This window comes from Zeus faber (genome assembly GCF_960531495.2).
Source record: "Zeus faber genome assembly, chromosome: 14".
Lineage (NCBI taxonomy): Eukaryota > Metazoa > Chordata > Actinopteri > Zeiformes > Zeidae > Zeus > Zeus faber.
In genome coordinates, this window is record NC_137200.1 from 517,117 (window position 1) to 589,205 (window position 72,089).

The following is a 72,089-nucleotide window of genomic DNA, read 5'->3' on the forward strand; positions in this document are numbered from 1 at the left end:
TTCTCAAAGACAGTTTAAATACAATGATAAACTAGTATGTGCTGCCAAAGTGTTGTTTGTCAACCAGTTTTAGGCCCATATAAAATGTATTTCTCGAGTCTGATAATTTTCATCAAAGTCTACACATGTGGGAAAAAATGCATTTTCAGCCGATTTTAACTTCGATTTGGTGGAACGGTTAAACGCTTCAGTCATTACTCTATGTGACAGTGTCAGACAGTTTAAATACAATGGTCAACTAGTATGTGCTGCTAAAGTGTTGTTTGTCAAACAGTTTTAGGCCCATATAAAATGTATTTTTCGAGTTCTGATAATTTTCATCAAAGTCTACACGTGGGAAAAAACGCATTTTCAGCCGATTTTAACGTCGATTTGGCGGAACGGTTAAACGCTTCAGTCATTACTCTATGTGACAGTGTCAGACAGTTTAAATACAATGATAAACTAGTATGTGCTGCTAAAGTGTTGTTTGTCAAACAGTTTTAGGCCCATATAAAATGTATTTTTCGAGTTATGATCATTTTCAGAACTTTGGACGATTTGCTGTCTAGCTGAATTAGAGAAACACCGAACAATTGTCTCTTTGTAGGTGCATGATTTTGAATGCTGCAGTACACCATATAACTTTAATTAATATGAGGAACAATTATGTGCTTCTTAAGTCTTTCTCAAAGACAGTTTAAATACAATGATAAACTAGTATGTGCTGCTAAAGTCTTGTTTGTCAACCAGTTTTAGGCCCATATAAAATGTATTTTTCGAGTTCTGATAATTTTCATCAATGTCTACACGTGGGAAAAAACGCATTTTCAGTCGATTTAAACGTCGATTTGGCGGAACGGTTAAACGCTTCAGTCATTACTCTATGTGACAGTGTCAGTCAGTTTAAATACAATGATGAACTAGTATGTGCTGCTAACGTCTTGTTTGTCAACCAGTTTTAGGCCCATATAAAATGTATTTTTCGAGTTCAGATAATTTTCATCAAAGTCTACACATGTGGGAAAAAACGCATTTTCAGTCGATTTAAACGTCGATTTGGCGGAACAGTTAAACACTTCAGTCATTACTCTATGTGACAGTGTCAGACAGTTTAAATACAATGATAAACTAGTATGTGCTGCTAATGTCTTGTTTGTCAACCAGTTATAGGCCCATATAAAATGTATTTTTCGAGTTCTGATAACTTTCATCAAAGTCTACACGTGAGAAAAAACGCATTTTCAGCCGATTTAAACGTCGAAAAGGCGAATCGGTTGAACGCTTCAGTCATTACTCTATGTGACAGTGTCAGAAAGTGTGAATACAATGATAAACTAGTATGTGCTGCTAAAGTCTTGTTTGTCAACCAGTTTTAGGCCCATATAAAATGTATTTTTCGAGTTATGATAATTTTCATCAAAGGCTACACATGTGGGAAAAAACGCATTTTCAGTCGATTTAAACGTCGAAAAGGCGAATCGGTTAAACGCTTCAGTCATTACTCCATGTGACAGTGTCAGACAGTTTAAATACAATGATGAACTAGTATGTGCTGCTAAAGTGTTGTTTGTCAACCAGTTTTAGGCCCATATAAAATGTATTTTTCGAGTTCTGATCATTTTCAGAAATTTGGATGATTTGCTGTCTAGCTGAATTAGAGAAACACCGAACAATTGTCTCTTTGTAGGTGCATGATTTTGAATGCTGCAGTACACCATATAACTTTAATTAATATGAGGAACTATTATGTGCTTCTTAAGTCTTTCTCAAAGACAGTTTAAATACAATGATAAACTAGTATGTGCAGCTAAAGTCTTGTTTGTCAACCAGTTTTAGGCCCATATAAAATGTATTTTTCGAGTTCTGATAATTTTCATCAATGTCTACACGTGGGAAAAAACGCATTTTCAGTCGATTTAAACGTCGATTTGGCGGAACGGTTAAACACTTCAGTCATTACTCTATGTGACAGTGTCAGACAGTTTAAATACAATGATAAACTAGTATGTGCTGCTAAAGTCTTGTTTGTCAACCAGTTTTAGGCCCAAATAAAATGTATTTTTCGAGTTCTGATAATTTTCATCAAAGTCTACACGTGAGAAAAAACGCATTTTCAGCCGATTTAAACTTCGAAAAGGCGAATCGGTTGAACGCTTCAGTCATTACTCTATGTGACAGTGTCAGACAGTTTAAATACAATGAATAACTAGTATGTGCTGCTAAAGTGTTGTATGTCAAACAGTTTTAGGCCCATTTAAAATGTATTTGTTGAGTTATGATCATTTTCATCATAGTGTGCACATGTGGGAAAAAACGCATTTTCAGCCGATTTAAACGTCGAAAAGGCGTATTGGTTAAACACTTCAGTCAGTACTCTGTGTGACATTGTCAGACAGTTTAAATACAATGGTGAACTAGTATATGCTGCTAAAGTGTTGTTTGTCAAACAGTTTTAGGCCCATACAACATGTATTTGTCGAGGTATGAGCATTTTCAGAACATTGGACGGTTTGCTGTCTAGCTGATTTAGAGAAACACCGAACCATTGTCTCTTCAGAGGTGAACGATTCAGAATGCTGCAGTACAGCATTGAAATTTAATTAATATGATGAACTATTATGTCCTTCTTAAGTGTTTCTCACAGAATTCTAGGCCCATCTAACATGTATTTGTGGAGTTATGATCATTTTCATCATAGTGTGCACATGTGGGAAAAAATGCATTTTCAGCCGATTTAAACGTCGAAAAGGAGAATTGGTCAAAAGCTTTAGTCATTACTTTGAGTGACAGAGTCAGACAGTTTAAATACAATGGTGAACTAGTATATGCTGCTAAAGTGTTGTTTGTCAAACAGTTTTAGGCCCATGTAAAATGTATTTGTCGAGTTATGATCATTTTCATCATAGTGTGCACATGTGGGAAAAAATGCATTTTCAGCCGATTTAAACGTCGAAAAGGAGAATTGGTCAAAAGCTTTAGTCATTACTTTGAGTGACAGAGTCAGACAGTTTAAATACAATGAATAACTAGTATGTGCTGCTAAACTGTTGTATGTCAAACAGTTTTAGGCCCATTTAAAATGTATTTGTTGAGTTATGATCATTTTCATCATAGTGTGCACATGTGGGAAAATACGCATTTTCAGCCGATTTAAACGTCGAAAAGGCGAATTGGTTAAACGCTTCAGTCATTACTCTGTGTGACAGTGACAGACAGTTTAAATACAATGATGAACTAGTATATGCTGCTAAAGTGTTGTTTGTCAAACAGTTTTAGGCCCATAGAAAATGTATTTGTCGAGTTATGATCATTTTCATCATAGTGTGCACATGTGGGAAAAAACGCATTTTCAGCCGATTTAAACGTCGAAACGGCGAATTGGTTAAACGCTTCAGTCATTACTCTGTGTGACAGTGTCAGACAGTTTAAATACAATGAATAACTAGTATGTGCGGCTAAAGTGTTGTTTGTCAACCAGTGCGCATGCGCGACTGGCATCCGACAGCACCAGGAAGTGGAACACCGCGGGTGGAACACGGAAGGGAGTTTTTTCCAGACTCCAGAACGTCTTTACGGAATCTTTTTCATTTTTATGTGACTGATCCTCCAGCAGTGGTTGTTTTCAGTGCGTGGGGGTCCCCCCCCCCCACACACCCCAACCACCCTTTTTCTTGGGGTGTGCGATGACCGATCACATTGAAACAAACTCTGCGACCGGGAAAATGGATCACGTACGGCTGAATGAAGAAGCAAACGCACCAAAAGGTGGCGGCGAAGCAGACAGAAGCTATGGAAAAGAGCTTACAGTCTGTGTGGACCTTCAAGGGGAGGAAAGTATTACAAGATTCAAGATTCAAGATTCAAGATTTTTTATTTGTCACATACATATACATACTTCCATACATATATGCAGTGAAATGTAATGCATGTGATAGCACACAATAAGTCCTAGGAAAAAGTACAAAAATAAAATAAAATAAAAAGTAGAAAATTCCTTTCTAATAGACCGACTAACTGACTCCTAAAACGTAATACAGTAAGTGGAATACTTATAGAATAAGATAAAAAATATATAGAATAAAATACAATAAAAAATAAATTGAAATAAAATGGAATAGGTTGAAGGAATATGGGTATGTATATACAGATATGTGCATTTAAAGTGGCATGTGAATTAAAGTGGCATGTGAATGTGAATAGTGTGAGGTAGTGTTTGGGATAATACAGCACAGTATACAACAGTACGGCGCAGCAATACGGCATCACGAACAACCCTGAACAGTGATACAGTATGCGGTACAGTATGCTTCATACAGTACAGTAGGTAGTGGAGCCTAGTGCATGGCTCAGTTAGGACCCCTGGTGAGGTCAGCGTTGACAGTTCTGATGGCTTGAGGGAAGAAACTCCGTCTCAGTCTCTCTGTTCTCGCTGCGTGACTGCGGAGGCGCTTGCCTGACCGCAGCAGCTGAAACAGTCCGTTGTTGGGGTGATGAGGATCCTTCATGATCCTACGGGCTCTGCTACTACACCTCCTGGTGTATAACTCCTGCAAGGGGGGGAGGGTAGTTCCAGTGGTACGTTCAGCTGAACGCACCACCCTCTGCAGGGCCCGCCTGTCCTGGGCAGTACAGTTCCCAAACCAGGCAGTGATGTTGCCTGTCAGGATGCTCTCCACTGCTCCAGAGTAGGACTTGAGGATCCTCACCGAGACCCGGAATTTCCTCAGCTGCCTGAGGTGGTAGAGACGCTGCCTCGCCTTTCTCACCAGAGTGTCTGTATGAACAGTCCATGTTAAGTCCTCTGTGATGTGGACTCCCAGATATCTGAAGCTGTTCACCCTATCGACAGAAGTCCCATTAATCCACAAGGGCGCGTGCGTCCTCGATTGTGATCCACGCCTAAAGTCCACAATCAGCTCCTTGGTTTTGCTGACGTTCAGGTGGAGGCTGTTGTCCTGGCACCAGAGTGACAGGTCAGCCACCTCCTCGCGGTAGGCCTTCTCATCGCAGTCGGTGATCAGGCCCACGACCACGGTGTCGTCAGCAAACTTGATGATGGTGTTGGAGCTGGACCTGGCCACACAGTCATGTGTGTACAGGGAGTACAGTAGGGGGCTGAGGACGCAGCCCTGGGGGGATCCTGTATTCAGGGTGAGGGAGCTTGACATGTACTTCCCCACCTTGACCACCTGGGGGCGGCCTGTGAGGAAGTCCAGGATCCAGGTGCACAGCGGAGCATTCAATCCTAGCTCCAACAACTTGACAGCCAGTCTGGTGGGGACTATGGTGTTGAAAGCTGAACTATAATCAATGAACAGCATTCTCACATAGGCCCCCTTCTGGCCATCCAGGTGCGTGAGCGTGGTGTGCAGTACCTGGGAGACCGCGTCATCCGTGGATCTGTTCTGCCGGTACGCGAACTGCAACGGGTCCAAGGTGCGGGGGAGGGAGGCGCAGATGTAATCCTTAATCAGCCTCTCGAAACACTTCATGACCACCGAGGTGAGGGCCACCGGACGGTAGTCATTCAGGCAGGTTGGAGAGGCGATCTTCGGGACAGGAACGACGGTGGACCTCTTGAAACAGGACGGGACCACTGATTCAGCCAGGGAGATGTTGAATATTGTGGTGACCACCGGAGCTAGCTGGTTAGCACAGGTCTTCAGTACTCGTCCAGATATGCCATCTGGACCCGCAGCTTTCCTGGTGTTGACACGCATCAGAGCCCTCCTGACCTCGTGCACGGACACTGAGAGTGCGCGCTCGTCCCCAGCGGTGTAACTCCAATTAGCCGGCGAGCTAGCGGTGCTGCTGCCAGACTCGAACCGCGCATAAAAGGAGTTCAGTTGGTTGGCCAGGGAGGCGTCCACACTCGTGGCTGGGGAGGAGCTGCTCTTGTAGTTTGTTATTGTTCGCAGCCCCTCCCACAAGCGTCTTGTGTCCCCCCGCTCCATCTGCAGCTCCACGGTGTCTCTGTACGTCCGTTTGGCGTCCCTCACCGCCCTCCGCAGATTGTACGACGCCGCTTTGTAATTGTCCATGTTGCCAGATACAAGTCCGTCGTTGTAAGCGGCCGTGCGCGCATTCAGAGCGCAGCGGATGGATTTATCAACCCATGGTTTCTGGTTTGGAAATATCCGAACTTTCACCGTGGGAACGATTTCATCCGCGAGCGTAGCCACAAAACTCACTACAACCTCCGTAAACTCGCTGACGTCACTTGAGCTCGCTTGGAACACGTCCCAGTCTACGTCAGTCAGAGCGTCCTGAAGCGCAGCCTCTGATTGGTCCGTCCACCGCTTCACTTCCCTCGTCATCACCAGATCCCGCGCGATCAGAGGCCTGTAAACAGGAAGCAGCGAGATCGCGGCGTGATCTGATTTCCCGAAAGCAGGAAGCGACACGGGCTTGTATCCGTTCTTGTAAGGAGTGTAACAATGGTCCAGAGTTCTGTCTCCCCTGGTGGCACACGTGATGTGTTGGTGGAAATTCGGCAGAACTTTTTTCAGGTTGGCCCTGTTAAAGTCCCCAGTCACCACCACAGCCGCGTCGGGATGTCTGTTCTGAAATCCGCACAACACATCGTGCAGAACCGACAGAGCTGCGTCGGTGTCCGCTTGCGGTGGGATATAAACGGCTGTAATGATGACCGTGCTGAATTCCCGGGGGAGATAAAATGGACGGCATAGTATGGTCAGCTGTTCCAGGTTCGGCGAGCAGGAGTGGGAGAGGAATTTGGTGTTGTTGGCGTTACACCAGCGGTTGTTTACCATTAGGCAGACGCCTCCACCTTTGGATTTCCCCGACTCTCCCGTTCTGTCGCCGCGGAACACGGAGAAGGCCTCGGCTGGACGTATGGCTTCATCCGGCACCAGTGGGGTCAGCCATGTTTCCGTCAGGCAGAGGACGCAACAGTTCCTCGTGTCACGCTGGAATTGAATCCTCGCTCGAAGTTCATCCATCTTGTTCTCCAGGGACTGGACGTTAGCAAGAAGGATGCTTGGCAGAGGTGGACGGTAAGGTTGCGTCCTCATTCTGACCCGAATGCCGCCTCGTTTACCTCGGTGCTTCCTCCGTGGGCCGGCTCGTGGAACAGCGACTCCATTTTTGTTGTTGTTGCGAGTGTTCCCGCGTAGGATTTCCGCCGGCCACTCTGCTCCCACGGATAAAAAGTCCCAAAGTTGTTCGTTTAGGGAAATTTTTATATCCATGAGTGCATCGCGGCCGTATGAGTTAATTGTTGATGTTTTTCTGGCGAACATCGTGATAAAAAAAGGAAAAAAATACTAAAGAGTAAGAAAGTAACCGGAGCGCCGGCGCAGGCGACCGCTAGGGGCGGCGCCACTATCGCCACACATCGCCATACGACGACGGAATTGATGAAGAACGTGCGAGAGCTCTGCGGCGGTTTACTAGCTTGCCGCACCACCGGAGATCGACGATACGAACTTACAATGAGTCACCAAAGAGGGAAAGATCGCCTGCTGGAGGGATTCAAGATTGGAGAGGTAAGAATAATAGCCAGAGAATTGAGGAATGACGAGATGGTCGTTTCCTTCCTCAACCTCCCGGCTTATATTACTGACGACGAAATACTGGGGAAGCTACATGGTTGGGGCGTGTCTGCCACCTCGCCGATTAAGCGCAGAATGTGGCCAGGAACCCGTATTGCGGACGGTACACGGTTTATGAGAGTAAAATTCAATAAATTAGTTCAGAGTCTTCCATACTCTGCAAAGTTTCACACTGCCATAGGGCCAGAGTACTTCCGCGTCATTCACGATAGACAATCAAAGGTCTGCCGCCTCTGTATACAGCCTGGACATATCCTACGGGAATGTCCGGAGTTCTTCTGTCGCAAATGTGGATTGCAAGGACACTTTGCGAGAGAGTGCAAAAGTGCCAAGAAATGTGACCTGTGTCATAACACTTGGAATGAATGTGACTGCAATAAGAGCGAGGAGGACGGCGGCGCTCCGCTGGTCACGACGGCCGCTTCAACCGATAGGCAAGGCGAACTGCATAGCGAGGATGAAAATAAAATGGAGACTGAGACAGGGCAGGCGGATGTGAGGGATGAAACTCAACCTGCAGTGGCGGGTAGTATGAACCAAGCAAGCAAGGTGAGGCTAGATCTGAGCTCCGGCTCTGACGAGGAGAGCGGAGCGAGACGAGGAGCGAGGCTGAAGGCGGAGGTGGGAGGGGAGGTGCTAGCCTTGGGAGTGGGCCCCACCCCCGCTCCTACCCCGCTGCTGCTGAAGCAAATCAGAGATCCTGCATCTGAGATGGGAATGATGAATAGGTCATCATCTCAGTCCCAGCCCCTCCAGCGACTGCCTCTTGATAACCCGATCTCAAGTGCAAGTGAGGCCGAATCCGAGATAGACTTGTCTCATATGAACAGAATTGGGAAAAGGCTAAGTGAAAAGCAGATGAGAAGGAGAAGCAAGAGAAACAAAGACAGAGTTAATAACTAAATGTCGAAAATCATACTCTCTTCTCAGTGTGACTCTAATGATTAGCTGAATTAGAGAAACACCGAACCATTGTCTCTTCAGAGGTGAATGATTCAGAATGCTGCAGTACAGCATAGAAATTTTATTAATATGATGAACTATTATGTGCTTCCTAAGTTTTTCTCTCAGATTTCTATGCCCATCTAACATGTATTTCTGGAGTTATGATCATTTTCAGAACTTGTGACGGTTTGCTGTCTAACTGAATTAGAGAAACACCGAACCATTGTCTCTTCAGAGGTGAATGATTCATAATGCTGCAGTACAGCATAGAAATTTAATTAATATGATGAACTATTATGTGCTTCTTAAGTGTTTCTCACAGATTTCTAGGCCCATCTAACATGTATTTGTGGAGTTATGATCATTTTCATCATTGTGTGCACATGTGGGAAAAAACGCATTTTCAGCCGATTTAAACGTCGAAAAGGGGAATTGGTTAAACGCTTCAGTCATTACTCTGTGTGACAGTGTCAGACAGTTTAAATACAATGGTGAACTAGTATATGCTGCTAAAGTGTTGTTTGTCAACCAGTTTTAGGCCCATCTAACATGTATTTGTCGAGTTATGATCATTTTCATCATTATGTGTACATGTGGGAAAAAATGCATTTTCAGCCGATTTAAACATCGAAAAGGGGAATTGGTTAAACGCTTCAGTCATAACTCTGTGTGACAGTGTCAGACAGTTTAAATACAATGGTGAACTAGTATATGCTGCTAAAGTGTTGTTTGTCAAACAGTTTTGGGCCCATGTAAAATGTATTTGTCGAGTTATGATTATTTTCATCATTGTGTGCACATGTGGGAAAAAACGCATTTTCAGCCGATTTAAACGTCGAAAAGGGGAATTGGTTAAACGCTTCAGTCATTACTCTGTGTGACAGTGTCAGACAGTTTAAAGACAATGGTGAACTAGTATATGCTGCTAAAGTGTTGTTTGTCAACAAGTTTTAGGCCCATCTAACATGTATTTATTGAGTTATGATCATTTTCATCATTATGTGTACATGTGGGAAAAAACGCATTTTCAGCCGATTTAAACGTCGAAAAGGGGAATTGGTTAAACGCTTCAGTCATAACTCTATGTGACAGTGTCAGACAGTTTAAATACAATGGTGAACTAGTATATGCTGCTAAAGCGTTGTTTGTCAAACAGTTTTAGGCCCATACAACATGTATTTATCGAGGTATGAGCATTTTCAGAACATTGGACGGTTTGCTGTCTAGCTGAATTAGAGAAACACCGAACCATTGTCTCTTCAGAGGTGAATGATTCAGAATGCTGCAGTACAGCATAGAAATTTTATTAATATGATGAACTATTATGTGCTTCCTAAGTTTTTCTCTAAGATTTCTATGCCCATCTAACATGTATTTGTGGAGTTAGGATCATTTTCATCATAGTGTGCACATGTGGGAAAAAACGCATTTTCAGCCGATTTAAACGTCGAAAAGGGGAATTGGTTAAACGCTTCAGTCATTACTCTGTGTGACAGTGTCAGACAGTTTAAATACAATGGTGAACTAGTACATCCTGCTAAAGTGTTGTTTGTCAAACAGTTTTAGGCCCATGTAAAATGTATTTGTCGAGTTATGATCATTTTCATCATTGTGTGCACATGTGGGAAAAAACGCATTTTCAGCCGATTTAAACGTCGAAAAGGGGAATTGGTTAAACGCTTCAGTCATAACTCTATGTGACAGTGTCAGACAGTTTAAATACAATGGTGAACTAGTATATGCTGCTAAAGCGTTGTTTGTCAAACAGTTTTAGGCCCATACAACATGTATTTATCGAGGTATGAGCATTTTCAGAACATTGGACGGTTTGCTGTCTAGCTGAATTAGAGAAACACCGAACCATTGTCTCTTCAGAGGGGAATGATTCAGAATGCTGCAGTACAGCATAGAAATTTAATTAATATGATGAACTATTATGTGCTTCCTAAGTTTTTCTCTCAGATTTCTATGCCCATCTAACATGTATTTCTGGAGTTATGATCATTTTCAGAACTTGTGACGGTTTGCTGTCTAACTGAATTAGAGAAACACCGAACCATTGTCTCTTCAGAGGTGAATGATTCAGAATGCTGCAGTACAGCATAGAAATTTAATTAATATGATGAACTATTATGTGCTTCTTAAGTGTTTCTCACAGATTTCTAGGCCCATCTAACATGTATTTGTGGAGTTATGATCATTTTCATCATTGTGTGCACATGTGGGAAAAAAAGCATTTTCAGGCGATTTAAAGGTCGAAAAGGGGAATTGGTTAAACGCTTCAGTCATTACTCTGTGTGACAGTGTCAGACAGTTTAAATACAATGGTGAACTAGTATATGCTGCTAAAGTGTTGTTTGTCAAACAGTTTTGGGCCCATGTAAAATGTATTTGTCGAGTTATGATTATTTTCATCATTGTGTGCACATGTGGGAAAAAACGCATTTTCAGCCGATTTAAACGTCGAAAAGGGGAATTGGTTAAACGCTTCAGTCATTACTCTGTGTGACAGTGTCAGACAGTTTAAAGACAATGGTGAACTAGTATATGCTGCTAAAGTGTTGTTTGTCAACAAGTTTTAGGCCCATCTAACATGTATTTATTGAGTTATGATCATTTTCATCATTATGTGTACATGTGGGAAAAAACGCATTTTCAGCCGATTTAAACGTCGAAAAGGGGAATTGGTTAAACGCTTCAGTCATAACTCTATGTGACAGTGTCAGACAGTTTAAATACAATGGTGAACTAGTATATGCTGCTAAAGCGTTGTTTGTCAAACAGTTTTAGGCCCATACAACATGTATTTATCGAGGTATGAGCATTTTCAGAACATTGGACGGTTTGCTGTCTAGCTGAATTAGAGAAACACCGAACCATTGTCTCTTCAGAGGTGAATGATTCAGAATGCTGCAGTACAGCATAGAAATTTTATTAATATGATGAACTATTATGTGCTTCCTAAGTTTTTCTCTAAGATTTCTATGCCCATCTAACATGTATTTGTGGAGTTAGGATCATTTTCATCATAGTGTGCACATGTGGGAAAAAACGCATTTTCAGCCGATTTAAACGTCGAAAAGGGGAATTGGTTAAACGCTTCAGTCATTACTCTGTGTGACAGTGTCAGACAGTTTAAATACAATGGTGAACTAGTATATCCTGCTAAAGTGTTGTTTGTCAAACAGTTTTAGGCCCATGTAAAATGTATTTGTCGAGTTATGATCATTTTCATCATTGTGTGCACATGTGGGAAAAAACGCATTTTCAGCCGATTTAAACGTCGAAAAGGGGAATTGGTTAAACGCTTCAGTAATAACTCTATGTGACAGTGTCAGACAGTTTAAATACAATGGTGAACTAGTATATGCTGCTAAAGCGTTGTTTTTCAAACAGTTTTAGGCCCATACAAAATGTATTTATCGAGGTATGAGCATTTTCAGAACATTGGACGGTTTGCTGTCTAGCTGAATTAGAGAAACACCGAACCATTGTCTCTTCAGAGGTGAATGATTCAGAATGCTGCAGTACAGCATAGAAATTTTATTAATATGATGAACTATTATGTGCTTCCTAAGTTTTTCTCTCAGATTTCTATGCCCATCTAACATGTATTTCTGGAGTTATGATCATTTTCAGAACTTGTGACGGTTTGCTGTCTAACTGAATTAGAGAAACACCGAACCATTGTCTCTTCAGAGGTGAATGATTCATAATGCTGCAGTACAGCATAGAAATTTAATTAATATGATGAACTATTATGTGCTTCTTAAGTGTTTCTCACAGATTTCTAGGCCCATCTAACATGTATTTGTGGAGTTATGATCATTTTCATCATTGTGTGCACATGTGGGAAAAAACGCATTTTCAGCCGATTTAAACGTCGAAAAGGGGAATTGGTTAAACGCTTCAGTCATTACTCTGTGTGACAGTGTCAGACAGTTTAAATACAATGGTGAACTAGTATATGCTGCTAAAGCGTTGTTTGTCAAACAGTTTTAGGCCCATACAACATGTATTTATCGAGGTATGACCATTTTCAGAACATTGGACGGTTTGCTGTCTAGCTGAATTAGAGAAACACCGAACCATTGTCTCTTCAGAGGTGAATGATTCAGAATGCTGCAGTACAGCATAGAATTTTTATTAATATGATGAACTATTATGTGCTTCCTAAGTTTTTCTCTAAGATTTCTATGCCCATCTAACATGTATTTGTGGAGTTAGGATCATTTTCATCATTGTGTGCACATGTGGGAAAAAAGCATTTTCAGCCGATTTAAACGTCGAAAAGGGGAATTGGTTAAACGCTTCAGTCATTACTCTGTGTGACAGTGTCAGACAGTTTAAATACAATGGTGAACTAGTATATGCTGCTAAAGTGTTGTTTGTCAAACAGTTTTAGGCCCATCTAACATGTATTTGTCGAGTTATGATCATTTTCATCATTGTGTGCACATGTGGGAAAAAACGCATTTTCAGCCGATTTAAACGTCGAAAAGGGGAATTGGTTAAACGCTTCAGTAATAACTCTATGTGACAGTGTCAGACAGTTTAAATACAATGGTGAACTAGTATATGCTGCTAAAGCGTTGTTTGTCAAACAGTTTTAGGCCCATACAAAATGTATTTATCGAGGTATGAGCATTTTCAGAACATTGGACGGTTTGCTGTCTAGCTGAATTAGAGAAACACCGAACCATTGTCTCTTCAGAGGTGAATGATTCAGAATGCTGCAGTACAGCATAGAAATTTTATTAATATGATGAACTATTATGTGCTTCCTAAGTTTTTCTCTCAGATTTCTATGCCCATCTAACATGTATTTCTGGAGTTATGACCATTTTCAGAACTTGTGACGGTTTGCTGTCTAGCTGAATTAGAGAAACACCGAACCATTGTCTCTTCAGAGGTGAATGATTCAGAATGCTGCAGTACAGCATAGAAATTTTATTAATATGATGAACTATTATGTGCTTCCTAAGTTTTTCTCTAAGATTTCTATGCCCATCTAACATGTATTTGTGGAGTTAGGATCATTTTCATCATAGTGTGCACATGTGGGAAAAAACGCATTTTCAGCCGATTTAAACGTCGAAAAGGGGAATTGGTTAAACGCTTCAGTCATTACTCTGTGTGACAGTGTCAGACAGTTTAAATACAATGGTGAACTAGTATATCTTGCTAAAGTGTTGTTTGTCAAACAGTTTTAGGCCCATGTAAAATGTATTTGTCGAGTTATGATCATTTTCATCATTGTGTGCACATGTGGGAAAAAACGCATTTTCAGCCGATTTAAACGTCGAAAAGGGGAATTGGTTAAACGCTTCAGTAATAACTCTATGTGACAGTGTCAGACAGTTTAAATACAATGGTGAACTAGTATATGCTGCTAAAGCGTTGTTTTTCAAACAGTTTTAGGCCCATACAAAATGTATTTATCGAGGTATGAGCATTTTCAGAACATTGGACGGTTTGCTGTCTAGCTGAATTAGAGAAACACCGAACCATTGTCTCTTCAGAGGTGAATGATTCAGAATGCTGCAGTACAGCATAGAAATTTTATTAATATGATGAACTATTATGTGCTTCCTAAGTTTTTCTCTCAGATTTCTATGCCCATCTAACATGTATTTCTGGAGTTATGATCATTTTCAGAACTTGTGACGGTTTGCTGTCTAACTGAATTAGAGAAACACCGAACCATTGTCTCTTCAGAGGTGAATGATTCATAATGCTGCAGTACAGCATAGAAATTTAATTAATATGATGAACTATTATGTGCTTCTTAAGTGTTTCTCACAGATTTCTAGGCCCATCTAACATGTATTTGTGGAGTTATGATCATTTTCATCATTGTGTGCACATGTGGGAAAAAACGCATTTTCAGCCGATTTAAACGTCGAAAAGGGGAATTGGTTAAACGCTTCAGTCATTACTCTGTGTGACAGTGTCAGACAGTTTAAATACAATGGTGAACTAGTATATGCTGCTAAAGTGTTGTTTGTCAACCAGTTTTAGGCCCATCTAACATGTATTTGTCGAGTTATGATCATTTTCATCATTGTGTGCACATGTGGGAAAAAACGCATTTTCAGCCGATTTAAACATCGAAAAGGGGAATTGGTTAAACGCTTCAGTCATAACTCTGTGTGACAGTGTCAGACAGTTTAAATACAATGGTGAACTAGTATATGCTGCTAAAGCGTTGTTTGTCAACCAGTTTTAGGCCCATACAACATGTATTTGTCGAGGTATGAGCATTTTCAGAACATTGGACGGTTTGCTGTCTAACTGAATTAGAGAAACACCGAACCATTGTCTCTTCAGAGGTGAATAATTCAGAATGCTGCAGTACAGCATAGAAATTTTATTAATATGATGAACTATTATGTGCTTCCTAAGTTTTTCTCTCAGATTTCTATGCCCATCTAACATGTATTTGTGGAGTTAGGATCATTTTCATCATAGTGTGCACATGTGGGAAAAAACGCATTTTCAGCCGATTTAAACGTCGAAAAGGGGAATTGGTTAAACGCTTCAGTCATTACTCTGTGTGACAGTGTCAGACAGTTTAAATACAATGGTGAACTAGTATATGCTGCTAAAGTGTTGTTTCTCAACCAGTTTTAGGCCCATCTAACATGTATTTGTCGAGTTATGATCATTTTCATCATTATGTGTACATGTGGGAAAAAACGCATTTTCAGCCGATTTAAACGTCGAAAAGGGGAATTGCTTAAACGCTTCAGTCATTACTCTGTGTGACAGTGTCAGACAGATTAAATACAATGGTGAACTAGTATATGCCGCTAAAGCGTTGTTTGTCAAACAGTTTTAGGCCCATACAACATGTATTTATCGAGATATGAGCATTTTCAGAACATTGGACGGTTTGCTGTCTAGCTGAATTAGAGAAACACCGAACCATTGTCTCTTCAGAGGTGAATGATTCAGAATGCTGCAGTACAGCATAGAAAATTTATTAATATGATGAACTATTATGTGCTTCCTAAGTTTTTCTCTCAGATTTCTATGCCCATCTAACATGTATTTCTGGAGTTATGATCATTTTCAGAACTTGTGACGGTTTGCTGTCTAACTGAATTAGAGAAACACCGAACCATTGTCTCTTCAGAGGTGAATGATTCAGAATGCTGCAGTACAGCATAGAAATTTAATTAATATGATGAACTATTATGTGCTTCTTAAGTGTTTCTCACAGATTTCTAGGCCCATCTAACATGTATTTGTGGAGTTATGATCACTCTCATCATTGTGTGCACATGTGGGAAAAAACGCATTTTCAGGCGATTTAAACGTCGAAAAGGGGAATCGGTTAAACGCTTCAGTCATTACTCTGTGTGACAGTGTCAGACAGTTTAAAGACAATGGTGAACTAGTATATGCTGCTAAAGTGTTGTTTGTCAAACAGTTTTAGGCCCATGTAAAATGTATTTGTCGAGTTATGATCATTTTCATCATTGTGTGCACATGTGGGAAAAAACGCATTTTCAGCCGATTTAAACGTCGAAAAGGGGAATTGGTTAAACGCATCAGTCATTACTCTGTGTGACAGTGTCAGACAGTTTAAATACATTGGTGAACTAGTATATGCTGCTAAAGTGTTGTTTGTCAACCAGTTTTAGGCCCATCTAACATGTATTTGTCGAGTTATGATCATTTTCATCATTATGTGTACATGTGGGAAAAAACGCATTTTCAGCCGATTTAAACGTCGAAAAGGGGAATTGCTTAAACGCTTCAGTCATTTCTCTGTGTGACAGTGTCAGACAGTTTAAATACAATGGTGAACTGGTATATGCTGCTAAAGCGTTGTTTGTCAAACAGTTTTAGGCCCATACAACATGTATTTGACGAGGTATGAGCATTTTCAGAACATTTGACGGTTTGCTGTCTAGCTGAATTAGAGAAACACCGAACCATTGTCTCTTCAGAGGTGAATGATTCAGAATGCTGCAGTACAGCATAGAAATTTTATTAATATGATGAACTATTATGTGCTTCTTAAGTGTTTCTCACGGATTTCTAGGCCCATCTAACATGTATTTGTGGAGTTATGATCATTTTCATCATTGTGTGCACATGTGGGAAAAAACGCATTTTCAGCCGATTTAAACGTCGAAAAGGGGAATTGGTTAAACGCTTCAGTCATTACTCTGTGTGACAGTGTCAGACAGTTTAAATACAATGGTGAACTAGTATATGCTGCTAAAGTGTTGTTTGTCAACCAGTTTTAGGCCCATCTAACATGTATTTGTCGAGTTATGATCATTTTCATCATTATGTGTACATGTGGGAAAAAATGCATTTTCAGCCGATTTAAACATCGAAAAGGGGAATTGGTTAAACGCTTCAGTCATAACTCTGTGTGACAGTGTCAGACAGTTTAAATACAATGGTGAACTAGTATATGCTGCTGAAGCGTTGTTTGTCAAACAGTTTTAGGCCCATACAACATGTATTTGTCGAGGTATGAGCATTTTCAGAACATTGGACGGTTTGCTGTCTAGCTGAATTAGAGAAACACCGAACCATTGTCTCTTCAGAGGTGAATGATTCAGAATGCTGCAGTACAGCATAGAAATTTTATTAATATGATGAACTATTATGTGCTTCCTAAGTTTTTCTCTCAGATTTCTAGGCCCATCTAACATGTATTTGTGGAGTTAGGATCATTTTCATCATAGTGTGCACATGTGGGAAAAAACGCATTTTCAGCCGATTTAAACGTCGAAAAGGGGAATTGGTTAAACGCTTCAGTCATTACTCTGTGTGACAGTGTCAGACAGTTTAAATACAATGGTGAACTAGTATATGCTGCTAAAGTGTTGTTTCTCAACCAGTTTTAGGCCCATCTAACATGTATTTGTCGAGTTATGATCATTTTCATCATTATGTGTACATGTGGGAAAAAACGCATTTTCAGCCGATTTAAACGTCGAAAAGGGGAATTGCTTAAACGCTTCAGTCATTACTCTGTGTGACAGTGTCAGACAGATTAAATACAATGGTGAACTAGTATATGCTGCTAAAGCGTTGTTTGACAAACAGTTTTAGGCCCATACAACATGTATTTGTCGAGGTATGAGCATTTTCAGAACATTGGACGGTTTGCTGTCTAGCTGAATTAGAGAAACACCGAACCATTGTCTCTTCAGAGGGGAATGATTCAGAATGCTGCAGTACAGCATAGAAATTTAATTAATATGATGAACTATTATGTGCTTCCTAAGTTTTTCTCTCAGATTTCTATGCCCATCTAACATGTATTTCTGGAGTTATGATCATTTTCAGAACTTGTGACGGTTTGCTGTCTAACTGAATTAGAGAAACACCGAACCATTGTCTCTTCAGAGGTGAATGATTCAGAATGCTGCAGTACAGCATAGAAATTTAATTAATATGATTAACTATTATGTGCTTCTTAAGTGTTTCTCACAGATTTCTAGGCCCATCTAACATGTATTTGTGGAGTTATGATCATTTTCATCATTGTGTGCACATGTGGGAAAAAACGCATTTTCAAGCGATTTAAAGGTCGAAAAGGGGAATTGGTTAAACGCTTCAGTCATTACTCTGTGTGACAGTGTCAGACAGTTTAAATACAATGGTGAACTAGTATATGCTGCTAAAGTGTTGTTTGTCAAACAGTTTTGGGCCCATGTAAAATGTATTTGTCGAGTTATGATTATTTTCATCATTGTGTGCACATGTGGGAAAAAACGCATTTTCAGCCGATTTAAACGTCGAAAAGGGGAATTGGTTAAACGCTTCAGTCATTACTCTGTGTGACAGTGTCAGACAGTTTAAAGACAATGGTGAACTAGTATATGCTGCTAAAGTGTTGTTTGTCAACAAGTTTTAGGCCCATCTAACATGTATTTATTGAGTTATGATCATTTTCATCATTATGTGTACATGTGGGAAAAAACGCATTTTCAGCCGATTTAAACGTCGAAAAGGGGAATTGGTTAAACGCTTCAGTCATAACTCTATGTGACAGTGTCAGACAGTTTAAATACAATGGTGAACTAGTATATGCTGCTAAAGCGTTGTTTGTCAAACAGTTTTAGGCCCATACAACATGTATTTATCGAGGTATGAGCATTTTCAGAACATTGGACGGTTTGCTGTCTAGCTGAATTAGAGAAACACCGAACCATTGTCTCTTCAGAGGTGAATGATTCAGAATGCTGCAGTACAGCATAGAAATTTTATTAATATGATGAACTATTATGTGCTTCCTAAGTTTTTCTCTAAGATTTCTATGCCCATCTAACATGTATTTATTGAGTTATGATCATTTTCATCATTATGTGTACATGTGGGAAAAAACGCATTTTCAGCCGATTTAAACGTCGAAAAGGGGAATTGGTTAAACGCTTCAGTCATAACTCTATGTGACAGTGTCAGACAGTTTAAATACAATGGTGAACTAGTATATGCTGCTAAAGCGTTGTTTGTCAAACAGTTTTAGGCCCATACAACATGTATTTATCGAGGTATGAGCATTTTCAGAACATTGGACGGTTTGCTGTCTAGCTGAATTAGAGAAACACCGAACCATTGTCTCTTCAGAGGTGAATGATTCAGAATGCTGCAGTACAGCATAGAAATTTTATTAATATGATGAACTATTATGTGCTTCCTAAGTTTTTCTCTAAGATTTCTATGCCCATCTAACATGTATTTGTGGAGTTAGGATCATTTTCATCATAGTGTGCACATGTGGGAAAAAACGCATTTTCAGCCGATTTAAACGTCGAAAAGGGGAATTGGTTAAACGCTTCAGTCATTACTCTGTGTGACAGTGTCAGACAGTTTAAATACAATGGTGAACTAGTATATCCTGCTAAAGTGTTGTTTGTCAAACAGTTTTAGGCCCATGTAAAATGTATTTGTCGAGTTATGATCATTTTCATCATTGTGTGCACATGTGGGAAAAAACGCATTTTCAGCCGATTTAAACGTCGAAAAGGGGAATTGGTTAAACGCTTCAGTAATAACTCTATGTGACAGTGTCAGACAGTTTAAATACAATGGTGAACTAGTATATGCTGCTAAAGCGTTGTTTGTCAAACAGTTTTAGGCCCATACAAAATGTATTTATCGAGGTATGAGCATTTTCAGAACATTGGACGGTTTGCTGTCTAGCTGAATTAGAGAAACACCGAACCATTGTCTCTTCAGAGGTGAATGATTCAGAATGCTGCAGTACAGCATAGAAATTTTATTAATATGATGAACTATTATGTGCTTCCTAAGTTTTTCTCTCAGATTTCTATGCCCATCTAACATGTATTTCTGGAGTTATGATCATTTTCAGAACTTGTGACGGTTTGCTGTCTAACTGAATTAGAGAAACACCGAACCATTGTCTCTTCAGAGGTGAATGATTCATAATGCTGCAGTACAGCATAGAAATTTAATTAATATGATGAACTATTATGTGCTTCTTAAGTGTTTCTCACAGATTTCTAGGCCCATCTAACATGTATTTGTGGAGTTATGATCATTTTCATCATTGTGTGCACATGTGGGAAAAAACGCATTTTCAGCCGATTTAAACGTCGAAAAGGGGAATTGGTTAAACGCTTCAGTCATTACTCTGTGTGACAGTGTCAGACAGTTTAAATACAATGGTGAACTAGTATATGCTGCTAAAGTGTTGTTTGTCAACCAGTTTTAGGCCCATCTAACATGTATTTGTCGAGTTATGATCATTTTCATCATTATGTGTACATGTGGGAAAAAATGCATTTTCAGCCGATTTAAACATCGAAAAGGGGAATTGGTTAAACGCTTCAGTCATAACTCTGTGTGACAGTGTCAGACAGTTTAAATACAATGGTGAACTAGTATATGCTGCTAAAGTGTTGTTTGTCAAACAGTTTTGGGCCCATGTAAAATGTATTTGTCGAGTTATGATTATTTTCATCATTGTGTGCACATGTGGGAAAAAACGCATTTTCAGCCGATTTAAACGTCGAAAAGGGGAATTGGTTAAACGCTTCAGTCATTACTCTGTGTGACAGTGTCAGACAGTTTAAAGACAATGGTGAACTAGTATATGCTGCTAAAGTGTTGTTTGTCAACAAGTTTTAGGCCCATCTAACATGTATTTATTGAGTTATGATCATTTTCATCATTATGTGTACATGTGGGAAAAAACGCATTTTCAGCCGATTTAAACGTCGAAAAGGGGAATTGGTTAAACGCTTCAGTCATAACTCTATGTGACAGTGTCAGACAGTTTAAATACAATGGTGAACTAGTATATGCTGCTAAAGCGTTGTTTGTCAAACAGTTTTAGGCCCATACAACATGTATTTATCGAGGTATGAGCATTTTCAGAACATTGGACGGTTTGCTGTCTAGCTGAATTAGAGAAACACCGAACCATTGTCTCTTCAGAGGTGAATGATTCAGAATGCTGCAGTACAGCATAGAAATTTTATTAATATGATGAACTATTATGTGCTTCCTAAGTTTTTCTCTAAGATTTCTATGCCCATCTAACATGTATTTGTGGAGTTAGGATCATTTTCATCATAGTGTGCACATGTGGGAAAAAACGCATTTTCAGCCGATTTAAACGTCGAAAAGGGGAATTGGTTAAACGCTTCAGTCATTACTCTGTGTGACAGTGTCAGACAGTTTAAATACAATGGTGAACTAGTATATCCTGCTAAAGTGTTGTTTGTCAAACAGTTTTAGGCCCATGTAAAATGTATTTGTCGAGTTATGATCATTTTCATCATTGTGTGCACATGTGGGAAAAAACGCATTTTCAGCCGATTTAAACGTCGAAAAGGGGAATTGCTTAAACGCTTCAGTCATTACTCTGTGTGACAGTGTCAGACAGATTAAATACAATGGTGAACTAGTATATGCCGCTAAAGCGTTGTTTGTCAAACAGTTTTAGGCCCATACAACATGTATTTATCGAGATATGAGCATTTTCAGAACATTGGACGGTTTGCTGTCTAGCTGAATTAGAGAAACACCGAACCATTGTCTCTTCAGAGGTGAATGATTCAGAATGCTGCAGTACAGCATAGAAAATTTATTAATATGATGAACTATTATGTGCTTCCTAAGTTTTTCTCTCAGATTTCTATGCCCATCTAACATGTATTTCTGGAGTTATGATCATTTTCAGATCTTGTGACGGTTTGCTGTCTAACTGAATTAGAGAAACACCGAACCATTGTCTCTTCAGAGGTGAATGATTCAGAATGCTGCAGTACAGCATAGAAATTTAATTAATATGATGAACTATTATGTGCTTCTTAAGTGTTTCTCACAGATTTCTAGGCCCATCTAACATGTATTTGTGGAGTTATGATCACTCTCATCATTGTGTGCACATGTGGGAAAAAACGCATTTTCAGGCGATTTAAACGTCGAAAAGGGGAATCGGTTAAACGCTTCAGTCATTACTCTGTGTGACAGTGTCAGACAGTTTAAAGACAATGGTGAACTAGTATATGCTGCTAAAGTGTTGTTTGTCAAACAGTTTTAGGCCCATGTAAAATGTATTTGTCGAGTTATGATCATTTTCATCATTATGTGTACATGTGGGAAAAAACGCATTTTCAGCCGATTTAAACGTCGAAAAGGGGAATTGCTTAAACGCTTCAGTCATTTCTCTGTGTGACAGTGTCAGACAGTTTAAATACAATGGTGAACTGGTATATGCTGCTAAAGCGTTGTTTGTCAAACAGTTTTAGGCCCATACAACATGTATTTGACGAGGTATGAGCATTTTCAGAACATTTGACGGTTTGCTGTCTAGCTGAATTAGAGAAACACCGAACCATTGTCTCTTCAGAGGTGAATGATTCAGAATGCTGCAGTACAGCATAGAAATTTTATTAATATGATGAACTATTATGTGCTTCTTAAGTGTTTCTCACGGATTTCTAGGCCCATCTAACATGTATTTGTGGAGTTATGATCATTTTCATCATTGTGTGCACATGTGGGAAAAAACGCATTTTCAGCCGATTTAAACGTCGAAAAGGGGAATTGGTTAAACGCTTCAGTCATTACTCTGTGTGACAGTGTCAGACAGTTTAAATACAATGGTGAACTAGTATATGCTGCTAAAGTGTTGTTTGTCAACCAGTTTTAGGCCCATCTAACATGTATTTGTCGAGTTATGATCATTTTCATCATTATGTGTACATGTGGGAAAAAATGCATTTTCAGCCGATTTAAACATCGAAAAGGGGAATTGGTTAAACGCTTCAGTCATAACTCTGTGTGACAGTGTCAGACAGTTTAAATACAATGGTGAACTAGTATATGCTGCTGAAGCGTTGTTTGTCAAACAGTTTTAGGCCCATACAACATGTATTTGTCGAGGTATGAGCATTTTCAGAACATTGGACGGTTTGCTGTCTAGCTGAATTAGAGAAACACCGAACCATTGTCTCTTCAGAGGTGAATGATTCAGAATGCTGCAGTACAGCATAGAAATTTTATTAATATGATGAACTATTATGTGCTTCCTAAGTTTTTCTCTCAGATTTCTAGGCCCATCTAACATGTATTTGTGGAGTTAGGATCATTTTCATCATAGTGTGCACATGTGGGAAAAAACGCATTTTCAGCCGATTTAAACGTCGAAAAGGGGAATTGGTTAAACGCTTCAGTCATTACTCTGTGTGACAGTGTCAGACAGTTTAAATACAATGGTGAACTAGTATATGCTGCTAAAGTGTTGTTTCTCAACCAGTTTTAGGCCCATCTAACATGTATTTGTCGAGTTATGATCATTTTCATCATTATGTGTACATGTGGGAAAAAACGCATTTTCAGCCGATTTAAACGTCGAAAAGGGGAATTGCTTAAACGCTTCAGTCATTACTCTGTGTGACAGTGTCAGACAGATTAAATACAATGGTGAACTAGTATATGCTGCTAAAGCGTTGTTTGACAAACAGTTTTAGGCCCATACAACATGTATTTGTCGAGGTATGAGCATTTTCAGAACATTGGACGGTTTGCTGTCTAGCTGAATTAGAGAAACACCGAACCATTGTCTCTTCAGAGGGGAATGATTCAGAATGCTGCAGTACAGCATAGAAATTTAATTAATATGATGAACTATTATGTGCTTCCTAAGTTTTTCTCTCAGATTTCTATGCCCATCTAACATGTATTTCTGGAGTTATGATCATTTTCAGAACTTGTGACGGTTTGCTGTCTAACTGAATTAGAGAAACACCGAACCATTGTCTCTTCAGAGGTGAATGATTCAGAATGCTGCAGTACAGCATAGAAATTTAATTAATATGATGAACTATTATGTGCTTCTTAAGTGTTTCTCACAGATTTCTAGGCCCATCTAACATGTATTTGTGGAGTTATGATCATTTTCATCATTGTGTGCACATGTGGGAAAAAACGCATTTTCAAGCGATTTAAAGGTCGAAAAGGGGAATTGGTTAAACGCTTCAGTCATTACTCTGTGTGACAGTGTCAGACAGTTTAAATACAATGGTGAACTAGTATATGCTGCTAAAGTGTTGTTTGTCAAACAGTTTTGGGCCCATGTAAAATGTATTTGTCGAGTTATGATTATTTTCATCATTGTGTGCACATGTGGGAAAAAACGCATTTTCAGCCGATTTAAACGTCGAAAAGGGGAATTGGTTAAACGCTTCAGTCATTACTCTGTGTGACAGTGTCAGACAGTTTAAAGACAATGGTGAACTAGTATATGCTGCTAAAGTGTTGTTTGTCAACAAGTTTTAGGCCCATCTAACATGTATTTATTGAGTTATGATCATTTTCATCATTATGTGTACATGTGGGAAAAAACGCATTTTCAGCCGATTTAAACGTCGAAAAGGGGAATTGGTTAAACGCTTCAGTCATAACTCTATGTGACAGTGTCAGACAGTTTAAATACAATGGTGAACTAGTATATGCTGCTAAAGCGTTGTTTGTCAAACAGTTTTAGGCCCATACAACATGTATTTATCGAGGTATGAGCATTTTCAGAACATTGGACGGTTTGCTGTCTAGCTGAATTAGAGAAACACCGAACCATTGTCTCTTCAGAGGTGAATGATTCAGAATGCTGCAGTACAGCATAGAAATTTTATTAATATGATGAACTATTATGTGCTTCCTAAGTTTTTCTCTAAGATTTCTATGCCCATCTAACATGTATTTATTGAGTTATGATCATTTTCATCATTATGTGTACATGTGGGAAAAAACGCATTTTCAGCCGATTTAAACGTCGAAAAGGGGAATTGGTTAAACGCTTCAGTCATTACTCTGTGTGACAGTGTCAGACAGTTTAAATACAATGGTGAACTAGTATATCCTGCTAAAGTGTTGTTTGTCAAACAGTTTTAGGCCCATGTAAAATGTATTTGTCGAGTTATGATCATTTTCATCATTGTGTGCACATGTGGGAAAAAACGCATTTTCAGCCGATTTAAACGTCGAAAAGGGGAATTGGTTAAACGCTTCAGTAATAACTCTATGTGACAGTGTCAGACAGTTTAAATACAATGGTGAACTAGTATATGCTGCTAAAGCGTTGTTTGTCAAACAGTTTTAGGCCCATACAAAATGTATTTATCGAGGTATGAGCATTTTCAGAACATTGGACGGTTTGCTGTCTAGCTGAATTAGAGAAACACCGAACCATTGTCTCTTCAGAGGTGAATGATTCAGAATGCTGCAGTACAGCATAGAAATTTTATTAATATGATGAACTATTATGTGCTTCCTAAGTTTTTCTCTCAGATTTCTATGCCCATCTAACATGTATTTGTGGAGTTATGATCATTTTCATCATTGTGTGCACATGTGGGAAAAAACGCATTTTCAGCCGATTTAAACGTCGAAAAGGGGAATTGGTTAAACGCTTCAGTCATTACTCTGTGTGACAGTGTCAGACAGTTTAAATACAATGGTGAACTAGTATATGCTGCTAAAGTGTTGTTTGTCAACCAGTTTTAGGCCCATCTAACATGTATTTGTCGAGTTATGATCATTTTCATCATTATGTGTACATGTGGGAAAAAATGCATTTTCAGCCGATTTAAACATCGAAAAGGGGAATTGGTTAAACGCTTCAGTCATAACTCTGTGTGACAGTGTCAGACAGTTTAAATACAATGGTGAACTAGTATATGCTGCTAAAGTGTTGTTTGTCAAACAGTTTTGGGCCCATGTAAAATGTATTTGTCGAGTTATGATTATTTTCATCATTGTGTGCACATGTGGGAAAAAACGCATTTTCAGCCGATTTAAACGTCGAAAAGGGGAATTGGTTAAACGCTTCAGTCATTACTCTGTGTGACAGTGTCAGACAGTTTAAAGACAATGGTGAACTAGTATATGCTGCTAAAGTGTTGTTTGTCAACAAGTTTTAGGCCCATCTAACATGTATTTATTGAGTTATGATCATTTTCATCATTATGTGTACATGTGGGAAAAAACGCATTTTCAGCCGATTTAAACGTCGAAAAGGGGAATTGGTTAAACGCTTCAGTCATAACTCTATGTGACAGTGTCAGACAGTTTAAATACAATGGTGAACTAGTATATGCTGCTAAAGCGTTGTTTGTCAAACAGTTTTAGGCCCATACAACATGTATTTATCGAGGTATGAGCATTTTCAGAACATTGGACGGTTTGCTGTCTAGCTGAATTAGAGAAACACCGAACCATTGTCTCTTCAGAGGTGAATGATTCAGAATGCTGCAGTACAGCATAGAAATTTTATTAATATGATGAACTATTATGTGCTTCCTAAGTTTTTCTCTAAGATTTCTATGCCCATCTAACATGTATTTGTGGAGTTAGGATCATTTTCATCATAGTGTGCACATGTGGGAAAAAACGCATTTTCAGCCGATTTAAACGTCGAAAAGGGGAATTGGTTAAACGCTTCAGTCATTACTCTGTGTGACAGTGTCAGACAGTTTAAATACAATGGTGAACTAGTATATCCTGCTAAAGTGTTGTTTGTCAAACAGTTTTAGGCCCATGTAAAATGTATTTGTCGAGTTATGATCATTTTCATCATTGTGTGCACATGTGGGAAAAAACGCATTTTCAGCCGATTTAAACGTCGAAAAGGGGAATTGCTTAAACGCTTCAGTCATTACTCTGTGTGACAGTGTCAGACAGATTAAATACAATGGTGAACTAGTATATGCCGCTAAAGCGTTGTTTGTCAAACAGTTTTAGGCCCATACAACATGTATTTATCGAGATATGAGCATTTTCAGAACATTGGACGGTTTGCTGTCTAGCTGAATTAGAGAAACACCGAACCATTGTCTCTTCAGAGGTGAATGATTCAGAATGCTGCAGTACAGCATAGAAAATTTATTAATATGATGAACTATTATGTGCTTCCTAAGTTTTTCTCTCAGATTTCTATGCCCATCTAACATGTATTTCTGGAGTTATGATCATTTTCAGATCTTGTGACGGTTTGCTGTCTAACTGAATTAGAGAAACACCGAACCATTGTCTCTTCAGAGGTGAATGATTCAGAATGCTGCAGTACAGCATAGAAATTTAATTAATATGATGAACTATTATGTGCTTCTTAAGTGTTTCTCACAGATTTCTAGGCCCATCTAACATGTATTTGTGGAGTTATGATCACTCTCATCATTGTGTGCACATGTGGGAAAAAACGCATTTTCAGGCGATTTAAACGTCGAAAAGGGGAATCGGTTAAACGCTTCAGTCATTACTCTGTGTGACAGTGTCAGACAGTTTAAAGACAATGGTGAACTAGTATATGCTGCTAAAGTGTTGTTTGTCAAACAGTTTTAGGCCCATGTAAAATGTATTTGTCGAGTTATGATCATTTTCATCATTATGTGTACATGTGGGAAAAAACGCATTTTCAGCCGATTTAAACGTCGAAAAGGGGAATTGCTTAAACGCTTCAGTCATTTCTCTGTGTGACAGTGTCAGACAGTTTAAATACAATGGTGAACTGGTATATGCTGCTAAAGCGTTGTTTGTCAAACAGTTTTAGGCCCATACAACATGTATTTGACGAGGTATGAGCATTTTCAGAACATTTGACGGTTTGCTGTCTAGCTGAATTAGAGAAACACCGAACCATTGTCTCTTCAGAGGTGAATGATTCAGAATGCTGCAGTACAGCATAGAAATTTTATTAATATGATGAACTATTATGTGCTTCTTAAGTGTTTCTCACGGATTTCTAGGCCCATCTAACATGTATTTGTGGAGTTATGATCATTTTCATCATTGTGTGCACATGTGGGAAAAAACGCATTTTCAGCCGATTTAAACGTCGAAAAGGGGAATTGGTTAAACGCTTCAGTCATTACTCTGTGTGACAGTGTCAGACAGTTTAAATACAATGGTGAACTAGTATATGCTGCTAAAGTGTTGTTTGTCAACCAGTTTTAGGCCCATCTAACATGTATTTGTCGAGTTATGATCATTTTCATCATTATGTGTACATGTGGGAAAAAATGCATTTTCAGCCGATTTAAACATCGAAAAGGGGAATTGGTTAAACGCTTCAGTCATAACTCTGTGTGACAGTGTCAGACAGTTTAAATACAATGGTGAACTAGTATATGCTGCTGAAGCGTTGTTTGTCAAACAGTTTTAGGCCCATACAACATGTATTTGTCGAGGTATGAGCATTTTCAGAACATTGGACGGTTTGCTGTCTAGCTGAATTAGAGAAACACCGAACCATTGTCTCTTCAGAGGTGAATGATTCAGAATGCTGCAGTACAGCATAGAAATTTTATTAATATGATGAACTATTATGTGCTTCCTAAGTTTTTCTCTCAGATTTCTAGGCCCATCTAACATGTATTTGTGGAGTTAGGATCATTTTCATCATAGTGTGCACATGTGGGAAAAAACGCATTTTCAGCCGATTTAAACGTCGAAAAGGGGAATTGGTTAAACGCTTCAGTCATTACTCTGTGTGACAGTGTCAGACAGTTTAAATACAATGGTGAACTAGTATATGCTGCTAAAGTGTTGTTTCTCAACCAGTTTTAGGCCCATCTAACATGTATTTGTCGAGTTATGATCATTTTCATCATTATGTGTACATGTGGGAAAAAACGCATTTTCAGCCGATTTAAACGTCGAAAAGGGGAATTGCTTAAACGCTTCAGTCATTACTCTGTGTGACAGTGTCAGACAGATTAAATACAATGGTGAACTAGTATATGCTGCTAAAGCGTTGTTTGACAAACAGTTTTAGGCCCATACAACATGTATTTGTCGAGGTATGAGCATTTTCAGAACATTGGACGGTTTGCTGTCTAGCTGAATTAGAGAAACACCGAACCATTGTCTCTTCAGAGGGGAATGATTCAGAATGCTGCAGTACAGCATAGAAATTTAATTAATATGATGAACTATTATGTGCTTCCTAAGTTTTTCTCTCAGATTTCTATGCCCATCTAACATGTATTTCTGGAGTTATGATCATTTTCAGAACTTGTGACGGTTTGCTGTCTAACTGAATTAGAGAAACACCGAACCATTGTCTCTTCAGAGGTGAATGATTCAGAATGCTGCAGTACAGCATAGAAATTTAATTAATATGATGAACTATTATGTGCTTCTTAAGTGTTTCTCACAGATTTCTAGGCCCATCTAACATGTATTTGTGGAGTTATGATCATTTTCATCATTGTGTGCACATGTGGGAAAAAACGCATTTTCAAGCGATTTAAAGGTCGAAAAGGGGAATTGGTTAAACGCTTCAGTCATTACTCTGTGTGACAGTGTCAGACAGTTTAAATACAATGGTGAACTAGTATATGCTGCTAAAGTGTTGTTTGTCAAACAGTTTTGGGCCCATGTAAAATGTATTTGTCGAGTTATGATTATTTTCATCATTGTGTGCACATGTGGGAAAAAACGCATTTTCAGCCGATTTAAACGTCGAAAAGGGGAATTGGTTAAACGCTTCAGTCATTACTCTGTGTGACAGTGTCAGACAGTTTAAAGACAATGGTGAACTAGTATATGCTGCTAAAGTGTTGTTTGTCAACAAGTTTTAGGCCCATCTAACATGTATTTATTGAGTTATGATCATTTTCATCATTATGTGTACATGTGGGAAAAAACGCATTTTCAGCCGATTTAAACGTCGAAAAGGGGAATTGGTTAAACGCTTCAGTCATAACTCTATGTGACAGTGTCAGACAGTTTAAATACAATGGTGAACTAGTATATGCTGCTAAAGCGTTGTTTGTCAAACAGTTTTAGGCCCATACAACATGTATTTATCGAGGTATGAGCATTTTCAGAACATTGGACGGTTTGCTGTCTAGCTGAATTAGAGAAACACCGAACCATTGTCTCTTCAGAGGTGAATGATTCAGAATGCTGCAGTACAGCATAGAAATTTTATTAATATGATGAACTATTATGTGCTTCCTAAGTTTTTCTCTAAGATTTCTATGCCCATCTAACATGTATTTATTGAGTTATGATCATTTTCATCATTATGTGTACATGTGGGAAAAAACGCATTTTCAGCCGATTTAAACGTCGAAAAGGGGAATTGGTTAAACGCTTCAGTCATAACTCTATGTGACAGTGTCAGACAGTTTAAATACAATGGTGAACTAGTATATGCTGCTAAAGCGTTGTTTGTCAAACAGTTTTAGGCCCATACAACATGTATTTATCGAGGTATGAGCATTTTCAGAACATTGGACGGTTTGCTGTCTAGCTGAATTAGAGAAACACCGAACCATTGTCTCTTCAGAGGTGAATGATTCAGAATGCTGCAGTACAGCATAGAAATTTTATTAATATGATGAACTATTATGTGCTTCCTAAGTTTTTCTCTAAGATTTCTATGCCCATCTAACATGTATTTGTGGAGTTAGGATCATTTTCATCATAGTGTGCACATGTGGGAAAAAACGCATTTTCAGCCGATTTAAACGTCGAAAAGGGGAATTGGTTAAACGCTTCAGTCATTACTCTGTGTGACAGTGTCAGACAGTTTAAATACAATGGTGAACTAGTATATCCTGCTAAAGTGTTGTTTGTCAAACAGTTTTAGGCCCATGTAAAATGTATTTGTCGAGTTATGATCATTTTCATCATTGTGTGCACATGTGGGAAAAAACGCATTTTCAGCCGATTTAAACGTCGAAAAGGGGAATTGGTTAAACGCTTCAGTAATAACTCTATGTGACAGTGTCAGACAGTTTAAATACAATGGTGAACTAGTATATGCTGCTAAAGCGTTGTTTGTCAAACAGTTTTAGGCCCATACAAAATGTATTTATCGAGGTATGAGCATTTTCAGAACATTGGACGGTTTGCTGTCTAGCTGAATTAGAGAAACACCGAACCATTGTCTCTTCAGAGGTGAATGATTCAGAATGCTGCAGTACAGCATAGAAATTTTATTAATATGATGAACTATTATGTGCTTCCTAAGTTTTTCTCTCAGATTTCTATGCCCATCTAACATGTATTTCTGGAGTTATGATCATTTTCAGAACTTGTGACGGTTTGCTGTCTAACTGAATTAGAGAAACACCGAACCATTGTCTCTTCAGAGGTGAATGATTCATAATGCTGCAGTACAGCATAGAAATTTAATTAATATGATGAACTATTATGTGCTTCTTAAGTGTTTCTCACAGATTTCTAGGCCCATCTAACATGTATTTGTGGAGTTATGATCATTTTCATCATTGTGTGCACATGTGGGAAAAAACGCATTTTCAGCCGATTTAAACGTCGAAAAGGGGAATTGGTTAAACGCTTCAGTCATTACTCTGTGTGACAGTGTCAGACAGTTTAAATACAATGGTGAACTAGTATATGCTGCTAAAGTGTTGTTTGTCAACCAGTTTTAGGCCCATCTAACATGTATTTGTCGAGTTATGATCATTTTCATCATTATGTGTACATGTGGGAAAAAATGCATTTTCAGCCGATTTAAACATCGAAAAGGGGAATTGGTTAAACGCTTCAGTCATAACTCTGTGTGACAGTGTCAGACAGTTTAAATACAATGGTGAACTAGTATATGCTGCTAAAGTGTTGTTTGTCAAACAGTTTTGGGCCCATGTAAAATGTATTTGTCGAGTTATGATTATTTTCATCATTGTGTGCACATGTGGGAAAAAACGCATTTTCAGCCGATTTAAACGTCGAAAAGGGGAATTGGTTAAACGCTTCAGTCATTACTCTGTGTGACAGTGTCAGACAGTTTAAAGACAATGGTGAACTAGTATATGCTGCTAAAGTGTTGTTTGTCAACAAGTTTTAGGCCCATCTAACATGTATTTATTGAGTTATGATCATTTTCATCATTATGTGTACATGTGGGAAAAAACGCATTTTCAGCCGATTTAAACGTCGAAAAGGGGAATTGGTTAAACGCTTCAGTCATAACTCTATGTGACAGTGTCAGACAGTTTAAATACAATGGTGAACTAGTATATGCTGCTAAAGCGTTGTTTGTCAAACAGTTTTAGGCCCATACAACATGTATTTATCGAGGTATGAGCATTTTCAGAACATTGGACGGTTTGCTGTCTAGCTGAATTAGAGAAACACCGAACCATTGTCTCTTCAGAGGTGAATGATTCAGAATGCTGCAGTACAGCATAGAAATTTTATTAATATGATGAACTATTATGTGCTTCCTAAGTTTTTCTCTAAGATTTCTATGCCCATCTAACATGTATTTGTGGAGTTAGGATCATTTTCATCATAGTGTGCACATGTGGGAAAAAACGCATTTTCAGCCGATTTAAACGTCGAAAAGGGGAATTGGTTAAACGCTTCAGTCATTACTCTGTGTGACAGTGTCAGACAGTTTAAATACAATGGTGAACTAGTACATCCTGCTAAAGTGTTGTTTGTCAAACAGTTTTAGGCCCATGTAAAATGTATTTGTCGAGTTATGATCATTTTCATCATTGTGTGCACATGTGGGAAAAAACGCATTTTCAGCCGATTTAAACGTCGAAAAGGGGAATTGGTTAAACGCTTCAGTCATAACTCTATGTGACAGTGTCAGACAGTTTAACTACAATGGTGAACTAGTATATGCTGCTAAAGCGTTGTTTGTCAAACAGTTTTAGGCCCATACAACATGTATTTATCGAGGTATGAGCATTTTCAGAACATTGGACGGTTTGCTGTCTAGCTGAATTAGAGAAACACCGAACCATTGTCTCTTCAGAGGTGAATGATTCAGAATGCTGCAGTACAGCATAGAAATTTTATTAATATGATGAACTATTATGTGCTTCCTAAGTTTTTCTCTAAGATTTCTATGCCCATCTAACATGTATTTGTGGAGTTAGGATCATTTTCATCATAGTGTGCACATGTGGGAAAAAACGCATTTTCAGCCGATTTAAACGTCGAAAAGGGGAATTGGTTAAACGCTTCAGTCATTACTCTGTGTGACAGTGTCAGACAGTTTAAATACAATGGTGAACTAGTATATCCTGCTAAAGTGTTGTTTGTCAAACAGTTTTAGGCCCATGTAAAATGTATTTGTCGAGTTATGATCATTTTCATCATTGTGTGCACATGTGGGAAAAAACGCATTTTCAGCCGATTTAAACGTCGAAAAGGGGAATTGGTTAAACGCTTCAGTAATAACTCTATGTGACAGTGTCAGACAGTTTAAATACAATGGTGAACTAGTATATGCTGCTAAAGCGTTGTTTTTCAAACAGTTTTAGGCCCATACAAAATGTATTTATCGAGGTATGAGCATTTTCAGAACATTGGACGGTTTGCTGTCTAGCTGAATTAGAGAAACACCGAACCATTGTCTCTTCAGAGGTGAATGATTCAGAATGCTGCAGTACAGCATAGAAATTTTATTAATATGATGAACTATTATGTGCTTCCTAAGTTTTTCTCTCAGATTTCTATGCCCATCTAACATGTATTTCTGGAGTTATGATCATTTTCAGAACTTGTGACGGTTTGCTGTCTAACTGAATTAGAGAAACACCGAACCATTGTCTCTTCAGAGGTGAATGATTCATAATGCTGCAGTACAGCATAGAAATTTAATTAATATGATGAACTATTATGTGCTTCTTAAGTGTTTCTCACAGATTTCTAGGCCCATCTAACATGTATTTGTGGAGTTATGATCATTTTCATCATTGTGTGCACATGTGGGAAAAAACGCATTTTCAGCCGATTTAAACGTCGAAAAGGGGAATTGGTTAAACGCTTCAGTCATTACTCTGTGTGACAGTGTCAGACAGTTTAAATACAATGGTGAACTAGTATATGCTGCTAAAGTGTTGTTTGTCAACCAGTTTTAGGCCCATCTAACATGTATTTGTCGAGTTATGATCATTTTCATCATTGTGTGCACATGTGGGAAAAAACGCATTTTCAGCCGATTTAAACGTCGAAAAGGGGAATTGGTTAAACGCTTCAGTAATAACTCTATGTGACAGTGTCAGACAGTTTAAATACAATGGTGAACTAGTATATGCTGCTAAAGCGTTGTTTTTCAAACAGTTTTAGGCCCATACAAAATGTATTTATCGAGGTATGAGCATTTTCAGAACATTGGACGGTTTGCTGTCTAGCTGAATTAGAGAAACACCGAACCATTGTCTCTTCAGAGGTGAATGATTCAGAATGCTGCAGTACAGCATAGAAAATTTATTAATATGATGAACTATTATGTGCTTCCTAAGTTTTTCTCTCAGATTTCTATGCCCATCTAACATGTATTTCTGGAGTTATGATCATTTTCAGAACTTGTGACGGTTTGCTGTCTAACTGAATTAGAGAAACACCGAACCATTGTCTCTTCAGAGGTGAATGATTCAGAATGCTGCAGTACAGCATAGAAATTTAATTAATATGATGAACTATTATGTGCTTCTTAAGTGTTTCTCACAGATTTCTAGGCCCATCTAACATGTATTTGTGGAGTTATGATCACTCTCATCATTGTGTGCACATGTGGGAAAAAACGCATTTTCAGGCGATTTAAACGTCGAAAAGGGGAATCGGTTAAACGCTTCAGTCATTACTCTGTGTGACAGTGTCAGACAGTTTAAAGACAATGGTGAACTAGTATATGCTGCTAAAGTGTTGTTTGTCAAACAGTTTTAGGCCCATGTAAAATGTATTTGTCGAGTTATGATCATTTTCATCATTGTGTGCACATGTGGGAAAAAACGCATTTTCAGCCGATTTAAACGTCGAAAAGGGGAATTGGTTAAACGCTTCAGTCATTACTCTGTGTGACAGTGTCAGACAGTTTAAATACATTGGTGAACTAGTATATGCTGCTAAAGTGTTGTTTGTCAACCAGTTTTAGGCCCATCTAACATGTATTTGTCGAGTTATGATCATTTTCATCATTATGTGTACATGTGGGAAAAAACGCATTTTCAGCCGATTTAAACGTCGAAAAGGGGAATTGCTTAAACGCTTCAGTCATTTCTCTGTGTGACAGTGTCAGACAGTTTAAATACAATGGTGAACTGGTATATGCTGCTAAAGCGTTGTTTGTCAAACAGTTTTAGGCCCATACAACATGTATTTGACGAGGTATGAGCATTTTCAGAACATTTGACGGTTTGCTGTCTAGCTGAATTAGAGAAACACCGAACCATTGTCTCTTCAGAGGTGAATGATTCAGAATGCTGCAGTACAGCATAGAAATTTTATTAATATGATGAACTATTATGTGCTTCTTAAGTGTTTCTCACAGATTTCTAGGCCCATCTAACATGTATTTGTGGAGTTATGATCATTTTCATCATTGTGTGCACATGTGGGAAAAAACGCATTTTCAGCCGATTTAAACGTCGAAAAGGGGAATTGGTTAAACGCTTCAGTCATTACTCTGTGTGACAGTGTCAGACAGTTTAAATACAATGGTGAACTAGTATATGCTGCTAAAGTGTTGTTTGTCAACCAGTTTTAGGCCCATCTAACATGTATTTGTCGAGTTATGATCATTTTCATCATTATGTGTACATGTGGGAAAAAATGCATTTTCAGCCGATTTAAACATCGAAAAGGGGAATTGGTTAAACGCTTCAGTCATAACTCTGTGTGACAGTGTCAGACAGTTTAAATACAATGGTGAACTAGTATATGCTGCTGAAGCGTTGTTTGTCAAACAGTTTTAGGCCCATACAACATGTATTTGTCGAGGTATGAGCATTTTCAGAACATTGGACGGTTTGCTGTCTAGCTGAATTAGAGAAACACCGAACCATTGTCTCTTCAGAGGTGAATGATTCAGAATGCTGCAGTACAGCATAGAAATTTAATTAATATGATGAACTATTATGTGCTTCTTAAGTGTTTCTCACAGATTTCTAGGCCCATCTAACATGTATTTGTGGAGTTATGATCATTTTCATCATTGTGTGCACATGTGGGAAAAAACGCATTTTCAGCCGATTTAAACGTCAAAAAGGGGAATTGGTTAAACGCTTCAGTCATTACTCTGTGTGACAGTGTCAGACAGTTTAAATACAATGGTGAACTAGTATATGCTGCTAAAGTGTTGTTTGTCAAACAGTTTTAGGCCCATCTAACATGTATTTGTCGAGTTATGATCATTTTCATCATTATGTGTACGTGTGGGAAAAAACGCATTTTCAGCCGATTTAAACGTCGAAAAGGGGAATTGCTTAAACGCTTCAGTCATTACTCTGTGTGACAGTGTCAGACAGTTTAAATACAATGGTGAACTAGTATATGCTGCTAAAGCGTTGTTTGTCAAACAGTTTTAGGCCCATACAACATGTATTTATCGAGGTATGAGCATTTTCAGAACATTGGACGGTTTGCTGTCTAGCTGAATTAGAGAAACACCGAACCATTGTCTCTTCAGAGGTGAATGATTCAGAATGCTGCAGTACAGCATAGAAATTTTATTAATATGATGAACTATTATGTGCTTCCTAAGTTTTTCTCTCAGATTTCTATGCCCATCTAACATGTATTTGTGGAGTTAGGATCATTTTCATCATAGTGTGCACATGTGGGAAAAAACGCATTTTCAGCCGATTTAAACGTCGAAAAGGGGAATTGGTTAAACGCTTCAGTCATTACTCTGTGTGACAGTGTCAGACAGTTTAAATACAATGGTGAACTAGTATATGCTGCTAAAGTGTTGTTTCTCAACCAGTTTTAGGCCCATCTAACATGTATTTGTCGAGTTATGATCATTTTCATCATTATGTGTACATGTGGGAAAAAACGCATTTTCAGCCGATTTAAACGTCGAAAAGGGGAATTGCTTAAACGCTTCAGTCATTACTCTGTGTGACAGTGTCAGACAGATTAAATACAATGGTGAACTAGTATATGCCGCTAAAGCGTTGTTTGTCAAACAGTTTTAGGCCCATACAACATGTATTTATCGAGGTATGAGCATTTTCAGAACATTGGACGGTTTGCTGTCTAGCTGAATTAGAGAAACACCGAACCATTGTCTCTTCAGAGGGGAATGATTCAGAATGCTGCAGTACAGCATAGAAAATTTATTAATATGATGAACTATTATGTGCTTCTTAAGTGTTTCTCTCAGATTTCTATGCCCATCTAACATGTATTTCTGGAGTTATGATCATTTTCAGAACTTGTGACGGTTTGCTGTCTAACTGAATTAGAGAAACACCGAACCATTGTCTCTTTAGAGGTGAATGATTCAGAATGCTGCAGTACAGCATAGAAATTTAATTAATATGATGAACTATTATGTGCTTCTTAAGTGTTTCTCACAGATTTCTAGGCCCATCTAACATGTATTTGTGGAGTTATGATCATTTTCATCATTGTGTGCACATGTGGGAAAAAACGCATTTTCAGCCGATTTAAACGTCGAAAAGGGGAATTGGTTAAACGCTTCAGTCATTACTCTGTGTGACAGTGTCAGACAGTTTAAATACAATGGTGAACTAGTATATGCTGCTAAAGTGTTGTTTGTCAAACAGTTTTAGGCCCATCTAACATGTATTTGTCGAGTTATGATCATTTTCATCATTATGTGTACATGTGGGAAAAAATGCATTTTCAGCCGATTTAAACATCGAAAAGGGGAATTGGTTAAACGCTTCAGTCATAACTCTGTGTGACAGTGTCAGACAGTTTAAATACAATGGTGAACTAGTATATGCTGCTAAAGCGTTGTTTGTCAACCAGTTTTAGGCCCATACAACATGTATTTGTCGAGGTATGAGCATTTTCAGAACATTGGACGGTTTGCTGTCTAACTGAATTAGAGAAACACCGAACCATTGTCTCTTCAGAGGTGAATAATTCAGAATGCTGTAGTACAGCATAGAAATTTTATTAATATGATGAACTATTATGTGCTTCCTAAGTTTTTCTCTCAGATTTCTATGCCCATCTAAAATGTATTTCTGGAGTTATGATCATTTTCAGAACTTTGACGGTTTGCTGTCCAACTGAATTAGAGAAACACCGAACCATTGTCTCTTCAGAGGTGAATGATTCAGAATGCTGCAGTACAGCATAGAAATTTAATTAATATGATGAACTATTATGTGCTTCTTAAGTGTTTCTCACAGATTTCTAGGCCCATCTAACATGTATTTGTGGAGTTATGATCATTCTCATCATTGTGTGCACATGTGGGAAAAAACGCATTTTCAGGCGATTTAAACGTCGAAAAGGGGAATCGGTTAAACGCTTCAGTCATTACTCTGTGTGACAGTGTCAGACAGTTTAAAGACAATGGTGAACTAGTATATGCTGCTAAAGTGTTGTTTGTCAAACAGTTTTAGGCCCATGTAAAATGTATTTGTCGAGTTATGATCATTTTCATCATTGTGTGCACATGTGGGAAAAAACGCATTTTCAGCCGATTTAAACGTCGAAAAGGGGAATTGGTTAAACGCTTCAGTCATTACTCTGTGTGACAGTGTCAGACAGTTTAAATACAATGGTGAACTAGTATATGCTGCTAAAGTGTTGTTTGTCAACCAGTTTTAGGCCCATCTAACATGTATTTGTCGAGTTATGATCATTTTCATCATTATGTGTACATGTGGGAAAAAACGCATTTTCAGCCGATTTAAACGTCGAAAAGGGGAATTGCTTAAACGCTTCAGTCATTACTCTGTGTGACAGTGTCAGACAGTTTAAATACAATGGTGAACTAGTATATGCTGCTAAAGCGTTGTTTGTCAAACAGTTTTAGGCCCATACAACATGTATTTATCGAGGTATGAGCATTTTCAGAACATTGGACGGTTTGCTGTCTAGCTGAATTAGAGAAACACCGAACCATTGTCTCTTCAGAGGTGAATGATTCAGAATGCTGCAGTACAGCATAGAAATTTTATTAATATGATGAACTATTATGTGCTTCCTAAGTTTTTCTCTCAGATTTCTATGCCCATCTAACATGTATTTCTGGAGTTATGATCATTTTCAGAACTTGTGACGGTTTGCTGTCTAACTGAATTAGAGAAACACCGAACCATTGTCTCTTCAGAGGTGAATGATTCAGAATGCTGCAGTACAGCATAGAAATTTAATTAATATGATGAACTATTATGTGCTTCTTAAGTGTTTCTCACAGATTTCTAGGCCCAACTAACATGTATTTGTGGAGTTATGATCATTCTCATCATTGTGTGCACATGTGGGAAAAAACGCATTTTCAGGCGATTTAAACGTCGAAAAGGGGAATCGGTTAAACGCTTCAGTCATTACTCTGTGTGACAGTGTCAGACAGTTTAAAGACAATGGTGAACTAGTATATGCTGCTAAAGTGTTGTTTGTCAAACAGTTTTAGGCCCATGTAAAATCTATTTGTCGAGTTATGATCATTTTCATCATTGTGTGCACATGTGGGAAAAAATGCATTTTCAGCCGATTTAAACGTCGAAAAGGGGAATTGCTCAAACGCTTCAGTCATTTCTCTGTGTGACAGTGTCAGACAGATTAAATACAATGGTGAACTAGTATATGCCGCTAAAGCGTTGTTTGTCAAACAGTTTTAGGCCCATACAACATGTATTTATCGAGGTATGAGCATTTTCAGAACATTGGACGGTTTGCTGTCTAGCTGAATTAGAGAAACACCGAACCATTGTCTCTTCAGAGGTGAATGATTCAGAATGCTGCAGTACAGCATAGAAAATTTATTAATATGATGAACTATTATGTGCTTCCTAAGTTTTTCTCTCAGATTTCTATGCCCATCTAACATGTATTTCTGGAGTTATGATCATTTTCAGAACTTGTGACGGTTTGCTGTCTAACTGAATTAGAGAAACACCGAACCATTGTCTCTTCAGAGGTGAATGATTCAGAATGCTGCAGTACAGCATAGAAATTTTATTAATATGATGAACTATTATGTGCTTCCTAAGTTTTTCTCTCAGATTTCTATGCCCATCTAACATGTATTTGTGGAGTTAGGATCATTTTCATCATAGTGTGCACATGTGGGAAAAAACGCATTTTCAGCCGATTTAAACGTCGAAAAGGGGAATTGGTTAAACGCTTCAGTCATTACTCTGTGTGACAGTGTCAGACAGTTTAAATACAATGGTGAACTAGTATATGCTGCTAAAGTGTTGTTTCTCAACCAGTTTTAGGCCCATCTAACATGTATTTGTCGAGTTATGATCATTTTCATCATTATGTGTACATGTGGGGAAAAACGCATTTTCAGCCGATTTAAACGTCGAAAAGGGGAATTGCTTAAACGCTTCAGTCATTACTCTGTGTGACAGTGTCAGACAGATTAAATACAATGGTGAACTAGTATATGCCGCTAAAGCGTTGTTTGTCAAACAGTTTTAGGCCCATACAACATGTATTTATCGAGGTATGAGCATTTTCAGAACATTGGACGGTTTGCTGTCTAGCTGAATTAGAGAAACACCGAACCATTGTCTCTTCAGAGGTGAATGATTCAGAATGCTGCAGTACAGCATAGAAAATTTATTAATATGATGAACTATTATGTGCTTCCTAAGTTTTTCTCTCAGATTTCTATGCCCATCTAACATGTATTTCTGGAGTTATGATCATTTTCAGAACTTGTGACGGTTTGCTGTCTAACTGAATTAGAGAAACACCGAACCATTGTCTCTTCAGAGGTGAATGATTCAGAATGCTGCAGTACAGCATAGAAATTTAATTAATATGATGAACTATTATGTGCTTCTTAAGTGTTTCTCACAGATTTCTAGGCCCATCTAACATGTATTTGTGGAGTTATGATCATTCTCATCATTGTGTGCACATGTGGGAAAAAACGCATTTTCAGGCGATTTAAACGTCGAAAAGGGGAATCGGTTAAACGCTTCAGTCATTACTCTGTGTGACAGTGTCAGACAGTTTAAAGACAATGGTGAACTAGTATATGCTGCTAAAGTGTTGTTTGTCAAACAGTTTTAGGCCCATGTAAAATGTATTTGTCGAGTTATGATCATTTTCATCATTGTGTGCACATGTGGGAAAAAACGCATTTTCCGCCGATTTAAACGTCGAAAAGGGGAATTGCTCAAACGCTTCAGTCATTTCTCTGTGTGACAGTGTCAGACAGTTTAAATACAATGGTGAACTAGTATATGCTGCTAAAGCGTTGTTTGTCAAACAGTTTTAGGCCCATACAACATGTATTTGACGAGGTATGAGCATTTTCAGAACATTTGACGGTTTGCTGTCTAGCTGAATTAGAGAAACACCGAACCATTGTCTCTTCAGAGGTGAATGATTCAGAATGCTGCAGTACAGCATAGAAATTTTATTAATATGATGAACTATTATGTGCTTCTTAAGTGTTTCTCACAGATTTCTAGGCCCATCTAACATGTATTTGTGGAGTTATGATCATTTTCATCATTGTGTGCACATGTGGGAAAAAACGCATTTTCAGCCGATTTAAACGTCGAAAAGGGGAATTGGTTAAACGCTTCAGTCATTACTCTGTGTGACAGTGTCAGACAGTTTAAATACAATGGTGAACTAGTATATGCTGCTAAAGCGTTGTTTGTCAAACAGTTTTAGGCCCATACAACATGTATTTGTCGAGGTATGAGCATTTTCAGAACATTGGACGGTTTGCTGTCTAGCTGAATTAGAGAAACACCGAACCATTGTCTCTTCAGAGGTGAATGATTCAGAATGCTGCAGTACAGCATAGAAATTTTATTAATATGATGAACTATTATGTGCTTCCTAAGTTTTTCTCTAAGATTTCTATGCCCATCTAACATGTATTTGTGGAGTTAGGATCATTTTCATCATAGTGTGCACATGTGGGAAAAAACGCATTTTCAGCCGATTTAAACGTCGAAAAGGGGAATTGGTTAAACGCTTCAGTCATTACTCTGTGTGACAGTGTCAGACAGTTTAAATACAATGGTGAACTAGTATATCCTGCTAAAGTGTTGTTTGTCAAACAGTTTTAGGCCCATGTAAAATGTATTTGTCGAGTTATGATCATTTTCATCATTGTGTGCACATGTGGGAAAAAACGCATTTTCAGCCGATTTAAACGTCGAAAAGGGGAATTGGTTAAACGCTTCAGTCATAACTCTATGTGACAGTGTCAGACAGTTTAAATACAATGGTGAACTAGTATATGCTGCTAAAGCGTTGTTTGTCAAACAGTTTTAGGCCCATACAACATGTATTTATCGAGGTATGAGCATTTTCAGAACATTGGACGGTTTGCTGTCTAGCTGAAGTAGAGAAACACCGAACCATTGTCTCTTCAGAGGTGAATGATTCAGAATGCTGCAGTACAGCATAGAAATTTTATTAATATGATGAACTATTATGTGCTTCCTAAGTGTTTCTCACAGATTTCTAGGCCCATCTAACATGTATTTGTGGAGTTATGATCATTTTCATCATTGTGTGCACATGTGGGAAAAAACGCATTTTCAGCCGATTTAAACGTCGAAAAGGGGAATTGGTTAAACGCTTCAGTCATTACTCTGTGTGACAGTGTCAGACAGTTTACATACAATGGTGAACTAGTATATGCTGCTAAAGTGTTGTTTGTCAACCAGTTTTAGGCCCATCTAACATGTATTTGTCGAGTTATGATCATTTTCATCATTATGTGTACATGTGGGAAAAAATGCATTTTCAGCCGATTTAAATATCGAAAAGGGGAATTGGTTAAACGCTTCAGTCATAACTCTGTGTGACAGTGTCAGACAGTTTAAATACAATGGTGAACTAGTATATGCTGCTAAAGCGTTGTTTGTCAACCAGTTTTAGGCCCATACAACATGTATTTGTCGAGGTATGAGCATTTTCAGAACATTGGACGGTTTGCTGTCTAACTGAATTAGAGAAACACCGAACCATTGTCTCTTCAGAGGTGAATGATTCAGAATGCTGCAGTACAGCATAGAAATTTTATTAATATGATGAACTATTATGTGCTTCCTAAGTTTTTCTCTCAGATTTCTATGCCCATCTAACATGTATTTCTGGAGTTATGATCATTTTCAGAACTTGTGACGGTTTGCTGTCTAACTGAATTAGAGAAACACCGAACCATTGTCTCTTCAGAGGTGAATGATTCAGAATGCTGCAGTACAGCATAGAAATTTAATTAATATGATGAACTATTATGTGCTTCTTAAGTGTTTCTCACAGATTTCTAGGCCCATCTAACATGTATTTGTGGAGTTATGATCATTTTCAGAACTTGTGACGGTTTGCTGTCTAGCTTAATTAGAGAAACACCGAACCATTGTCTCTTCAGAGGTGAATGATTGAGAATGCTGCAGTACAGCATAGAAATTTAATTAATATGATGAACTATTATGTGCTTCCTATGTTTTTCTCTCAGATTTCTATGCCCATCTCACATGTATTTGTGGAGTTATGATCATTCTCATCATTGTGTGCACATGTGGGAAAAAACGCATTTTCAGGCGATTTAAACGTCGAAAAGGGGAATCGGTTAAACGCTTCAGTCATTACTCTGTGTGACAGTGTCAGACAGTTTAAAGACAATGGTGAACTAGTATATGCTGCTAAAGTGTTGTTTGTCAAACAGTTTTAGGCCCATGTAAAATGTATTTGTCGAGTTATGATCATTTTCATCATTGTGTGCACATGTGGGAAAAAACGCATTTTCCGCCGATTTAAACGTCGAAAAGGGGAATTGCTCAAACGCTTCAGTCATTTCTCTGTGTGACAGTGTCAGACAGTTTAAATACAATGGTGAACTAGTATATGCTGCTAAAGCGTTGTTTGTCAAACAGTTTTAGGCCCATACAACATGTATTTGACGAGGTATGAGCATTTTCAGAACATTTGACGGTTTGCTGTCTAGCTGAATTAGAGAAACACCGAACCATTGTCTCTTCAGAGGTGAATGATTCAGAATGCTGCAGTACAGCATAGAAATTTTATTAATATGATGAACTATTATGTGCTTCTTAAGTGTTTCTCACAGATTTCTAGGCCCATCTAACATGTATTTGTGGAGTTATGATCATTTTCATCATTGTGTGCACATGTGGGAAAAAACGCATTTTCAGCCGATTTAAACGTCGAAAAGGGGAATTGGTTAAACGCTTCAGTCATTACTCTGTGTGACAGTGTCAGACAGTTTAAATACAATGGTGAACTAGTATATGCTGCTAAAGCGTTGTTTGTCAAACAGTTTTAGGCCCATACAACATGTATTTGTCGAGGTATGAGCATTTTCAGAACATTGGACGGTTTGCTGTCTAGCTGAATTAGAGAAACACCGAACCATTGTCTCTTCAGAGGTGAATGATTCAGAATGCTGCAGTACAGCATAGAAATTTTATTAATATGATGAACTATTATGTGCTTCCTAAGTTTTTCTCTAAGATTTCTATGCCCATCTAACATGTATTTGTGGAGTTAGGATCATTTTCATCATAGTGTGCACATGTGGGAAAAAACGCATTTTCAGCCGATTTAAACGTCGAAAAGGGGAATTGGTTAAACGCTTCAGTCATTACTCTGTGTGACAGTGTCAGACAGTTTAAATACAATGGTGAACTAGTATATCCTGCTAAAGTGTTGTTTGTCAAACAGTTTTAGGCCCATGTAAAATGTATTTGTCGAGTTATGATCATTTTCATCATTGTGTGCACATGTGGGAAAAAACGCATTTTCAGCCGATTTAAACGTCGAAAAGGGGAATTGGTTAAACGCTTCAGTCATAACTCTATGTGACAGTGTCAGACAGTTTAAATACAATGGTGAACTAGTATATGCTGCTAAAGCGTTGTTTGTCAAACAGTTTTAGGCCCATACAACATGTATTTATCGAGGTATGAGCATTTTCAGAACATTGGACGGTTTGCTGTCTAGCTGAAGTAGAGAAACACCGAACCATTGTCTCTTCAGAGGTGAATGATTCAGAATGCTGCAGTACAGCATAGAAATTTTATTAATATGATGAACTATTATGTGCTTCCTAAGTGTTTCTCACAGATTTCTAGGCCCATCTAACATGTATTTGTGGAGTTATGATCATTTTCATCATTGTGTGCACATGTGGGAAAAAACGCATTTTCAGCCGATTTAAACGTCGAAAAGGGGAATTGGTTAAACGCTTCAGTCATTACTCTGTGTGACAGTGTCAGACAGTTTACATACAATGGTGAACTAGTATATGCTGCTAAAGTGTTGTTTGTCAACCAGTTTTAGGCCCATCTAACATGTATTTGTCGAGTTATGATCATTTTCATCATTATGTGTACATGTGGGAAAAAATGCATTTTCAGCCGATTTAAATATCGAAAAGGGGAATTGGTTAAACGCTTCAGTCATAACTCTGTGTGACAGTGTCAGACAGTTTAAATACAATGGTGAACTAGTATATGCTGCTAAAGCGTTGTTTGTCAACCAGTTTTAGGCCCATACAACATGTATTTGTCGAGGTATGAGCATTTTCAGAACATTGGACGGTTTGCTGTCTAACTGAATTAGAGAAACACCGAACCATTGTCTCTTCAGAGGTGAATGATTCAGAATGCTGCAGTACAGCATAGAAATTTTATTAATATGATGAACTATTATGTGCTTCCTAAGTTTTTCTCTCAGATTTCTATGCCCATCTAACATGTATTTCTGGAGTTATGATCATTTTCAGAACTTGTGACGGTTTGCTGTCTAACTGAATTAGAGAAACACCGAACCATTGTCTCTTCAGAGGTGAATGATTCAGAATGCTGCAGTACAGCATAGAAATTTAATTAATATGATGAACTATTATGTGCTTCTTAAGTGTTTCTCACAGATTTCTAGGCCCATCTAACATGTATTTGTGGAGTTATGATCATTTTCAGAACTTGTGACGGTTTGCTGTCTAGCTTAATTAGAGAAACACCGAACCATTGTCTCTTCAGAGGTGAATGATTGAGAATGCTGCAGTACAGCATAGAAATTTAATTAATATGATGAACTATTATGTGCTTCCTATGTTTTTCTCTCAGATTTCTATGCCCATCTCACATGTATTTGTGGAGTTAGGATCATTTTCATCATTGTGTGCACATGTGGGAAAAAACGCATTTTCAGCCGATTTAAACGTCGAAAAGGGGAATTGGTTAAACGCTTCAGTCATTACTCTGTGTGACAGTGTCAGACAGTTTAAATACAATGGTGAACTAGTATATGCTGCTAAAGTGTTGTTTGTCAAACAGTTTTAGTCCCATACAACATGTATTTGTCGAGTCGAAAAACTTCAAAATATACAACGCCGAAAAATATCACAAATACTTCAAAATTTACAACCCAGATAAATATCCCAAAAACGACTTACGGAAAATGTCGAAAAACGTCAAAATACACAACGCCAAAAAATGTCCCAAAAACGTCAAAATATACAACCCAGGTAATATCCCAAAAACGATATAAAACTATGTCGAAAAACGTCAAAATATACAACGCCAAAAAATATCCCAAAAACTACATAATACTATGTCGAAAAACATCAAAATATACCACGTCGAAAAATATCACAATAACGTAAAAATATACAACCCAGATAAATATCCCAAAAAACGACATAATATACGATGTCGAAAAAAGTCAACATATACAACACCAAAAAATGTCCCAAAAACGTCAAAATATACAACCCAGAAAAAAATCCCAAAAACGATATATTACTATGTCGAAAAACGTCAAAATATACAACGCCAAAAAATATCCCAGAAACTACATTATACTATGTCGAAAAAAGTCGAAATATACAACGCCAAATATGTCCCAAAAACGTCAAAATATACAACCCAGAGAAATATCCCAAAAACGACATAATACTATGTCAAAAAATGTCCAAATATACAACACGAAAAAATTTCCCAAAAACGACATAATACTATGTTGAAAAACGTCAAAATATACCACGTCGAAAAATATCACAATAACGTAAAAATATACAACCCAGATAAATATTCCAAAAACGACATACTTGTTACGTCGAAAAAAGTCAAAATATACAATGCCAAAATATGTCCAAAGACGTCAAAATATACAACCCAGATAAATATCCCAAGAACGACATACTTGTTACGTCGAAAAAAGGCAAAATATACAACACCAAAAAATATCCCAAAAACTACATAATACTATGTCGAAAAACGTCAAAATATACAACGCCAAAATATGTCCCAAAAACGTCAAAATATACAACCCAGATAAATATCCCAAAAACAATATATTACTATGTCGAAAAACGTCAAAAAATACAACGCCAAAAAATATCCCAAAAACTACATAATACTATGTCGAAGAACGTCAAAATATACAACACCAAAAAATATCCCAAAAACTACATAATACTCTGTCGAAAAACGTCAAAATATACAACGCCGAAAAATATCACAAATACTTCAAAATTTACAACCCAGATAAATATTCCAAAAATGACATGATACTATGCCGAAAAACGTCAAAATATACAACGCCGAAAAATATCCCAAAAACGACATACTATACTATGTCAAAAAAAGTCAAAATATACAACACCAAAAAATATCCCAAAAACTACATAATACTATGTCGAAAAACATCAAAATATACCACGTCGAAAAATATCACAATAACGTAAAAATATACAACCCAGATAAATATCCCAAAAAACGACATAATATACTATGTCGAAAAAAGTCAAAATATACAGCGCCAAAAAATGTCCCAAAAACGTCAAAATATACAACCCAGATAAAAATCCCAAAAACGATATATTACTATGTCGAAAAACATCAAAATATACAGCGCCAAAAATTATCCCAAAAACTACATAATACTATGTCGAAAAACGTCAAAATATACCACGTCGAAAAATATCACAAAAACTTCAAAATATACAACCCAGATAAATATTCCAAAAATGACTTACTAAACTATGTCGAAAAAAGCCAAAATATACAACGCCAAAATATGTCCCAAAAACGTCAAACTTTACAACCCAGATAAATATCCCAAAAATGACATAATACTATGCCGAAAAACGTCAAAATATACAACGCCAAAAAATATCCCAAAAACGACATAATACTATATCGAAAAACGTCAAAATATACAACGCCAAAATATGTCCCAAAAACGTCAAACTTTACAACCCAGATAAATATCCCAAAAATGACATAATACTATGCCGAAAAACGTCAAAATATACAACGCCGAAAAATATCCCAAAAACGACATACTATATTTGTCAAAAAAAGTCAAAATATACAGCGCCAAAAAATGTCCCAAAAACGTCAAAATATACAACCCAGATAAAAATCCCAAAAACGATTTATTACCATGTCGAAAAACGTCAAAATATACAACGCCAAAAAATATCCCAAAAACTGCATAATACTATGTCGAAAAACGTCAAAATATACCACGTCGAAAAATATCACAATAACGTAAAAATATACAACCCAGATAAATATTCCAAAAATGACATACTAAACTATGTCGAAAAAAGCCAAAATATACAGCGCCAAAATATGTCCAAAAACGTCAAAATATACAACCCAGATAAATATCCCAAAAAAGGACATAATATACTATGTCGAAAAAAGTCAACATACACAACACCAAAAAATATCCCAAAAACTACATAATACTATGTCAAAAAACGTAAAAAAATATACCATGCCGAAAAATATCACAAATACTTCAAAATTTACAACCCAGATAAATATCCCAAAAACGACATACGGAAAAAGTAGAAAAAAGTCAAAACATACAACGCCAAAAAATATCCCAAAATCGACATAATACTATATCGAAAAACGTCAAAATATACAACCCAGATAAATATCCCAAAAACTACATAATACTATGTCAAAAAACGTAAAAATATACAACGCTGAAAAATATCACAAATACTTCAAAATATACAACTCAGATAAATAAGCCAAAAACGACATCCAAAAAAAGTCGAAAAACGTCTTTATATACAACGCCAAAAAATATCCCAAAAATGACATAATACCATGTCGAAAAACGTCAAAATATAAAACGCCGAAAAATATCCCAAAAACTACATATTATACTATGTCGAAAAAAGTCAAAATATACAACTCCAAAAAATATCCCAAAAACTAGAGAATACTATGTCGAAAAATGTCAAAATATACAACGCCGAAAAATGTCACAAATACTTCAAAGTATACAACCCAGATAAATATTCCAAAAACGACATACTTGTTACGTCGAAAAAAGTCAAAATATACAACGCCAAAATATGTCCAAAGACGTCAAAATATACAACCCAGATAAAAATCCCAAGAACGACATACTTGTTACGTCGAAAAAAGTCAAAATATACAACACCAAAAAATATCCCAAAAACTACATAATACTATGTCGAAAAACGTTAAAATATACAACGCCAAAATATGTCCCTAAAACGTCAAAATATACAACCCTGAGAAATATCCCAAAAACAATTTATTACTATGTCGAAAAACGTCAAAAAATACAACGCCAAAAAATATCCCAAAAACTACATAATACTAGGTCGAAGAACGTCAAAATATACAACACCAAAAAACATCCCAAAAACTACATAATTCCTATCTGTCACTGTCACACAGAGTAATGACTGTAGCTTTTAACCAATTCGCCTTTTCGACTTTTTTCCCACATGTGCACACTATGATGAAAATGATCATAACTCCACAAATACATGTTAGATGGGCCTAGAAGTCTGTGAGAAACACTTAAGAAGCACATAATAGTTCATCATATTAATTAAATTTCTATGCTGTACTGCAGCATTCTGAATCATTCACCTCTGAAGAGACAATGGTTCGGTGTTTCTCTAATTCAGCTAGACAGCAAACCGTCAAAAGTTCTGAAAATGATCATAACTCCACAAATACATGTTAGATGGGCATAGAAATCTGTGAGAAACATTTAAGAAGCACATAATAGTTCATCATATTAATTTAATTTCTATGCTGTACTGCAGCATTCTGAATCATTCACCTCTGAAGAGACAATGGGTCGGTGTTTCTCTAATTCAGTTAGACAGCAAACCGTCCAAAGTTCTGAAAATTATCATAACTCGAAAAATTCATGTTAGATGGGCTTAAAACTCTGTGAGAAACACTTATGGACCACATAATAGTTCATCATATTAATCAAATTTCTATGCTGTACTGCAGCATTCTGAACCATTCACCTTTGATGAGACAATGGTTCAGTGTTTCTCTAATTCAGCTAGACAGCAAACCGTCCAAAGTTCTGACGTGATCAAAACTCCACAAATACATGTTAGATGGGCCTAGAGGTCTGTGAGAAACACTTAAGAAGCACATAATAGTTCCTCATATTAGATTTCAATGGTGTACGGCAGCATTCTGAATCATTCACCTATAAAGAGACAAAGGTTCGGTGTTTCTCTAATTCAGCTAGACCGCAAATCGTCCAAAGTTCTGAAAATAATCATAACTCGAAAAATTCATTTTATATGGGCCTAAAACTGTTTGACCAACAACACTTTAGCAGCATATACTAGTTCATCATTGTATTTAAACTGTCTGTCACTGTCACACAGAGTAATGACTGTAGCTTATAACCAATTCGCCTTTTCGACGTTTAAATCGGCTGAAAATGCGTTTTTTCCCACATGTGCACACTATGATGAAAATGATCATAACTCGACAAATACATTTTATTTGGGCCTAAAACTGTTTGACAAACAACACTTTAGCAGCATATACTAGTTCACTATTGTATTTAAACTGTCTGGCACTGTCACACAGAGTAATGACTGAAGTGTTTAACCAATTCGCCTTTTCGACGTTTAAATCGGCTGAAAATGCGTATTTTCCCACATGTGCACACTATGATCAAAATGATCAAACCTCGACAAATACATTTTAAATGGGCCTAAAACTGTTTGACATACAACACTTTAGCAGCACATACTAGTTATTCATTGTATTTAAACTGTCTGACACTGTCACACAGAGTAATGACTGAAGCTTTAAACCAAATCGCCTTTTCGACGTTTAAATCGGCTGAAAACGCATTTTTTCCCACATGTGCACACTATGATGAAAATGATCATAACTCAACAAATACATATTAGATGGGCCTAGAACTCTGTGAGAAACACTTAAGAAGGACATAATAGTTCATCATATTAATTACATTTCTATGCTGTACTGCAGCATTCTGAATCATTCACCGCTGAAGAGACAATGGTTCGGTGTTTCTCTAATTCAGCTAGACAGCAAACCGTTCAAAGTTCTGAAAATGCTCATAACTCAACAAATACATGTTGTATGGGACTAAAACTGTTTGACAAACAACACTTTAGCAGCACATACTAGTTCATCATAGTATTTAAACTGAAGTATTTTAATGACTGAAGCATTTAACCAATTCGCCTTTTCGATGTTTCAATCGGCTGAAAATGCGTTTTTTCCCACATGTGCACACTATGATGAAAATGATCATAACTCGACAAATACATTTTAAATGGGCCTAAAACTGTTTGACAAACAACACTTTAGCAGCACATACTAGTTCATCATTGCATTTAAACTGTCTGACACTGTCACACAGAGTAATGACTGAAGCTTTTAACCAATTCGCCATTTCGACGTTTAAATATGCTGAAAATGCGGTTTTTCCCACATGTGCACACTATGATGAAAATGATCAGAACTCCAGAAATACATGTTAGATCGGCCTAAAACTCTGTGAGAAACACTTAAGAAGCACAAAATAGTTCATCATATAAATTACATTTCTATGCTGTACTGCAGCATTCTGAATCATTCACCGCTGAAGAGACAATGGTTCGGTGTTTCTCTAATTCAGCTAGACAGCAAACCGTCAAAAGTTCTGAAAATGATCATAACTCCACAAATACATGTTAGATGGGCATAGTAATCCGTGAGAAACACTTAAGAAGCACATAATAGTTCATCATTTTAATTAAATTTCTATGCTGTACTGCAGCATTCTGAATCATTCACTTATGAAGAGACAATGGTTCGGTGTTTCTCTAACACAGCTAGACAGCAAACCGTTCAAAGTTCTGAAAATGCTCATAACTCGACAAATACATGTTGTATGGGACTAAAACTGTTTGACAAGCAACACTTTAGCAGCACAGACTAGTTCATCATATTAATTAAATTTCTATGCTGTACTGCAGCATTCTGAATCATTCACCTCTGAAGAGACAATGGTTCGGTGTTTCTCTAATTCAGCTAGATACCAAACCGTCCAAAGTTCTGAAAATGATCATAACTCGAAAAATACATGTTGTATGGGACTAAAAGTGTTTGACAAGCAACACTTTAGCAGCACAGACTAGTTCATCATATTAATTAAATTTCTATGCTGTACTGCAGCATTCTGAATCATTCACCTCTGAAGAGACAGTGGTTCGGTGTTTCTCTAATTCAGCTAGATACCAAACCGTCCAAAGTTCTGAAAATGATCATAACTCGAAAAATACATGTTAGATGGGCCTAAAACTCTGTGAGAAACACTTATGGGGCTCATAATAGTTCATCATATTAATCAAATTTCTATGCTGTACTGTAGCATTGTGAATCATTCACTTATGAAGAGACAATGGTTCGGTGTTTCTCTAATTCAGCTAGACAGCAAACCGTCCAAAGTTCTGAAAATGATCATAACTCCACAAATACATGTTAGATGGGTCTAGAACTCTGTGAGAAAAACTGAAGAAGCACATAAAAGTTCATCAAATTAATTAAATTCATATGCTGTACTGCAGCATTCTGAATCATTCACCTCTGAAGAGACAATGGTTCGGTGTTTCTCTAATTCAGCTAGACAGCAAACCGTCCCAAGTTCTGAAAATGCTCATAGCTCGACAAATACATGTTAGATGGGCCTAAAACTCTGTGAGAAACACTTATGGAGCACATAATAGTTCATCATATTGATCAAATTGATCAAATTTTAATGCTGTACTGCACCATTCTGAACCATTCACCTCTGAAGAGACAATGGTTCGGTGTTTCTCTAATTCAGCTAGACAGCAAACCGTCCAAAGTTCTGAAAATGCTCATAACTCTACAAATACATGTTGTATGGGACTAAAACTGTTTGACAAACAACACTTTAGCAGCACATACTTGTTCATCATAGTATTTAAACTGTCTGACACTGTCACACAGAGTAATGACTGAAGCGTTTAACCAATTCGCCTTTTCGACGTTTAAATCGGCTGAAAATGCGTTTTTTCCCACATGTGCACACTATGATGAAAATGATCATAACTCGACAAATACATTTTATATGGGCCTAAAACTGTTTGACATACAACACTTTAGCAGCTTATACTAGTTCATCATTGTATTTAAACTGTCTGACACTGTCACCGAGAGTAATGACTGAAGCTTTTAACCAATTCGCCTTTTCGACGTTTAAATCGGCTGAAAATGCATTTTTCCCCACATGTGCACACTATGATGAAAATTATCATAACTCCACAAAAACATGTTAGATGGGTCTAGAAGTCTGTGAGAAACACTTAAGAAGCACATAATAGTTCATCATATTAATTAAATTTCTATGCTGTACTGCAGCATTCTGAATCATTCACCTCTGAAGAGACAATGGGTCGGTGTTTCTCTAATTCAGTTAGACAGCAAACCGTCCAAAGTTCTGAAAATTATCATAACTCGAAAAATTCATGTTAGATGGGCTTAAAACTCTGTGAGAAACACTTATGGACCACATAATAGTTCATCATATTAATCAAATTTCTATGCTGTACTGCAGCATTCTGAACCATTCACCTTTGATGAGACAATGGTTCAGTGTTTCTCTAATTCAGCTAGAAAGCAAACCGTTCAAAGTTCTGAAACTGCTCATAACTCGACAAATAGATGTTGTATGGGACTAAAACTGTTTGACAAACAACACTTTAGCAGCACAGACTAGTTCATCATATTCATTACATTTCTATGCTGTACTGCAGCATTCTGAATCATTCACCTCTGAAGAGACAATGGTTCGGTGTTTCTCTAATTCAGCTAGACAGCAAACCGTCCACAGTTCTGAAAATAATCATAACTCCACAGATACATGTTAGATGGTTCTAGAACTCTGTGAGAAAAAACTTAAGAAGCACATAATAGTTCATCAAATTAATCAAATTTCTATGCTGTACTGCACCATTCTGAATCATTCACCGCTGAAGAGACAATGGTTCGGTGTTTCTCTAATTCAGCTAGACAGCAAACCATCAAAAGTTCTGAAAATGATCGTAACTCCACAAATACATGTTATATGGGACTAAAACTGTTTGAAAAACAACACTTTAGCAGCACAGACTAGTTAGTCATAGTATTCAAACTGTCTGACACTGTCACACAGAGTAATGACTGAAGCGTTTAACCTATTCGCCTTTTCGACGTTTAAATCGGTTGAAAATTTGTTTTTTCCCACATGTGCACACTATGATGAAGATGATCATAACTCGACAAATACATGTTGTATGGGACTAAAACTGTTTGACAAGCAACACTTTAGCAGCACATACTTGTTCCTCATAGTATTTAAACTGTCTGACACTGTCACACAGAGTAATGACTGTCTGAAAATGATCATAACTCGAAAAATACATGTTAGATGGGCCTAAAACTGTGAGAAACACTTATGGAGCACATAATAGTTCATCATATTAATCATCATATTATGTACTGCAGCATTCTGAACCATTCACCTTTGATGAGACAATGGTTCGGTATCGAAAGAAAGATTGAATGATTGAAAGAAATGTAGATTGAAATAAAGAATGAAAGAAAGATTTGAAGTAAGAATGAAATATTGAAAGAAAGATTTTAGGAAAGGTTGAAAGACTGAAAGAAAGAATGAAAGATTGAAAGAAAGATTGAAAGATTGAAAGAAATATTGAAAGAAAGAGAATTTGAAAGTAAGAAAGATTGAAAGAAAGATTGAAAGTAATAAAGATTGAAAGAAAGAATAAAAGAAAAATTGAAAGATTGAAAGATTGAAAGAAAGATTGAAAGAAAGATTTAACGAAAATTGAAAGACTGAAAGTAAGAATGAAAGAAAGATTGAAAGTTTGAAAGAAAGAATGAAAGAATTAAAGAAAGATTGAAAGAAATATTGAAAGAAAGAATGAAAGATTGAAAGAAAGAATGAAAGAATGAAAGAAATACTGAAAGAAAGAAAGATTGAAAGTAAGAACGATTGAAAGAAAGATTTATAGAAAGATTGAAAGACTGAAAGAAAGAATGAAAGATTGAAAGAAATATTGAAAGAAAGAGAGATTGAAAGATTAAAAGATTGAAAGAAAGATTGAAAGTAATAAAGATTGAAAGAAAGAATGGAGGAATAATTGAAAGATTGAAAGAAAAAATGAAAGAATTAAAGAAAGATTGTAAGAAATATTGAAAGAAAGATTGAAAGAAAGAATGAAAGAAAGATTGTAAGAAAGAATGAAAGTAAGAAAGAAATATTGAAAGACTGAAAGAAATATTGAAAGAAAGAAAGATTGAAAGTAAGAACGATTGAAAGAAAGATTGAAAGAAAGACTGAAAGCTTGAAAGAAAGAATGAAAGAAAGATTTTAAGAAAGGTTGAAAGACTGAAAGAAAGAATGAAAGATTGAAAGAAAGAATGAAAGAACGATTGAAAGAAAAAATGAAAGAATGATAGAAAGATTGAAAGATTGAAAGAAAGATTGAATGTTTGAAAGAAAGATTGAAAGTATTAAAGATCGAAAGAAATATTTAAAGAAAGATTGAAAGATTGAAAGAAAGAATGAAATAACGATTGCAAGAAAGAATGAAAGAATGAAAGAAAAATTGAAAGATTGAAAGAAATATTGAAAGAAAGAGAGATTGAAAGATTAAAAGATTGAAAGAAAGATTGAAAGTGATGAAGTTTGAAAGAAAGAATGAAGGAAAAACTGAAAGATTGAAAGACTGAAAGAATGAATGAAAGAAAGATTGAAAGATTGAATGAAAAAATGAAAAACTTAAAGAAAGATTGAAAGAAATATTGAAAGATAGATTGAAAGATTGAAAGAAAGAAAGATTGAAAGAAAGAATGAAAGAAAGATTGTAAGAAAGAATGAAAGTAAGAAAGAAAGATTGAAAGATTGAAAGAAATATTGAAAGAAAGAAAGATCGAAACTAAGAACGATTGTAAGAAAGATTGAAAGAAAGATTGAAAGCTTGAACGAAAGATTGAAAGAAAGATTTTAAGAAAGGTTGAAAGACTGAAAAAAAGAATGAAAGATTGAAAGAAAGAATGAAAGAATGAAAGAAAGATTGAAAGATTGAAAGAAATATTGAAAGAAAGAGAGAATGAAAATAAGAAAGATTGAAAGAAAGATTGAAAGTAATAAAGATTGAAAGAAATAACAAAAGAAAGATTGAAAGAAAGAATGAAAGAAAGATTGAACGATTGGAAGAAATTTTGAAAGATAGAAAAATTTAAAGTAAGAAAGATTGAAAGAAAGAATCAAAGAAAGATTGAAAGATTGAAAGATTGAAAGAAAGATTGAATGTTTGAAAGAAAGATTGAAAGTATTAAAGATCAAAAGAAATATTTAAAGAAAGATTGAAAGATTGAAAGAAAGAATGAAATAACGATTGAAAGAAAGAATGAAAGAATGATAGAAAGATTGAAAGATTGAAAGAAAGATTGAATGTTTGAAAGAAAGATTGAAAGTATTAAAGATTGAAAGAAATATTTAAAGAAAGATTGAAAGATTGAAAGAAAGAATGAAATAACGATTGCAAGAAAGAATGAAAGAATGAAAGAAAAATTGAAAGATTGAAAGAAATATTGAAAGAAAGAGAGATTGAAAGATTACAAGATTGAAAGAAAGATTGAAAGTGATGAAGTTTGAAAGAAAGAATGAAGGAAAAACTGAAAGATTGAAAGACTGAAAGAATGAATGAAAGAAAGATTGAAAGATTGAATGAAAAAATGAAAAACTTAAAGAAAGATTGAAAGAAATATTGAAAGATAGATTGAAAGATTGAAAGAAAGAAAGATTGAAAGAAAGATTGTAAGAAAGAATGAAAGTAAGAAAGAAAGATTGAAAGATTGAAAGAAATATTGAAAGAAAGAAAGATCGAAACTAAGAACGATTGAAAGAAAGATTGAAAGAAAGATTGAAAGCTTGAAAGAAAGATTGAAAGAAAGATTTTAAGAAAGGTTGAAAGACTGAAAGAAAGAATGAAAGATTGAAAGAAAGAATGAAAGAACGATTGAAAGAAAGAATGAAAGAATGAAAGAAAGATTGAAAGATTGAAAGAAATATTGAAAGAAAGAGAGAATGAAAATAAGAAAGATTGAAAGAAAGATTGAAAGTAATAAAGATTGAAAGAAAAAATGAACGAAAAATTGAAAGATTGATAGATTGAAAGAAAGATTGAAAGAAAGATTTAAAGAAAGATTGAAAGACTGAAAGAAAGAATGAATAAAATAATTAAAGAAAGATTGAAGGTTTGAAAGATTGAAAGAAAGATTGAAAGAAAGAATGAAAAAAAGATTGAAAAAAAGAAAAATTGAAAGAAAGATTGAAAGAAATATTGAAAGACTGAAGGAAAGAATGAAAGAAAGATGGAAAGAAAGATTGAAAGAAAGAAAGATTGAAAGAAATATTGAAAGAAAGATTGAAAGAAAGATTGAAAGATTGAAAGATTGAAAGATTGAAAGAAAGAATGAAAGAAAGACTGAAAGATTGAAAGAAAAATTGAAAGAAAGATTGAAAGATTGAAAGATTGAAAGAAAAATTGAAAGTTTGAAAGAAATATTGAAAAACTGAAAGAAAGATTGCAAGAAAGATTGAAAAAAAAGAAAGATTTAAAGATAGAATAAAAGAAAGATTGAAAGAAATATTGAAAGACAGAAAGATTGAAAGAAACAATGAAAGAAATATTGAAAGATTAAAAGAAAGAATGAAAGAAAGATTGAAAAATTGAAAGATTGAAAGAAAGACTAAAAGAAAGAAAGAACGATTGAAAGAAAGATTGAAAGAAAGATTGAAAGAAAGAAAGATTGTAAGAGAGAATGAAACAAAGATTGAAATAAAGAATGAAAGAAAGATTGAAAGAAAAAATGAAAGAAAGATTGAAAGAAAGATGGAAAGAAAGTTTGAAAGAAAGAAAGATTGAAAGAAATAACAAAAGAAAGATTGAAAGAAATAATGAAAGAAAGATTGAACGATTGGAAGAAATATTGAAAGATAGAAAAATTGAAAGTAAGAAAGATTGAAAGAAAGAATGAAAGAAAGATTGAAAGATTGAAAGATTGAAAGAAAGAATGAAAGAAAGATTGAAAGATTGAAATATTGAAAGAAAGAATGAAAGAAAGATTGAAAGTTTGAAAGAAAGAATGAAAGAATGAAAGAAAGATTGAAAGAAATATTGAAAGAAAGAATGAAAGATTAAAAGAAAGAATGAAAGAATGAAAGAAATACTGAAAGAAAGAAAGATTGAAAGTAAGAACGATTGAAAGAAAGATTGAATGTTTGAAAGAAAGATTGAAAGTATTAAAGATCGAAAGAAATATTTAAAGAAAGATTGAAAGATTGAAAGAAAGAATGAAATAACGATTGAAAGAAAGAATGAAAGAATGAAGGAAAAACTGAAAGATTGAAATACTGAAAGAATGAATGAAAGATTGATTGAAAGATTGAATGAAAAAATGAAAAACTTAAAGAAAAATTGAAAGAAATATTGAAAGATAGATTGAAAGATTGAAAGAAAGAAAGATTGAAAGAAAGAATGAAAGAAAGATTGTAAGAAAGAATGAAAGTAAGAAAGAAAGATTGAAATATTGAAAGAAATATTGAAAGAAAGAAAGATTGAAACTAAGAACGATTGAAAGAAAGATTGAAAGAAAGATTGAAAGCTTGAAAGAAAGATTGAAAGAAAGATTTTAAGAAAGGTTGAAAGACTGAAAAAAAGAATGAAAGATTGAAAGAAAGAATGAAAGAATGAAAGAAAGATTGAAAGATTGAAAGAAATATTGAAAGAAAGAGAGAATGAAAATAAGAAAGATTGAAAGAAAGATTGAAAGTAATAAAGATTGAAAGAAATAACAAAAGAAAGATTGAAAGAAAGAATGAAAGAAAGATTGAACGATTGGAAGAAATTTTGAAAGATAGAAAAATTTAAAGTAAGAAAGATTGAAAGAAAGAATGAAAGAAAGATTGAAAGATTGAAAGATTGAAAGAAAGATTGAATGTTTGAAAGAAAGATTGAAAGTATTAAAGATCGAAAGAAATATTTAAAGAAAAATTGAAAGATTGAAAGAAAGAATGAAATAACGATTGAAAGAAAGAATGAAAGAATGATTGAAAGCTTGAAAGAAAGATTGAAAGAAAGATTTTAAGAAAGGTTGAAAGACTGAAAGAAAGAATGAAAGATTGAAAGAAAGAATGAAAGAACGATTGAAAGAAAGAATGAAAGAATGAAAGAAAGATTGAAAGATTGAAAGAAATATTGAAAGAAAGAGAGAATGAAAATAAGAAAGATTGAAAGAAAGATTGAAAGTAATAAAGATTGAAAGAAAAAATGAACGAAAAATTGAAAGATTGATAGATTGAAAGAAAGATTGAAAGAAAGATTTAAAGAAAGATTGAAAGACTGAAAGAAAGAATGAATAAAATAATTAAAGAAAGATTGAAGGTTTGAAAGATTGAAAGAAAGATTGAAAGAAAGAATGAAAAAAAGATTGAAAAAAAGAAAAATTGAAAGAAAGATTGAAAGAAATATTGAAAGACTGAAGGAAAGAATGAAAGAAAGATGGAAAGAAAGATTGAAAGAAAGAAAGATTGAAAGAAATATTGAAAGAAAGATTGAAAGAAAGATTGAAAGATTGAAAGATTGAAAGATTGAAAGAAAGAATGAAAGAAAGACTGAAAGATTGAAAGAAAAATTGAAAGAAAGATTGAAAGATTGAAAGATTGAAAGAAAAATTGAAAGTTTGAAAGAAATATTGAAAAACTGAAAGAAAGATTGCAAGAAAGATTGAAAAAAAAGAAAGATTTAAAGATAGAATAAAAGAAAGATTGAAAGAAATATTGAAAGACAGAAAGATTGAAAGAAACAATGAAAGAAATATTGAAAGATTAAAAGAAAGAATGAAAGAAAGATTGAAAAATTGAAAGATTGAAAGAAAGACTAAAAGAAAGAAAGAACGATTGAAAGAAAGATTGAAAGAAAGATTGAAAGAAAGAAAGATTGTAAGAGAGAATGAAACAAAGATTGAAATAAAGAATGAAAGAAAGATTGAAAGAAAAAATGAAAGAAAGATTGAAAGAAAGATGGAAAGAAAGTTTGAAAGAAAGAAAGATTGAAAGAAATAACAAAAGAAAGATTGAAAGAAATAATGAAAGAAAGATTGAACGATTGGAAGAAATATTGAAAGATAGAAAAATTGAAAGTAAGAAAGATTGAAAGAAAGAATGAAAGAAAGATTGAAAGATTGAAAGATTGAAAGAAAGAATGAAAGAAAGATTGAAAGATTGAAATATTGAAAGAAAGAATGAAAGAAAGATTGAAAGTTTGAAAGAAAGAATGAAAGAATGAAAGAAAGATTGAAAGAAATATTGAAAGAAAGAATGAAAGATTAAAAGAAAGAATGAAAGAATGAAAGAAATACTGAAAGAAAGAAAGATTGAAAGTAAGAACGATTGAAAGAAAGATTGAATGTTTGAAAGAAAGATTGAAAGTATTAAAGATCGAAAGAAATATTTAAAGAAAGATTGAAAGATTGAAAGAAAGAATGAAATAACGATTGAAAGAAAGAATGAAAGAATGAAGGAAAAACTGAAAGATTGAAATACTGAAAGAATGAATGAAAGATTGATTGAAAGATTGAATGAAAAAATGAAAAACTTAAAGAAAAATTGAAAGAAATATTGAAAGATAGATTGAAAGATTGAAAGAAAGAAAGATTGAAAGAAAGAATGAAAGAAAGATTGTAAGAAAGAATGAAAGTAAGAAAGAAAGATTGAAATATTGAAAGAAATATTGAAAGAAAGAAAGATTGAAACTAAGAACGATTGAAAGAAAGATTGAAAGAAAGATTGAAAGCTTGAAAGAAAGATTGAAAGAAAGATTTTAAGAAAGGTTGAAAGACTGAAAAAAAGAATGAAAGATTGAAAGAAAGAATGAAAGAATGAAAGAAAGATTGAAAGATTGAAAGAAATATTGAAAGAAAGAGAGAATGAAAATAAGAAAGATTGAAAGAAAGATTGAAAGTAATAAAGATTGAAAGAAATAACAAAAGAAAGATTGAAAGAAAGAATGAAAGAAAGATTGAACGATTGGAAGAAATTTTGAAAGATAGAAAAATTTAAAGTAAGAAAGATTGAAAGAAAGAATGAAAGAAAGATTGAAAGATTGAAAGATTGAAAGAAAGATTGAATGTTTGAAAGAAAGATTGAAAGTATTAAAGATCGAAAGAAATATTTAAAGAAAAATTGAAAGATTGAAAGAAAGAATGAAATAACGATTGAAAGAAAGAATGAAAGAATGAAAGAAAAATTGAAAGATTGAAAGAAATATTGAAAGAAAGAGAGATTGAAAGATTAAAATATTGAAAGAAAGATTGAAAATTATGAAGATTGAAAGAAAGAATGAAGGAAAAACTGAAAGATTGAAAGACTGAAAGAATGAATGAAAGAATGATTGAAAGATTGAAAGAAAAAATGAAAAACTTAAAGAAAGATTGAAAGAAAGATTGAAAGACAGATTGAAAGATTGAAAGAAAGAAAGATTGAAAGAAAGAATGAAAGAAAGATTGTAAGAAAGAATGAAATATTGAAAGAAAGAATGAAAGAAAGACTGAAAAAAACAAAGAAAGATTGAAAGAAATAAAGATTTAAAGAAAAAAAGATTTAAAGAAAGATTGAAAGACTAAAAGTAAGAATGAAAAAAAAGATTGAAAGAAAGATTGAAAAAAGAAAGAAAGATTGAAAGAAAGATTGAAAGAAAGAATGAAAGTTTGAAAGAAAGATTGAAAGAAAGATTGAAAGACTGAAAGAAAAAATGAAAGAAAGATTAAAAGAGAGATTGAAAGATTGAAAGATTGAAAGAAGGAATGAAAGAAAGATTGAATGATTGAAAGATTGAAATAAAGAATGAAAGATTGAAAGAAAGAATAAAAGAACGATTGAAAGAAAGAATGAAAGAATGAAAGAAAGATTGAAAGATTGAAAGAATATTGAAAGAAAGAGAGAATGAAAGTAAGAACAATTGAAAGAAAGATTGTAGGTAAAAAAGATTGAAAGAAAGAATGAAAGAAAAATTGAAAGATTGAAAGATTGAAAGAAAGATTTAAAGAAAGATTTAAAGAAAGATTGAAAGACTGGAAGAAAGAATGAATAAAAGAATTAAAGAAAGATTGAAAGATTGAAAGATTGAAAGATTGAAAGAAAGATTGAAAAAAGAATGATTGAAAGAAAGAAAGATTTAAAGAATGAAAGATTTAAAGAAAGATTGAAAGACTAAAAGTAAGAATGAAAAAAAAGAATGAAAGCAAGATTGAAAGATTGAAAGATTGAAGGAAAGAATGAAAGATTGAAAGAAAGAATGAAAGAATGAAAGATAGATTGAAAGACTGAAAGAAATATTGAAAGAAGGAGAGAATGAAAGTAAGAAAGATTGAATGAAAAATTGAAAGATTGAAAGATTGAAAGAAAGAATGAAAGAAAGATTGAAAGATTGAAAGAAATACTGAAAGAAAGAAAGAAAGATTGAAAGTAAGAACGATTGAAAGAAAGCTTGAAACGAAAGATTGAAAGAAAGAATGAAAGAAAGATTGAAAGATTGAACGATTGAAAGAAAGAATGAAAGATTGAAAGAAAGAATAAAAGAACGATTGAAAGAAAGAATGAAAGAATGAAAGAAAGATTGAAAGATTGAAAGAATATTGAAAGAAAGAGAGAATGAAAGTAAGAAAGATTGAAAGAAAGATTGAAAGTAAAAAAGATTGAAAGAAAGAATGAAAGAAAAATTGAAAGATTGAAAGATTGAAAGAAAGATTTAAAGAAAGATTTAAAGAAAGATTGAAAGACTGAAAGAAAGAATGAATAAAAGAAATAAAGAAAGATTGAAAGATCGAAAGATTGAAAGATTGAAAGAAAGATTGAAAAAAGAATGATTAAAAGAAAGAAAGATTTAAAGAATAAAAGATTTAAAGAAAGATTGAAAGACTAAAAGTAAGAATGAAAAAAAAGAATGAAAGAAAGATTGAAAGATTGAAAGATTGAAAGAAAGAATGAAAGATTGAAAGAAAGAATGAAAGAACGATTGAAAGAAAGAATGAAAGAATGAAAGAAAGATTGAAAGATTGAAAGAAATATTGAAAGAAAGAGAGAATGAAAGTAAGAAAGATGGAAAGAAAAATTGAAAGATTGAAAGATTGAAAGAAAGAATTAAAGAAAGATTGAAGAAAGAAAGATTTAAAGAAAAAAAGATTTAAAGAAAGATTGAAAGACTAAAAGTAAGAATGAAAAAAAGATTGAACGAAAGATTGAAAAAAGAAAGAAAGATTGAAAGAAAGATTGAAAGAAAGATTGAAAGAAAGAATGAAAGTTTGAAAGAAAGATTGAAAGAAAGATTGAAAGACTGAAAGAAAAAATGAAAGAAAGATTAAAAGAGAGATTGAAAGATTGAAAGATTGAAAGAAAGAATGAAAGATTGAAAGAAAGAATGAAAGAATGAATGAAAGATTAAAAGATTGAAAGAAATATTGAAAAAAAGAAAGATTGAAAGTAAGAAAAATTGAAAGAATGAATGAAAGAAACAAAAAAAGACTGATAAAAAGAAAGAAAGTTTGAGAGATCAAAATATTTAAAGAAAGAAAGATTGAAAGAAAGGTTGAAAGATAGAATGAAAGAAAGATTGAAAGATTGAAAGTTGTAAAGAAAGATTGAAAGAAAGATTGAAAGAAAGATTTAAAGAAAGATTGAAAGACTATAAAAAAGAATGAAAGAAAGATTGAAAGGTTGAAAGAAAGAATGAAAGAATGAAAGAAAGATTGAAAGATTGAAAGAAAGATTGGAAGAAAGAATGAAAGTATGAAAGAAAGATTGAAAGATCGAAGGAAAGATTGAAAGAACGATTGAAAGAAAGAATGAAAGAATGAAAGAAAGATTGAAAGCTTGAAAGAAAGATTGAAAGAAATATTGAAAGAAAGAGAGATTGAAAGATTAAAATATTGAAAGAAAGATTGAAAATTATGAAGATTGAAAGAAAGAATGAAGGAAAAACTGAAAGATTGAAAGACTGAAAGAATGAATGAAAGAATGATTGAAAGATTGAAAGAAAAAATGAAAAACTTAAAGAAAGATTGAAAGAAAGATTGAAAGACAGATTGAAAGATTGAAAGAAAGAAAGATTGAAAGAAAGAATGAAAGAAAGATTGTAAGAAAGAATGAAATATTGAAAGAAAGAATGAAAGAAAGACTGAAAAAAACAAAGAAAGATTGAAAGAAATAAAGATTTAAAGAAAAAAAGATTTAAAGAAAGATTGAAAGACTAAAAGTAAGAATGAAAAAAAAGATTGAAAGAAAGATTGAAAAAAGAAAGAAAGATTGAAAGAAAGATTGAAAGAAAGAATGAAAGTTTGAAAGAAAGATTGAAAGAAAGATTGAAAGACTGAAAGAAAAAATGAAAGAAAGATTAAAAGAGAGATTGAAAGATTGAAAGATTGAAAGAAGGAATGAAAGAAAGATTGAATGATTGAAAGATTGAAATAAAGAATGAAAGATTGAAAGAAAGAATAAAAGAACGATTGAAAGAAAGAATGAAAGAATGAAAGAAAGATTGAAAGATTGAAAGAATATTGAAAGAAAGAGAGAATGAAAGTAAGAACAATTGAAAGAAAGATTGTAGGTAAAAAAGATTGAAAGAAAGAATGAAAGAAAAATTGAAAGATTGAAAGATTGAAAGAAAGATTTAAAGAAAGATTTAAAGAAAGATTGAAAGACTGGAAGAAAGAATGAATAAAAGAATTAAAGAAAGATTGAAAGATTGAAAGATTGAAAGATTGAAAGAAAGATTGAAAAAAGAATGATTGAAAGAAAGAAAGATTTAAAGAATGAAAGATTTAAAGAAAGATTGAAAGACTAAAAGTAAGAATGAAAAAAAAGAATGAAAGCAAGATTGAAAGATTGAAAGATTGAAGGAAAGAATGAAAGATTGAAAGAAAGAATGAAAGAATGAAAGATAGATTGAAAGACTGAAAGAAATATTGAAAGAAGGAGAGAATGAAAGTAAGAAAGATTGAATGAAAAATTGAAAGATTGAAAGATTGAAAGAAAGAATGAAAGAAAGATTGAAAGATTGAAAGAAATACTGAAAGAAAGAAAGAAAGATTGAAAGTAAGAACGATTGAAAGAAAGCTTGAAACGAAAGATTGAAAGAAAGAATGAAAGAAAGATTGAAAGATTGAACGATTGAAAGAAAGAATGAAAGATTGAAAGAAAGAATAAAAGAACGATTGAAAGAAAGAATGAAAGAATGAAAGAAAGATTGAAAGATTGAAAGAATATTGAAAGAAAGAGAGAATGAAAGTAAGAAAGATTGAAAGAAAGATTGAAAGTAAAAAAGATTGAAAGAAAGAATGAAAGAAAAATTGAAAGATTGAAAGATTGAAAGAAAGATTTAAAGAAAGATTTAAAGAAAGATTGAAAGACTGAAAGAAAGAATGAATAAAAGAAATAAAGAAAGATTGAAAGATCGAAAGATTGAAAGATTGAAAGAAAGATTGAAAAAAGAATGATTAAAAGAAAGAAAGATTTAAAGAATAAAAGATTTAAAGAAAGATTGAAAGACTAAAAGTAAGAATGAAAAAAAAGAATGAAAGAAAGATTGAAAGATTGAAAGATTGAAAGAAAGAATGAAAGATTGAAAGAAAGAATGAAAGAACGATTGAAAGAAAGAATGAAAGAATGAAAGAAAGATTGAAAGATTGAAAGAAATATTGAAAGAAAGAGAGAATGAAAGTAAGAAAGATGGAAAGAAAAATTGAAAGATTGAAAGATTGAAAGAAAGAATTAAAGAAAGATTGAAGAAAGAAAGATTTAAAGAAAAAAAGATTTAAAGAAAGATTGAAAGACTAAAAGTAAGAATGAAAAAAAGATTGAACGAAAGATTGAAAAAAGAAAGAAAGATTGAAAGAAAGATTGAAAGAAAGATTGAAAGAAAGAATGAAAGTTTGAAAGAAAGATTGAAAGAAAGATTGAAAGACTGAAAGAAAAAATGAAAGAAAGATTAAAAGAGAGATTGAAAGATTGAAAGATTGAAAGAAAGAATGAAAGATTGAAAGAAAGAATGAAAGAATGAATGAAAGATTAAAAGATTGAAAGAAATATTGAAAAAAAGAAAGATTGAAAGTAAGAAAAATTGAAAGAATGAATGAAAGAAACAAAAAAAGACTGATAAAAAGAAAGAAAGTTTGAGAGATCAAAATATTTAAAGAAAGAAAGATTGAAAGAAAGGTTGAAAGATAGAATGAAAGAAAGATTGAAAGATTGAAAGTTGTAAAGAAAGATTGAAAGAAAGATTGAAAGAAAGATTTAAAGAAAGATTGAAAGACTATAAAAAAGAATGAAAGAAAGATTGAAAGGTTGAAAGAAAGAATGAAAGAATGAAAGAAAGATTGAAAGATTGAAAGAAAGATTGGAAGAAAGAATGAAAGTATGAAAGAAAGATTGAAAGATCGAAGGAAAGATTGAAAGAACGATTGAAAGAAAGAATGAAAGAATGAAAGAAAGATTGAAAGCTTGAAAGAAAGATTGAAAGAAAGATTTTAAGAAAGGTTGAAAGACTGAAAGAAAGAATTAAAGAAAGAATGATTGAAAGATTGAAAGAAAGAATGAAAGATTGAAAGAAAGAATATAAGAACGATTGAAAGAAAGATTGAAAGTAAGATTGAAAGTTTGAAAGAAAGATTGAAAGAAAAATTGAAAGAAAGATTGAAAGACTGAAGGAAAGAATGAGTGAAAGATTGAAAGAAAGATTAAAAGAAAAAAAGATTGAAAGTATTAAAGACTGAAAAAAATATTTAAAGAAAGATTGAAAGATTGAAAGATAGAATGAAAGAAAGATTGAAAGATTGAAAGATTGAAAGAAAGAATGAAAGAAAGATTGAAAGACTGAAAGAAAGAATGAAAGAAAGATTGAAAGACTGAAAAAAATATTGAAAGAAAGATTGAAAGATTGAAAGATAGAATGAAAGAAAGATTGAAAGATTGAAAGATTGAAAGAAAGAATGAAAGAAAGATTGAAAGACTGAAAGAAAGAATGAAAGAAAGATTGAAAGTGCGAAAGAAAGAATGAAAGAATTAAAGAAAGATTGAAAGAAATATTGAAAGAAAGAATGAAAGATTGAAAGAAAGAATGAAAGTAATAAAGATTAAAAGAAGGAATGAAGGAAAAATTGAATGTTTGAAAGACTGAAAGAATGAATGAAAGAAAGCTTGAAAGAAAGATTGAAAGAAAGATTTTAAGAAAGGTTGAAAGAATGAAAGAAAGAATGAAAGAAAGAATGATTGAAAGATTGAAAGAAAGAATGAAAGATTGAAAGAAAGAATATAAGAACGATTGAAAGAAAGATTGAAAGTAAGATTGAAAGTTTGAAAGAAAGATTGAAAGAAAAATTGAAAGAAAGATTGAAAGACTGAAGGAAAGAATGAGTGAAAGATTGAAAGAAAGATTAAAAGAAAAAAAGATTGAAAGTATTAAAGACTGAAAAAAATATTGAAAGAAAGATTGAAAGATTGAAAGATAGAATGAAAGAAAGATTGAAAGATTGAAAGATTGAAAGAAAGAATGAAAGAAAGATTGAAAGACTGAAAAAAATATTGAAAGAAAGATTGAAAGATTGAAAGATAGAATTAAAGAAAGATTGAAAGATTGAAAGATTGAAAGAAAGAATGAAAGAAAGATTGAAAGACTGAAAGAAAGAATGAAAGAAAGATTGAAAGTGCAAAAGAAAGAATGAAAGAATTAAAGAAAGATTGAAAGAAATATTGAAAGAAAGAATGAAAGATTGAAAGAAAGAATGAAAAAAAGATTGTAAGAAAGAATGAAAGAAAGATTGAAAGATTGAAAGAAAGATTGAAAGAAAGATTGAATGTTTGAAAGAAAGATTGAAAGAAAGATTTAAAGAAAGATTGAAAGATTGAAAGAAAGATTGAAAGATAGATTTAAAGAAAGATTGAAAGACTGAAAGAAAGATTGAAAGAAAGAAAGATTTATAGAAAGAATGAAAGAAAGATTGAAAAAAGAAAGATAGATTGAAAGAAAGATTGAAAGATTGAAAGAAAGAATGAAAGAAAGATTTAAAAAAAGATTGAAAAAAAGAAAGATTGAAAGAAAGATTGAAAGACAGATTGAAAGACTGAAGGAAAGAATGAAAGAAAGATGGAAAGAAAGATGGAAAGAAAGATTGAGAGAAAGAAAGATTGAAAGAAATATTGAAAGAAAGATTGAAAGATTGAAAGAAAGAATGAAAGAAAGATTGAAAGATTGAAAGAAAGAATGAAAGAAAGATTGAAAGAAAGATGGAAAGAAAGATTGAAAGAAAGAAAGATTGAAAGAAATAATGAAAGAAAGATTGAACGATTGGAAGAAATTTTGAAAGATAGAAAAATTGAAAGTAGGAAAGATTGAAAGAAAGAATGAAAGAAAGATTGAAAGATTGAAAGAAAGAATGAAAGAATAACAAAAGAAAGATTGAAAGATTGGAAGAAATATTGAAAGATAGAAAAATTGAAAGTAAGAAAGATTGAAAGAAAGAATTAAAGAAAGATTGAAAGATTGAAAAAAAGAATGAAAGAAAGATTGAAATATTGAAAGAAAGAATGAAAGAAAGATTGAAAGATTGAAATAAAGATTGAAAGAAAGATTGAACGATTGAAAGATTGAAATAAAGATTGAAAGTTTGAAAGAAAGATTCAAAGAAAGAAAGATTGAAAGAAATATTGAAAGAAAGATTGAAAGATTGAAAGAAAGATTGAAAGAAAGAATGAAAGAAAGATTGAAAGATGGAAATAAAGAATGAAAGAAAGATTGAAAGATTGAAAGATTGAAATAAAGAATGAAAGTTTGAAAGAAAGATTGAAAGAAAGATTTTAAAAAAGAAAGATTGAAAGTAAGAAAGATTGAAAGACATATTGAAAGAAAGATTGAAAGATTGAAAGAAAGATTGAAAGAAAGAATGAAAGAAATATTGAAAGAAAGATTGAAAGAAAGATTGAAAGACTGAAGGAAAGAATGAAAGAAAGATTGAAAGAAAGATTGAAAGAAAGAAAGATTGAAAGAATGAATGATTGAAAGATTGAATGATTGAAAGATTGAAAGAAAGATTGAAAGAAAGATTGAAAGAAAGATTGAAAGAAAGATTGAACGACTGAAAGATTGAAAGAAAGATTGAAAGTTTGAAAGAGAGATTGAAAGACTGAAAGATAGATTGAAAGATTGAAGATTGAAAGATTGAAAGAAAGATTGAAAGAAAGATTGAACGACAGAAAGATTGAAAGAAAGATTGAAAGTTTGAAAGAAAGATTGAAGGACTGAAAGAAATAATGAAAGAAAGATTGAAAGACTGAAAGAAATAATGAAAGAAAGATTGAAAGAAAGAATGAAAGAAAGAAAGATTGAAAGAAATAATGAAAGAAAGATTGAACGATTGGAAGAAATTTTGAAAGATAGAAAAATTGAAAGTAGGAAAGATTGAAAGAAAGAATGAAAGAAAGATTGAAAGATTGAAAGAAAGAATGAAAGAATAACAAAAGAAAGATTGAAAGATTGGAAGAAATATTGAAAGATAGAAAAATTGAAAGTAAGAAAGATTGAAAGAAAGAATTAAAGAAAGATTGAAAGATTGAAAAAAAGAATGAAAGAAAGATTGAAATATTGAAAGAAAGAATGAAAGAAAGATTGAAAGATTGAAATAAAGATTGAAAGAAAGATTGAACGATTGAAAGATTGAAATAAAGATTGAAAGTTTGAAAGAAAGATTCAAAGAAAGAAAGATTGAAAGAAATATTGAAAGAAAGATTGAAAGATTGAAAGAAAGATTGAAAGAAAGAATGAAAGAAAGATTGAAAGATGGAAATAAAGAATGAAAGAAAGATTGAAAGATTGAAAGATTGAAATAAAGAATGAAAGTTTGAAAGAAAGATTGAAAGAAAGATTTAAAAAAAGAAAGATTGAAAGTAAGAAAGATTGAAAGACATATTGAAAGAAAGATTGAAAGATTGAAAGAAAGATTGAAAGAAAGAATGAAAGAAATATTGAAAGAAAGATTGAAAGAAAGATTGAAAGACTGAAGGAAAGAATGAAAGAAAGATTGAAAGAAAGATTGAAAGAAAGAAAGATTGAAAGAATGAATGATTGAAAGATTGAATGATTGAAAGATTGAAAGAAAGATTGAAAGAAAGATTGAAAGAAAGATTGAAAGAAAGATTGAACGACTGAAAGATTGAAAGAAAGATTGAAAGTTTGAAAGAGAGATTGAAAGACTGAAAGATAGATTGAAAGATTGAAGATTGAAAGATTGAAAGAAAGATTGAAAGAAAGATTGAACGACAGAAAGATTGAAAGAAAGATTGAAAGTTTGAAAGAAAGATTGAAGGACTGAAAGAAATAATGAAAGAAAGATTGAAAGACTGAAAGAAATAATGAAAGAAAGATTGAAAGAAAGAATGAAAGAAAGATTGAAAGAAAGATGGATAGAAAGATTGAAAGAAAGAAAGATTGAAAGAAATAACAAAAGAAAGATTGAAAGAAATAATGAAAGAAAGATTGAACGATTGGAAGAAATATTGAAAGATAGAAAAATTGAAAGTAAGAAAGATTGAAAGAAAGAATGAAAGAAAGATTGAAAGATTGAAAGAAAGAATGAAAGAAAGATTGAAAGATTGAAATATTGAAAGAAAGAATGAAAGAAAGACTGAAAGATTGAAAGAAAGATTGAAAGAAAGATTGAAAGATTGAAATATTTAAAGAAAGATTGAAAGAAAGAATGAAAGAACAATTGAAAGAAAGAATGAAAGAATGAAAGAAAAATTGAAAGATTGAAAGAAAGAATGAAAGAACGATTGAAAGATTGAAAGATTGAAAGATTGAAAGAAAGAATGAAAGAAAGATTGAAAGAAAGATGGAAAGAAAGATTGAAAGAAATAATAAAAGAAAGATTGAACGATTGGAAGAAATATTGAAAGATAGAAAAATTGAAAGTAAGAAAGATCGAAAGAAAGAATGAAAGAAAGATTGAAAGATTGACAGAAAGAATGACGGAAAGATTGAAAGATTGAAATATTGAAAGAAAGAATGAAAAAAAGATTGAAAGACTGAAAGAAATATTGAAAGAAAGATTGAACGATTGAAAGATTGAAATAAAGATTGAAAGTTTGAAAGAAAGATTGAAAGAACGATTCAAAGAAAGAAAGATTGAAAGAAATATTGAAAGAAAGATTGAAAGATTGAAAGAAAGATTGAAAGAAAGAATGAAAGAAAGATTGAAAGATTGAAATAAAGAATGAAAGAAAGATTGAAAGATTGAAAGATTGAAATAAAGAATGAAAGTTTGAAAGAAATATTGAAAGAAAGATTTAAAAAAAGAAAGATTGAAAGTAAGAAAGATTGAAAGACATATTGAAAGAAAGATTGAAAGATTGAAAGAAAGATTGAAAGAAAGAATGAAAGAAATATTGAAAGAAAGATTGAAAGAAAGATTGAAAGACTGAAGGAAAGAATGAAAGAAAGATTGAAAGAAAGATTGAAAGAAAGAAAGATTGAAAGAATGAATGATTGAAAGATTGAATGATTGAAAGATTGAAAGAAAGATTGAAAGAAAGATTGAAAGAAAGATTGAACGACTGAAAGATTGAAAGAAAGATTGAAAGTTTGAAAGAGAGATTGAAAGACTGAAAGATAGATTGAAAGATTGAAGATTGAAAGATTGAAAGAAAGATTGAAAGAAAGATTGAAAGAAAGAATGAAAGTTTGAAAGAAAGATTGAAAGAAAGATTGAAAGACTGAAAGAAAAAATGAAAGAA